The 57840-nt window shown below is 36.0% G+C and overlaps 7 protein-coding genes and 1 pseudogene across 8 annotated transcripts; 5 read left to right on the forward strand and 3 right to left on the reverse strand.

Moving 5' to 3' along the window:
• Positions 1–4936: 4936 nt before the first annotated feature.
• On the reverse strand, positions 4937–6546 carry LOC107631340 (F-box/kelch-repeat protein At1g23390). Its single transcript, XM_016334765.3, has one exon. It carries the CDS (start codon positions 6343–6345, stop codon positions 5185–5187), a length of 1161 nt encoding a protein of 386 aa, XP_016190251.1. The 5' UTR covers positions 6346–6546; the 3' UTR covers positions 4937–5184.
• An 11796-nt stretch (positions 6547–18342) lies between these two features.
• Positions 18343–21043, forward strand: LOC148572577 (pentatricopeptide repeat-containing protein At2g17033-like; annotated as a pseudogene).
• Positions 21044–28462: 7419 nt separating this feature from the next.
• Positions 28463–31549, forward strand: LOC107631339 (uncharacterized). Its single transcript, XM_016334764.3, has 7 exons — positions 28463–28656; positions 28775–28916; positions 28990–29072; positions 29301–29387; positions 29634–29782; positions 30297–30428; positions 31233–31549. Exons 2-7 carry the CDS (start codon positions 28778–28780, stop codon positions 31420–31422), a joined length of 780 nt encoding a protein of 259 aa, XP_016190250.2. The 5' UTR covers positions 28463–28656; positions 28775–28777; the 3' UTR covers positions 31423–31549.
• A 399-nt stretch (positions 31550–31948) lies between these two features.
• On the reverse strand, positions 31949–35231 carry LOC107631338 (uncharacterized). Of its 2 annotated transcripts, XM_016334753.3 has the most exons (10): positions 34926–35231; positions 34786–34817; positions 33854–34205; positions 33645–33678; positions 33361–33543; positions 33179–33268; positions 32946–33011; positions 32715–32806; positions 32470–32517; positions 31949–32382 (listed from the first exon to the last, which is right to left on the reverse strand). In XM_016334753.3, exons 3-10 carry the CDS (start codon positions 34174–34176, stop codon positions 32262–32264), a joined length of 957 nt encoding a protein of 318 aa, XP_016190239.1. In that variant the 5' UTR covers positions 34177–34205; positions 34786–34817; positions 34926–35231; the 3' UTR covers positions 31949–32261. The 2 variants fall into 2 exon arrangements, with proteins under 2 accessions (XP_016190239.1, XP_016190245.1); XM_016334759.3 differs by lacking the exons at positions 34786–34817; positions 34926–35231 and having other exon boundaries at positions 33854–34365.
• Positions 35232–35700: 469 nt separating this feature from the next.
• CAF2 (RNA-binding CRS1 / YhbY (CRM) domain-containing protein) lies at positions 35701–39842 on the reverse strand. The gene is made up of 6 exons (XM_016334751.3): positions 39020–39842; positions 38569–38696; positions 37676–37901; positions 37144–37271; positions 36808–36952; positions 35701–36328 (listed from the first exon to the last, which is right to left on the reverse strand). Exons 1-6 carry the CDS (start codon positions 39684–39686, stop codon positions 35895–35897), a joined length of 1728 nt encoding a protein of 575 aa, XP_016190237.2. The 5' UTR covers positions 39687–39842; the 3' UTR covers positions 35701–35894.
• Positions 39843–40890: 1048 nt separating this feature from the next.
• LOC107633786 (uncharacterized) lies at positions 40891–42054 on the forward strand. Its single transcript, XM_016337387.2, has one exon. It carries the CDS (start codon positions 40891–40893, stop codon positions 42052–42054), a length of 1164 nt encoding a protein of 387 aa, XP_016192873.2.
• Positions 42055–43927: 1873 nt separating this feature from the next.
• Positions 43928–45554, forward strand: LOC148572578 (uncharacterized). Its single transcript, XM_088507600.1, has 2 exons — positions 43928–44803; positions 45042–45554. Exons 1-2 carry the CDS (start codon positions 43928–43930, stop codon positions 45552–45554), a joined length of 1389 nt encoding a protein of 462 aa, XP_088363726.1.
• Positions 45555–47947: 2393 nt separating this feature from the next.
• Positions 47948–49771, forward strand: LOC148572579 (replication protein A 70 kDa DNA-binding subunit A-like). Its single transcript, XM_088507601.1, has 5 exons — positions 47948–48162; positions 48970–49021; positions 49111–49381; positions 49483–49582; positions 49672–49771. Exons 1-5 carry the CDS (start codon positions 47948–47950, stop codon positions 49769–49771), a joined length of 738 nt encoding a protein of 245 aa, XP_088363727.1.
• The last annotated feature ends 8069 nt before the right edge of the window (positions 49772–57840 follow it).

The raw sequence follows: 57840 nt of genomic DNA on the forward strand, positions 1-57840 counted from the left end.
AAATATAACTTAGAACTAGGGGTGCACATGGGCCGGGTAAAGCTGGGTTTGATGTGACCCAGATCCGACCCGAAATATACACCGGGTCTATTTATTAGATCCGAACCCGGCCCTAGACCCGATGAAACCAATACACTTTCGGACCACAATTATACCGGGTAAAAACCGGGTGAAAACCGGGCCGTTAACATTACATTACGTTGATACCTTCTTGTAAGCTAGCATGTAAAAATATCCAAATTTTCAAGACTCCAACCATTATTTAACATGGTAAAATTCACTTAGAAAAATATAACAAGAACCAACCATTCTTCAAAATTAAAGCATAACCACAATTAATACTAAAGTATAACCACAATCAATACTAATATTGTCTAATAATACCAAATATTTAAATCAATACAAATAACACAATATTATGCATTAGTCTAAAGTCTTATGCATTATAAACATAAAACATTAACTTATAGTTTTATAATGACTAATAACACAAAATATTAAGATTTACAATACTTAAATTCCACATAAGAATAGTCATGATCCATCACTAATAATACAAAATATTAATTGTGTATGATGATCGGGTCACCGGACCGACTTCGGGTGACCCGAGCTATGACCCGGACCCGACCCGAAATAATGACCGGGTCTATTTTTGAGACCCTTACCCGACCCTAAACCCGATGAAATCACACAAAATTAGCCCCAAAAGTGTTCGGGACCGGGCCGGACCTTCGGGCCGGGCCGGGTCTGTGCACCACTACTTAGAACACCTTCAATTATCATCTTCATCATATTATTAAATATTATAGAAATTTATAAAAAGACAGCCCTGACAAAAAAATGTCCGATTTACCGAAAAAGTCCATCCTACTCCATCAAAACCTACTAAAAAGCCTACAGATTAGACAAAACAGATTAGGCAAACTTTTTAAATTTACCGATTTTAAATTTTTAACTCAACTCGCCTTTTTAGGCGAGTTATACGAATTGAGCTGACAAATTTTAATTCATTTGTCGTTTCTAGATATAAATGTATACAATCATTTGCAAGAAGAAGAGAAGTATAAGGGTAATTTAGTAAAATTATTGATATAATATGTATTTAAAAAAATAATAATAATTATTGACGTGAAAAATATAATCCACATGTCGTATTTTAATTTGTCCATATTTTTATTGTATTAATACGTATAAATTTATCGTCGTACCGTAGCAAACACCATAAAAAAATGCCAAAAACTTGCTCAAAATTAATTCAATGTTTGATCATTAAATAATATCATTTAATTCATTAATACAAGGTTGATCAACATAATAAATATTTTACTCATCTTTTAACAAAAGAGTGTCATGCTAGATTCTGTGGATATTAGAGAGGAAAATTTTATTGAAAGACAATGTTTATTCTTTTATAAGATTTGAAACGGATGGAATTTACATTATCATATAAATTCTTAATGGTAAAAGAGAAAAAAAAGAGCATATTTTATATATAGAAAACAAATTTAAGCTTCAACAAAATTTATTATTTTTAACTAATATTTTTAATTATTAATTTAATTTTTTAATTTAATAATCCAACAATATATTTTTAGTATATACTTTTAACTATTATTAATTAAGAAAAAGTTTAGGGAACCAGCACTTTTTTAGCAATCTGGCCAACGCTTAACCATTAAAAGAAAAGTGAGTGATCTTTCACCATTAATGTAATCTCACACCATTAAAAATATTATTGATGGCCAACTTGCTGACCTCTAGCACTCCTCGTTAATTAATTACCGAAAAAAACTAGATTTCTAACTTTCCTCTTATGTATAAAAAGTTATCACGCGTGACTTTCTAAGTTAAGTAAGTTACTTGCATAAATTAGGGGTGTGCATGGCCCGGCCCAGCCCGAAGATCCGGCCCGGTCCCGAACATTTTAGGGGCTAATTTAATGTGATTTCATCGGGTTTAGGGTCGGGTATGAGTCTCAAAAGTAGACTCGGTCATTATTTCGGGTCGGGTCCGGGCCATAGCTTGGGTCACCCGAAATCGCCCGGGTGGCCCGGTCATCATACACAATTAATATTTTGTGTTATTAGTGACGGATGATGGCTATTATTATGTGAAATTTAAGTATTGTAAACCTTAATATTTTGTGTTATTAGTCATTATATATAAGACTATAAGTTAATGTTTTATGTTTAAAATGCATAAGACTTTAGACTAATGCATAATCTTGTGTTATTTGTATTGATTTAAATATTTGGTGTTATTAGGCAATATTAGTATTGATTATGGTTATACTTTAATTTTAGAGAAGAGTTAGTTCTTATTATATTTTTCTAAGTGAATTTTACCATGTCAAATAATGGTTGGAGTATTGAAAATTTGAATATTTTTACATGCTAACTTATATGAAAGTATCAATGTAATATAATGTTAACGGCCCGGTTTTACCCGGTATAATCGTAGCCCGAAAGTGTATAGGTTTCATCGGGTCTAGGATCGGGTTCGGGTCTACCAAATAGGTCCGATATATATTTCGGGTCAAGTCTGGGTCACATCAAACCCGGTTTCACCCGACCCATGCACACTCCTAACATAAATGATCCTGTGTGTATATGGTGGAGGGTAAGGGTGTACTGGTGGTCTGCCATGGGTTTAACTATGTAAGTCCTCGTGACTTATGGGGAGCATGGAAATGGTGGTCGGTAATAAATAACAATATAATATGACCGTTATTAGAGAAGTCAAATGAATATCGTGAATATAATAATATGCAATTGTGTCAAAACTTGAATAATTAAAATTGTGTGAAAACTTGAATAATTAAAATTACGTGAATAATATGTTCAAGCTAATGGGCCTCCACTTGTTTTCACAAAGTCAATCACACAATCCACTTAATTGTTGTTAGGTTTTTAGCCACCCCGAAACACTAAGGATTGTTTCGTTTTGTTGTATTTTTTGTTTTTAGTTTAACAAAATTATGAAACACATATTATTATACATGAACTTCAATTCTCTATTATTTTTGATATTCTAAACCCCAAATTAAAGGCAGCTTAATTTTCTCCAAAGAGAAAGATGAAGTGATGAGCACATCTGCCTAACAAATAATGCAACCGTAACTAGAAAACTATACGAAAGATGATAATAACGCACATGATCTACGTATACAAATTAATTATATTACATATATATTAAACATTAATTATTAAATTAATTATTCGTATAAAATAAATATTAAAATATAAAAAATATATTAAAAAAATTAAAAAATATATATTTATATATAAATATGTAACAATTAATTTAAAAACTAATTTGTTTTGTATGTACGAAATTTTTTTTATAAAAATAGTACATCATGCAAGCTGTCACACTTATCTTTAATCTTTTAATATAATTATGACTCCTCTAATGTATTATTTGACCTACATATAAAAATAAAAATATATTACATGGTATATAGGCTGTCATACTTGACCCCAAAATCCAAACTTGTCGCCTGTAGAAATAAAATAACATTTGCACGGGTTGCTTAAATCAACATAACAACCCTCGTCAATCTAATCTAGCAACTACAAATAAACACAATGTAAAAGGATTTATATATAATTATATATCCATATTTGTCCATATCACCATTCCCACCAACTAAATCACAACAAATCCTCCTTCTACGAGCCACGACTTTCTAATATTTACTTGCTTTTTTAAGTGCAATAATCGCAACACTGCCATTACCATATCCGTTGCTTTTTCGACTTAATAAGTTCTTGTGGAGCCCGTACAAGATGGAAACAGCTTTTCCATGGTTTCAGTTATTAAGTCTATAATAATCGAAAATGAACCATGAAATGACAGGTTTTATAACTTCTTTCAAATTGCAATTATTTTAGAACCTTAAAATGAAAGGATAGTACAATTGGATTGTCACTACTAAAAAAATAGATAAAAAAATTAAAAAAAAAATTTACTTTGTTTTTTAAAAAATGTTAAAATGACATTTTTCTCATTTCTATTTGTAAAATATATATTCTTTTTTTTTTATAATTTTTAAAAAACTTTTTTTGTAATTTATTTTAATTTTTTTGTGTTAATTAATGTTAACTTTATCTATTTTTTAAGAAAAAATAAATTATTTTTTATAAAAATACTCTTTAGTAAAAATTTTATTTTTTTGTCATTAAATTTTGCTTACCAAAATACTCTTTAATAAATTATTTTTTCTAAGATACATTTTCAATAATTTTACCAAAATTTTTCTTAACAATTATAGTTATATTTTACTATTAATTTTTTAACATCAATATATATGATTTTAAAATTAAATAAAAAAATTTTGGTAAAATTATTTTTCGATATCAATATATGTTAATTGTTATGTATATTAACCGTAGTAAAATTTTTTTATTCAATATTAAAATAATATATATTGATATCGAAAAATTAATAATAAAATATAAAAATAATTGTTAACAAAAATTTTAGTAAAATCACAATTTAATAATTTAAAAATTATTGAAGAATATTTTAAAAAAAATAATTTAATTATTAAATATTTTTTAAAAAATATTTTGGTAAAAATACATTTTAATTAATAAAAAAATAATTTATTTAAAGATATTTTGATAAACAAAATTTAATAAAAAATAAAATTTTTGTCAAAAAGTATTTTTGTAAAAAATAGATAAAGTTAACATTAATTAATACAAATATTTAAAATGGATCAAAATTTTTTTTTTTTTAATTATAAGAAAAAAATGTATATTTTATAAATAAATAAGAGAAAAATGTCATGAAAATTTTTCAAAAATTAATGATAAGATATTTATATATATTTTTTATATTTTAATATATGTATAGGAAGTAGGAACAATTAACTGGCAATTGATTTTCAGGCGTACATAGAGAAAAACATAAAGGATATAACGGGATAAGAATCAAAGATGAAGATGAGGCATTTTCATTGCACGATCATGAATGACTAGAGAAACAACCACACAATATATGATTAATGAAACTTTATCAAACTAACCACTAAAGATAATGGTTCCACCAAGGAAGGGATACTTGTATGTATTACTCAAAAGTCAAAACACTTATCTACTACCCCCTCAATTTACTACCCTTGCCATTGAGGCAATCAACCTTACTTCTTTGCATTCAACATTTTTAAGTTTCAATCTACTCTCTCGTCTCTTTCACAACAAACCCGCAATTCTCCGAAACCGCTCTCTGCAGATCTTCAAGCCCAACATTGCTGCCGCAAACCACCACTCTCTGCATCCGACCTCCCTCCTCCACCACCGCGTTTCTCAGGCTCCACCATTCACACCCGCCGTTTTCCCTGACCTCACAAACCACCATCTCCTCCGGCTCCGACGGGTTCCCCAGGTAAACGAAATCCCCCACCGTCGTTACAGTGACCGACGCCACCGCACCGCAACCGTCCTCCCCCTTAAGCTTCTCCACCATCTCCTCCGGCATCGCCGCCAGCTCCTCGCACCAATGCTCCCCCGATCCAAACCCTAACTCCCCATTCACTTTCCACAGTTTCACTCCCTTCACGTTCTCCGCGTCGCCGATTGTTCCCGCCACGATCAAACAGTTCCTCAACGTTCCAATCACGCAGCAGAAAACTCCGTCGTCGGGGCGAAGGTGGTACGGTCCGTGCCAGATTCCGGCGCCAGAGTCAAACGAGTACGTCACACCGGAGTTTTTCTCCGTCACGAAAACCATGTCTCCTGTGACGGCAACGGAAAGCCACGTAGACGCTGAGGAGTCCTTCAGGATTGCCGGCATAGACTGACACCGGATCCACGCACCGGAATCCGCATCGTACATCTCCACCGCGAGGGGATCATCCTCGAAGTCGCACACGCCGCCAGCGACGACGATCTTGCTTCCCACGCTGGCAACCACGGGGTCGATGCGCCACACGCGCGGTGGATGCACGTGGTGCCACTCATGGTGGAGAGTGTCAACGGAGAAGGAGAATCTGCCAGGGGAGATGGCGTAGAGGAGCGTGGAGTGGGAAGAGCGTATAGCGGATGACAAATTTATGGGAGGCGCGTGGATCCGAACCCAGGCACGGGAGCGTGGGTCGTAAGCGTGGGAGGTTGTCACGTGATATGCACGTGGGCTCTGGACATGCACGGTGAGCCAGGGCTTGATGGGGTTGATTTGGAGGGAGGTGGAGACGGCGCGCTCCCACGCCTTGGACACGTGGCGGGCTGGCACGAGGTGGACAAGTGGCACGTGAGATAATATAGTTTCTAAGATGTCTCCATAGATTGGAGCTTCGTTCTCTTGTTGGTGTTCTTGGAGCTTCTTTTCTTTCGCCATTAGAGTACCTGGCTTTCTACTCTGGTTTTCTTTTCTTTTATTCGGCTTACAAGTGATATATGGAACCCGGTGTTTCTATAAATAGAGGCGTGGAAAATTTGAACTTAAATTACCAAAAGAAAACATTGTATTTTAACGACGGCTGACACATTTTTATTATTGCCACCTGTATTTTTTTTATTGATTTCAATTAGAAAATTTTAACAGTTATATATATTGTTAAGTAACCTTAGGATTAGATTTATTGATTTGATAGCTTAAGTTAAATTTAGTAGAGATATAATTATTTGTGTTGTTTTTTTTAATAAATTTAAATTTTTTAAAAATTAATTTTATAATATGTAATCCTTGTATTTTTGATGGAATATATGTACAATGTTGTGTTGCATTATTGGTGGGCCATTGTTAGAATTGTTATATAAATGGAAGTTTTCTTTCTATATATTAATCTAATAGTAAATCGAATTGGTTTTTTTTTTTTTGGTGACTAATCGAATTGGTTAATCTCGTTTTATTGTTGTTTTATGTAAATTGAATGTATTTTATTAATATAAATTGACTATATCCGATTTAATTTATATAATTAATACAATATTCATACGTAAATCGAAATGATCTAATTCAATTAATTATTATAATGTGAAAATTAAATTTATCTAATTCAATTTATATAGTTAAATATTTTGAGACATCTACATAATATTTTTTACTTTAAGTGATTCGCATAATTTTGACATAAGATTGGTTTATTTAAGCTAAGGTATAAAGTTAGATTTGGTTGAGAAACGTAACTTGTGTGCGGTACATAGTTACATTATTGCGGCCATCCACGAAATTACGAAGGTCAATATACTCAATTATTTATAAACTCTAAAGAGCAAATAGTTAAAAAAATTAGTTTTTGAAATTTTTTAATTAAATTGATCTTTTAAAAATTTTAAATCAGTTATTTTAATTTTTTTGTCATTTTTATTATTAATGGCGTTAAAATTTGTTAATGTGATACGTTAAGTGATATCACAACATAACACATATCTAATAATTATAATTAACGATAAACATAATAAATTTATGAAACGATATCAAATTAATTCTAAATTGAATGATTCTAATATTTTAAGTTTTTTTAATTAAATTTTAATTTAATCTAATTTCATAAACTTAAATAATTAATTAACACTCTTATGTGTATTGTAATATCATTTAATGAATCACATTAAAAAATTTTAGTCTTATTTAACAAAGAAAATGACAAAAAAAACTAACGTAATTAATTTAAAATTTTTAAAAAGCAAATTTGATTAAAAAAATTGAGAACTAATTTTAAAAAACGGGTAATTTTTTATAAACAAATTATACCATTTATCCAAATTCTAAATAATCATATCTAAAAAAAAAAAGCTGAATAATCATATATTTAATCACAGCAGATAATAATATTAATAATCTGCAATTGATTGATGTTCTGCTAATTAACTGCTACATCATTTCTGCTCGGATTTGTGTTTTAGGCACGCACGGAGGTCTTTCTTGGTATGTAACCATTTTTTTATTCTTTTAATTTATTTTTTACATCCAATATTTAATATCCATTAAAGATTAAATATTATATTAGTTTCATAAAATTAATCAAAATCAATAATTCCTCGAATGATTTTGTCAAATATTTTATATAATTCTATCATATTAATTTTTTATGAATATTAAATTAATTTACATTTTTTCATGTCATTGGTCAAAACTTTTTGCGGTCGAAAATGATAATTTATTCATTAAAATATATATTTTGTTTGAATTGAGATAACCATGAGACCGTTATATTAGTAAACGGCATATTGTAATGGGACCGGCTAAACGGTGATATGACATCCATATCAAGACTAGAACATGGTTGTTGCAGAAAATTAAATTAAAAAGGCGCTTGACCAAAAAAAAAAAAAAAAAAAAAAGAACAAATGACCTTTTGTCCTGTGGATATTTTTGTCTCTAACTATTGAAAAATATTTTTAAGTTTTTGACCTTCATAAAATTTGGACGGATCAGTTCTTTCGTTCAAATGCCTCCGTCAGGGACTGATCCGTCTAAATGTCCCGTCAGAGACTGATCCGTCCAAATTTTGTGAATGTCATAGACTTAAAAGTATTTTTTAATGATTAAGGACAAAAATATCCGCAAGACAAAAAGTCATGAACCTATTTGTCATTTTCTAAAAAAAAAAATTAAAAAGGCATAATACGTATACCCATTAATATTATTATAATAGTTAATGCTCTAGAGTCTAGCCAACATTGTTTATATTCATGAGCTCGTCTTGGTGGCATTCAATAACGGTGAGTTCTATGATATCTTTGTTATGGTGTTTAAATTGTCTAATTTTTTTTGTAAAATAAAAAAAAATATTTAAAATAAAAAATAAATCATATAAAATTTATTAAATTATTTATTTACTTTTTTTAGTAATTTAGGTACAAAGTGATAGACACCATAACATTCATATTTAATATTATTTTTGCATATATGAATATTAGTTAAAAAGTCAAAAGTCAGAGTTCATTACAAATACATTTACCAAAATACTTTTTATTCCGGTCTGAAACTGAGGTCGAGGTACAGATCGGTGATAGCCAGAAGAGTACTGACAGTGTTCTTTTTCTGTGTGTTGCACCACAAGTTCCTTCCTCGTTCGAGCAATGTAGAAAACCTGCAAAAAGGACTTCGATACTTAAGTCAATTCGTAATCAAATAATAATAATAACGATACTTCGCTGAATTCTATTTTTTGTGTGTATCTGATGTTTTTGCTAGGTCACTCGTAGTATCTTATTTATGCTTGAACGAGTGCGCTTGTTATGACCTCGAGATTCCTGGGATCTGAGCTAACATATAGCGTGACTCTTTCTTTTTTGGTACAATTGACTTTGACCTAGCTGATATGAGGTATAACGTCGGCTCGAGTTATTGGGTACGAATTACAGCTCCCAAACTTGACTTGCTAATGTTGGTAGCAAGTTGAGCTTTTGTCTGAATATCCGATGTTATACTTATTTTACTTGTATCCGAACCCCCAAGCTCAACATGATGCCGACTCGTTAGTAATTGCTGTTTTTGTTGTTTGATAATTACTGTGCATTTATTGTCCCTAAAAACCACCAAGGCACGTTTGCAATAAATGATAGTGGGGTATTGGTTCGAGGTAATCATGACCGCTAAGCTTTTGGTTATCTAAATGGTTTCTTTGATATGACGGCCAGGGTTGATCTATTTGTTTGTTTTCTTGCTAATGTTTACTTGAACACTCTTCAGTTTACTTGTGTTGGGCAAATATACTAAGTCTAAGAGGATGGCAACAAAAGGTTAGTCTTTTCATTTCTTTTCTTCTCTATGTTTTTGCTGAGTTCTTAACTATGAAAAAGCGAGAGAATAAAGTAGTGGAGGTTAAAGACGACCTGTATGAGTGGGTGCATGCGGACATTAAATGTCGCGCTTCTCTTTTTCAGAGTGTGAAGAGTTTATCTATTTTTAATGCCGCGAACTGGGTTCGTGGTGGCTCTGGTATAGGTATTGAGTTGCTTCCTTGTAATGGAAAGGACAGGGTTTGTGAAAAAAGGGAGGATTAGGCTTATTTTTATGCATATACTTGTTTGTGTTACTGAGCTAGGTGTGAAATTTCTTTTTTCAGATTTTGAGTTTTAGTGTTGACACAGCTCAACTGTGCTCCATCACAGTTGCTTCCAAATTCCTAGGCCTTCCTTTGCGCCTTTGAATGTGTGATGAATTTTCTGAAAACCGTCCCTACACTAAATATTTTCTTCTCGCTTTTCCAGGCGAAAGGAGTCCATAAAGGCCTTTGGATAAATTTAAGTAGTTATCCTAGTTGCTCCATTTTCATATTATATAAATCGTCGTTTAAAAGTTTCAAAGAAATGTTCGTGGAGATCCGTTCTTGTGAGATGGGGTATCCATTTTTCCTGGATTCAGAGTTAGGAGAAAATATTCTCCTGTATTGGTGTCCTGAACCAATGCAGATTCTGCAGCAGTAGGTAGGTCTGATGAAGAGGACTTGTTGTTGGACTATTTGATTGAGTGTTTCTCTTTTGGGAAATTGTTATGTATTGATGATGTTTTAAAATTTGAGAATGATTCTGAAGGTTTGAAAGATTATATTGGTAAGGTTTGGTTTTGTTTTACATTTGGTATGTTTCATGTTTGTCATATTGTGATGTATTATTTGCTGACATAGGTGGAAGAGTACCGAGTTTATCCTCGGCACGGATGAGGACTTTCTTGGATCAAAAAAGGAAAGAAGGTAGGGAAAGTTCAACTGGAAAGGTTGATAAGGACCCAACTGATGTTGCACAATTTAGTGCACATCCACGAGGAGAAAAAAGAAAAAATATGAATCTGAGCGATCACTAGAGATTCTGTCTGGAGTGGATTTGGTATTTGATTCTGGGGTTAGGAGTGGAGTGAAGAGGCAGTCGCGTCTTCATGGTTTTATGGCTGATGGTGTTGCAGAATCGATCTTGAGTGATCGCTTTTCTTTCAATGCTCTTGCTGATAGGATTGCTCAGAACCCTAATGACGTTAAGCTTTTAAAAGACGCTGGAAAGGAGGTGATCGGTTAGTATATGCAGGTACGTGTGGTGTTGTTTGTTTTACACTGTTTTTAGTTTGGATCTTTTGTTTGATCAAGTATGTACAAGATTTCTCTCCGTTGGCGAAACTACAGAGTTGTTCAGAGCTGAAGAACGGGCTGAAAAGGAGAAGGTTGTAAAGCTAGAAAAGTCGGTTGCTGAATGAGATGGAGTGGTCATTGGTCTTACCAAAAAGATGAAAGATATGGAGGTCGAGGTTGGGAATTTGCAAGATCAAATCCGAACTCTTCAAGGTCAGCTGAAAGAAGCTGACGTCGAGAAGGGAAAACTGACATCTCGGTTTCATGAGTTGGAGGATGAAGCCATGAAGGACTGGAAATGTTTGCTGCTGGATTTGACCGTGCAGTAAGCCAAGTTTTTGTTTTTGCTCCTGGCTTTGATATTAGTCAGTTTGATGTTACTAAAATTGTTGCTGATGGTAAATTGGTGGATGACGAGCTTGGAGTGGAGGTCCAGGATGAAACTGCAGATATAGCTGATAAGTAGGATCGAGTATTAGTTGAAGAATTCTGTAATTGTTAGACCTTTGTTTGTTTGAAACACTTGGCACTATGCCTTTGTTGTTTGACATTGAAACGTTTTTTGTTGCTTATTTTGGTTTATGTAAAATTTGATACTTGTTTATTGCATGCCTTTGCAATGGTAGATTGCGATATATAATGTGCGAGTTTTTATTTCGGAATATTTGAAGTGGTTGGCCTCGTTAAAATCTCCCCGAGTAAAACCTTGTTAGGAAAAAATCTCAGTAGTAGGAAAAAGAGTACCGCCTGAGCTTCAAATTGTTACAAATAGTCAAGTGTAATACAGTTGTAAAGACGAAGTATTCCATATATTTGGTAAATTGACCCTTCCAAGGTTTATAGGGAATATGCACCTTGACCAAGCACTTGCGAGACTCGGAAGGGACCTTCCCAGTTTGCGATGAACTTGCCTTGTTCTGGAGGTTTTTGGATATCTTCAAGACGTTTGAGGACGAGGTCTCCTTGTTGTAGTGGCTGAGGTCTGACCTTCTTATTGTATTTGCGTTGAACTATGAGCTGCATTGCTTCTTGCCGTATTCTTGCGTCTTGTCGTTCTTCCTCTATGGTATCTAGCTCGGCGCTCTTCATTTTATTATTTGCCTCTTCGTCAAAATGATCGGTTCTGATTGATCCTTGGGTTATTTCTATCGGGATGGCATCGGCTCTAAACACCAATTTGAAAGGTGTTTCCTCGGTCGAGATTTATGCGGTGGTGTTGTATCCCCAGAGTATCTCTGGTATTAACTCGGCCCACTGAGCTTTGGCTAAAGTTAACTTTTTTCTTAATGCCTGCAAAATGACCTTATTAGTCGCTTCGGCAAGCCCGTTGGTTTGAGGGTGCCCGACCAATGAAAAATGATGTTTTATGTTTAAGTTTTGTAAAAAAGATGCTATTTTCTTATCAGTAAACTATCTACCATTATCAGTAACAATGTCCATAGGTAATCCATATCGGCATATGATAAATTTTCAAATGAAATTTTGTACCTTATCTGCTATTATTTTGGCGAGTGGTTGAGCTTCTATCCACTTTGTAAAGCAGTAAATTGCCACAAGCAGAAATTTTACCTGGCCTTGTGATACTGGAAAAGGACTGAGGATATCCAGCACCCATCTGTGGAATGGCCATCTGACCTCTGATATGTGTAACATCTCGGCTGGGTTGTATATTACTGGTGCGCACTTTTGGCAGTTGTCACACCATTGAACCTTTATCATGCAATCTTTCTTTAAGGAAGGCTAATAACACCTTGCTCTTAGTAACTTTGCTGCTTGGCATCGTCCTCCTATATGTGTGCCACAAATGCCTTCGTGTGCTTCTGACATTACTACTGCGGCATCCTCGTCCCCTAAGCATTTCAGTGGAGGTCGGAAAAACCCTCCTCTGTAAAGGTCGTCTCCAATTATGGTGAAAAACTTGCTTTTTTCTTGAAGACTTTCGGATTTCTTTCTGTTATTGGTATTGTTCCATTTTTTAGAAAGTTGAAATATGGAGTTTTCCAATCTTTTACCTGTGATAAACTTAGAACAAGGTTGTTGCATATACTAGGTTGTTCCAGGGTTATTTGTGATAAATTTGATGGTTTTCCTGTTCTTCTTGATGTAGCTAGTTTAGATAATATATCAGCCCTATTATTTTCATTCCGATTGACATGTGTTATTTGAAAATTTTGAAATTACTGAATTAAATGCCTTACATGTGTTAAATATTGTTCTAATAAAGGCTTGCATACCTGGAATATGCCATCAACCGACCATTTTGTTAATCTTCCTGCCAAATCTGGTCGTGTAAGCACTTGTCGCAACGGATGATTAGTTCAGACTACGATCTCGTAGCTCTGAAAGTAGTGTCTTAGGTGCCGTGCTATAACCACCAAAGCATATGCTATTTTTTGGTTGGGTACCGAGTTTCTACGTTTTGTAAGATTTTACTGATAAAGTAGTCTAGGTGTTGCTCCCGACCTATTTCTGTTACACGGACGGATGAAATTGAGTTAGTGAAAATTGAAAGATATAAATAGAGTGGATTACCTTATGTTGGTTTTTTCAAGATTAGAGGTGATGATAGTATTTGCTTGAACTTGGTGAAGGCTGCTTCGCACTTGTCTGACCATACAATTTTGTTAGACTTTCATAGTGTGCTGAAGAAGTGGCTTGATCTTGCTGCCATCGTTGGTAGAAATATTGACAAGGCCGCCAGCTTTCCTGTCAATTGCTACACTTTTTTTTATCGTTGTTGGCGACTTCATCTGAATGACTGCGTTGTATTTGTCGAGGTTTGCTTCAACTCCTCTATGGGTTAACATGAATCCCAGGAGCTTTCCCCCTTGTAGTTCGAAAGCGCATTTTTTAGGATTTAGGTGCATATTATACCTCCTCAATCGCTCGAATACCTCCTTGAGATCGGACAGTTGATCTTCTTCATTTTCTAAATTGACAACCATATCGTCTACGTACACCTCCATATTCCTCTCGATCTGTTCCTGAAAGACCTTGTCCATTAAATGCTGGTAGGTGGCACTTGCGTTCTTGAGGTCGAAAGATATGACTTTGTAACAAAAATTCCCATGTTCGATTATAAAGGCTGTTTTGTCCTCATTTGAAGGATGCATGAGTATCTGGTTATACCCTGAATAGGCATCCATGAAGCTTAATATTTTGTAACTAGAGGTGCTGTCGACAAGCTTATCAATGCACGACAATTGATAAGAGTCTTTTGGGCAGGCCTTGTTTAGATCGGTGAAGTAAACGCAATTCGCCATTTTTCCGAATTCTTTTTTACCATTACCACATTTGCTAACTAGGATGTGAAGCGGATTTCTCAAATGAACCCCGCGCTTAGTAGTTTATGTGTTTCTTTGATGGTTGCGTCTGTTTTTTCCTGTCCTAAATGTCTCTTCTTTGGCTTTATTGGACGAGCTTTGAGATCCAAAGCCAGTTTGTGGCTTATGACTTCTAAGTCTATCCCTGGCATGTCATCCAGGATCCAAGCGAACATGTCGACATTTGCCTGGAGTAAGTCGGTGATTTGCTTCATGTATCCTGCAGATAAAGCAGAACCAATGTTAGTGTTCTGATTTTCACTGTTAGAGATGCTTACCTTACGTAGATCATCGATTGAAATAGGTCGTTGTTCTTGATTGGTCCGAGGATCTAGCTCGGCTAATTCTAGTATATCGTTGGTATTTTAGACTGAATTTATTCTTGGTGTTGGTGGTTGTTTCATTTTAAACCCAGCATTGTAACATTGCCTTGCTTCCTTTCTATCTGAATGTACCGTTGCTATGGTTCCATTCTGCAAGCAAAACTTGACGCATAAGTGAATTGTGGAGACTATAGCTCCGAAGGCATTTAAAGATGGTCTTCCTAGTATAATATTATAAGGGATAAAGCAATCGACAATTAAATACTGGATATCTAAATTTTTTGAATGAGGATACTACCCTAAAATCGTCCTCACCAAAACATAACCTGTTACGAGGACTTTTTCCCCTGAAAGCCCGACCAACCAGAGGATGGCTGTAGCACCATGTCATTTAATTGCATCTTTTTTAAGGTGGATAAGAACATGACGTTGGCGTTACTTCCTGGATCCAAGATGACCTTCCAAATCAACAGGTCTCCTATTGTCACTGAGATTACCACAAGGTCATCGAGGTTAGGAGTTTTGGACTCAAAATCTTTATTTGCAAATGTGATTTTCGGAATGTGGAAAGTAGATGTTTTTGACGGCGTGTCATCTTGTAATGACAACATAGTCCGGTAGCTTCTTTTCCTGGCCGAGCTTGTGCCTTCACCACATGCAAATCCCCCTAATATGTAATTAATAATCTTCTTAGGTGGGTGAGGTTGACTATGTTGTCACTGGTCTTTTTCGGTGTTTGTTGTCTGATGTTCTGTCGCTGCCGAGGCTGATGAGTCTTGTTGCATCCTAATGCTGAAGTATTTATCCAATAGTCCTTGTCGTGCTAGCCTCTCTAGTAAATCTTTGGCCACCATGCATTCGTCAGTGATGTGACCGAACTTCTGGTGAAACGCGCAGTGCTTGGTTTTGTCCACATATTTTTTATCTTGGTAAGTTCCTGCCTTGCTCAGCGGCCTTATGAGTTTATTGTGAAGGATTTCCTTGATTATGTCCTACCTTTTTGTATTAAATTTTGTGTAAGAGTCGAACTTTGGTGTTAGCTTGAAAGGCTTCTTAAGCTCCTTGTTGGTCTGTGACCTAAGTTGTCTTTCGTCATCTCGGCGAGGTTGTTACTTCTCCGCTCGTCGAGCTTCACGGAGTTCCTCGATCTCCATTTGGCCCACAGCTTTCTCTCAAAATTTTGCTAACGTTTTCAGCTTGGTAATAGCGATGGTCTCCTGAAACTTTCCGGAGCGGAGGCCACTCTTTAGTGCGTGCAGGTGCACCTCAGGGCTGAGGTCGAGGATTTTCATAGTTGCTTTGGTCAACCGCGTCATATAGTCTTTCAAGCTTTCATACGGACCTTGCTTAATAGTATTAAAGTAATCAGATCCGTGCACCTATATTCTTGGAGCTGCGAAGTAGTCGATGAAGGACCTTGCTAATTCTTCGAAGCAAGAGATTGAACTTGCAGGTATCTTAGAAAACCAAAGTAAAGCAGCACTATCTAAAAAAGTTGGAAAATATCGACAAAGTATAGGGTCAGAGGCACCGTTAAAAAACATCATGGATTGAAATTTCTTAATATGAACATGGGAATCTCCGAATCCTTCATATGGCTTGAGTGCTGTAGGCAACACAAAGTTCTTCGGCATCTGGAATTTGACGATATCTTCCAAAAAATGATTGTCTATTGTCAGTTTTTATTTTGAGGTCGCGCTCTTAAGATCCTCCATGTTGAACTTCCCGTTGTGAGTTGATTCTAAAAGATTGGCCATTCTCTTAACCTAATCCAGGAGGGTAGCATTCATGGCTACCAACTCGTGATGAGTGGGATGAGGAGTTTGAGACACGGCGTCATCGGCTATGATCCTACAAAAAATAGTAAAATAAAGTGTGCATGGGGGTTAATTTGAATAAATTCGGGCCCACGGTGGGCGCTAAATATTTCGGTTTGGAACTGGGTCCGAGGTATAGGTCGGTGATAGCCAGAAGAGCACTAGCAATATCCTTCTCCTGTGTGCTGCACCGTAAGTTCCTTTCTCGTCCGAGCAATGTGGAGAACCTGCAAAAATGACTCCGATGCTTAAGCCAATTCGTGATCAAATAATAATAATAACAACGATGCTTCGCCGAATTCTATTTTGTATGTGTATCTGTTGTTTTTGCTAGGTCACTCGTAATATCTTATTTATGCTTGAACGAGTGTGCTTATTATGACCCCAAGAATCCTGGGATCTAAACCGAGGTATAGCACAAATCTTTCTTGTTTAGTACAACTGACTTTGACCTAGCTGATCTGAGGTATAACATCAGATTGAGTTATTGAGTACGGATCACTTTTATTTAGTAAATAATTTTTTTGTTAGCATTCATCGTTTACTTAAAATATCTATAGCGTATATACTTGAGAAATGCTTAATAATTGAAGTGTGAGAATCACATCTATGTTAAACTAACTAGTTCTTTTAAGGGAATGAATTATCTTAATTGTTAAAAAAATTGAGAGTGTAAAATGTGATCTCTAACCCTTTATTGCTCTCTATCTCATATTTATTCTTGGTTCCACTTATAAAATTAATGGTGAGAGATTACACTTTACTCCCTTAATTGTTAAAAAAAAAATTAAGATGATCCATTCCCTTCTTTTAAGAGTTACATGTTACAAGCCATCAATTTAATTTTGATGTATTAATAATATAAAATATTTTAAATAACATTATATATTTAAGTTTTTTTAATTAAATCTAATTAAATTAATCTAATATAATAAAATCAGTTATAATTAGTATTATTTTAAATTTTATTATTTAACTTGGTTGAATTTAATTCATAAAAAAATTTAAATATATAATATTACTCAAATCATTTATATAGTGATACAATTATATTTGTTTTTTTAGATAATTATTTATATAATAAATATAAAATAAATTTTTTTATTAATATAACATTATATAATTAGATACACTTATAACATTATTTTATATTGACATTAAATCAAAATTAAATTCTACAAACCAAATATAGAAAGTATTGAGTGCACATTTGAGTTAAGTCTCAAAGTAGTCCCTGAACTTGCACTCGAGCCTCAAAATAATCTATGAAGTTAATAATTACTCAAATTTGTCCTCACACTTATACTCCGAGACTCATAATAGTCTCCGAACTTGTACTCCGGAACTCATAATAGTCCCTCAAACATTTTTCATCCATCGAAACCTTAAAACGACGTCGTTTTGAACAAAAAAAAAATTGAAAAAAAAAGGAAAAAGAAAGCGACGTCGTTTTGAACAAAAAAAAAGAAGCGTATGCGTCGTTTTATATTAGAAAAAAAAAAGAATTCCCTTCTTTTTCTTCTTCTTCAACGCTGTTGTTCTTCTTCTTCTTCAACTCTGTTTTTCTTCTTCTTTTTCAAAATGTCACAAAAATAAAAAAACACCACCACAAAATATCACAAAAAATCAGCATTAATCAGGAAAGTTCAATAAAGTTAAATAGCATGCATCAATCAACTTAGACAGCAACAAGTACAAAAAATATCAACAATAAAAAAATCAGTAATAATTACAGAATAGAAAACAATTAAAATTAACCATTGTTGTTATATTAAAATAGGATCAACAGCAACAATCACCTAGAACATTCAAGAACAATGATTGAATAACTAAAAAAATTAAAAAAAAAAGAAATTACCATGGCTGAGAGAAAGAACCGTGCTAGAGGAGAGAAAAGGGAGACCGAGTGGAGATGGAGGCTGTCAAGCAGCAGCGGCAGTGTAACGGAAGCCGGCAAAAGGCAACGGCAACGAAGGTTGAGGAGAGCTCTTATGAGTGTGAAAGTATGGTTGGAAAAAGAGAAGTCATCAGATTAGAAAGGAGAAAGGAAAGGAAAAGAATCTCAGGTTGGGGAGCAGAAGAGGAAAGGGAAAGGTGGGGGTGGGGGTGAGGACTGGGTACGCTACGCGTTCTTTTTTTATTTTTTTGGATGGGGGGTTTTATGTTACGTTTTTTTTTCTTTTTTTCTTTTTGTTCAAAACCACGTCGTTTTAAGATTTTGATAAACGGAAAATGCTTGAGGGACTATTATCAGTCTCGGATTACAAGTTTGGGGACTATTATGAGTCTCGAAGTACAAGTTCGGAGACGAATTTGAGTAATTATTAACTTCAAAAATTACTTTGAGGTTCGAATACAAATTCAGGGACTACTTTAAAACTTAACTCGTGAACATTTATTAATTATTATTACTGTGGATGCGTTCTTTACAAAATAACTGTCAAGGACTCAGGTTAGAAAAAAAATCGAATCGTACAAGTTAAAAAATTATACTTAAGTAAGCGAATATATATATTAATTGTTATTTAATTATGGTAATTACATTAAAAATACCATTAACTTAAAAGCAATGTCACCTTCATATTATTACAAAGAAATAAATATTTTGAGACCTAACAAAATTTTTATTTGAGGATTTTTTTTTTAAATATCATTATTGTATCTTCAATTGAAAATCCTTTTGTAGATGGTTAATAAAAAATACTGAAAGAAAATAAAATATAAAGTTATAATTATACTAGTCTAAAAATATATTTTTCATAACGTAAGGCATTTTTTTTAGTAAAATGAAAATATTTTAATGTTAAATCTAAATATTTAATTATTACATAATGATGTAAAATAATATTTATTTCAAAAGAATAGTCTCTACAGGAAAAAAAAAGTATGAATATTAAAGAATAAAAAATATATTTTTTTATAAATATTCGTTCCTCTCTAATCTAATATGTAGGTGATATCTAACAACAAAGTTTCACATATTTTATTTCTAACCGTAAAAATTGTGAAATGTATTCAAGAATGAGAAAAAAATACGATGTCTTTACTCTATATACCTATCAAAACTCAGAGAGGCAAATAACTCTAAAAGGAAAAGAAAACAAAACAAATTTGAGAGAAATAAAAAATCAATTTGCACTTAATAATTACAGTAAATGTTTTTTATTGTGTTAATTTGAAGACAAAATGCTCTCCCACTTTTTGTGATGGCTGAATTTTTGTGAAACCTATATAATCTGTAACTAGTTAGATAGTAATTTCTGTGAAACCTATATACTCTATAACTAGTTAGATAGACTAAATGAAGAAAGAAATTAATTACCAATGATCACTCCACACCAATTGATCATCCAAAGAGAATAGAAACTGATCTCATAAGAGAAGTATACTTATAAGTAGAGAAGTATAATTAAGTGAGTTAAATTTTAAAGTGGTCCCTGAACTTGTAATTGAGTCTCACAGTCGTCTCTAAACTTGTAATGACCTCAATATTGTTCCTGAATTTAACAAAGGTGACTCACAGTCGTCTCTGAACTCTGAAGTATTTTTCAGAGAATATTTTTTAACGGCGTGATGACGTGTACTGAGAGACGCCATGATGGATAAGTAACGTGGCTGTTATCGTTATTTGACTCAATTTAGTCCCTGAAGTGGTTTATAACCCTAGTTCCCAATTCGAGTTCCATCTGTGTCCACCATTAGAAGTCACTTTCTGTCTTTTTTTCTGCTCTCCTTCTTCTTCTTCTCCGCCACATCTCCTTCAACCACATCTTCTTCTTCTTCCACTATTAGAAGACACTATTTTGTCATCTTCTATCTCCTTCCTCCTCCTTTTCTCACCTTTCTTCTCTCGTTCTCTCTGTAAGTGCTATAAACCCTAAACCCTTTTCTTCTTTTCCCATTTTCTAATTCCCCAAAATTTCGAAGTTTTATTCATGTATCGTCCAAGCTTCCTAGTTCACTTGGAACCCTACCATTGTTTCTGACCCTGCAGCGCTTCTTGATTAATTGGGTCGTTCTAAAGAAGTTGAAGCTCTGGTTTTTAAGGCCACTTCCAAGCTTGAATCTCGAAACAGAGAACTTATTCTTTTCCACTGTAAAGTGCTTGAGTCACACTCCAAGCGAGGCTCACCGAAAGATTTTGATGTTGCTTATTGTTACATGAACCATTTTTTTGGTAGTTTTTCCTCTGTTTACATAAAACGTAGGGCTTTTGAATATATGGTTAGTAGTTTGTGTGCAATGGATAGACCTCGTGAAGCCGAGGATTTGGTTGAGGATTTGAGAGGCAATAGTGGAGCGATTGACCCTTCAGCTTTTAAGTTGAAGTCCATTATGTATGGTTATGGGAGGCTGCGGTTGTTCCATTTTTTGCAGAGAGTTGTGGATCAAATGAAGTGAGGTGGCTTTGAGATTGACACTGTTTGCGCCAATATAGTTCTTTCAACTTTTGGCACTCATGGTGAGCACATGAAAATGGTTTCCTGGCTGGAGAACATGAGAAGCTCAGACATCTCATTCAACTCCTCAATCGACAATGGCAACTCATCCAGGAGGTAATCGACAGTGAAAATGGTTTCCGGACTTAAGGAGTTACTGGATTCTTGTGTGAGAGGTAATGGTGTGGGATTCATCGGAGGCTAAATTGAATTTGCATAGATGTCATTTGGGTTCTTCCTATTTGATTATGCTGCTTTGGTTGAAGGAGATGTGACGGAGAAGAAGAAGAAGGAGAGCAGAGAAGAAGAAAGAGAGTAACTTCTAATGGTGGATACAGATGGAACTTAAATTGGGGACTAGGATTATAAATCATTTTAGGGACTAAATTAAGTCAAATAACGATAACAGTCACGTCACCTATCCACCGTGGTATCTCTCAGTACATGTCATCATGCCATTAAAGAATATTTTCTAAAAAATACTTTAGGGACGACCGTGAGTCACCTTTGTTAAATTCAGGGATAATATTAAGGTCATTGTATGTTTAGGGACGACCGTAAAACTCGATTACAAATTCAAGACCACTTTGAGATTTAACTCTAATTAAACATTGACGATGATGTACTGGATAGACACTTTAAAATACTAGACATAGTTGCTTCACCTCCGTAAACCTGTAAAGAGCTAAAATGATCTGATAAAGTTTAACAACGACCAAAATGTAGAGCCTTATCCCATTAAATAGAAATCCTCTATAGTCTATATATACTACCATGACTTGTATTATTTCTGTTGCAATACTAATCACAAGGCACAATACCATTAGTCAAATGCATCAATTCTAACACTCCCCCCCCTTAAACCAAAATTTACCAGATTTTAAGTTTGTCACCAGAGTCTTTTACAATAAGAAAAATATATAATAAACTACTTTAAACTCTAAAAAAATAACTCAAAAATGTTGGAGACTTTGGAAAGACAATACATCAGGCATTTGGAACACGCGTTAGCTTAGAGTTTATTTATATTGCATTAAGAATACCATCATTAAATGATCATTGATGAGAATATCACTTATATGACTCATCATTGCAAAACAGAATTCACCATCAGTAAGATTCACACTAGAAGGCTATTACTTAATATTTATCACTGAAGCTGTGCAATGAGACAAAAAGAAAAACCTTAAGATAGTTGAACACTCCAAGTGACAGAGGCAAACCGAGTTGCAGCAGTGAATTTGGTTTTAAATAACAGAAACAAACTGTATAGCAACTTTTCAAATAACATGAGGTTTTACACGTGTTAGCGAAAGAAACGCATAAAAAAATAACCAATGCTAAGAAAGAACACTTACTTCTGCAGACTTGCCAGAAAATCATATTCTCTGATAGTAATTTGTTTGGCCTTTTTTAACAAATCATATAATTATAACCTAATTGAATGACCAACTTCGCATAACAAACATCAAATTCATTCACTTTGATAATATCTGAAATTAAATTAGTTTCAACGTTAAGAGTCAGCAGCTTGAGTGCTAGTGAATGTAGCATGAGGACATGAGAATGGTGAACTCCATTTATAGAAGAAATTGAAGGGGAGATAAGTAGGTTTGTTAGGAGGAAGATGGCATTGGCATGCGCACCTATCTTAAGCTGCTGCTTCTGCTTTCGACCATAACGCTTCCTCTCAATCTAATTGTCTGAACTCGGTTGAGCACTGTCGTTTTTTTTTTGGCCTTTGGGTATGGCTACACTAGAACCGAGACTACTAACTATGTTTGGGCCTAAATTGGACAAAAACTCTATGGAGCAATATTAGCTCGATTGGTAAAAAAAAAACTTGTCTGTTTTATCATTTATGCATAATTCTAAAATTCAGATCGGATACTAGTCAGACAAGTTCAATTGCGAACTGAATACTAATACAGTTTCGGTTTGCCATTTCAAATCGTCAAATTCAAAATTATTTGCAAATTGCTAAAGCGGCCGGTCAGATCGAATCGGACCCGGCTGGTTCTCATAGAATGTCGTCGTTTTGTAATTGGGGGAAAATAAGAAAACCAGGTTCTTCAATATCTCATTTTCTCGAGCCATTCTCAGTCTCCCAACTCTCATTCTCCAAAGAAAGGTTACAGTTATGAAAGATTTCATGCCGATTAGTCTCTGAAATGTAGTTTATAAGATCATCACGAAGGTCCTTGTTAATAGGTTCCGTCCTCATCTTGTGGAGATTGTTGGCCCGCTTTAAGGAGGATTTATTACGAGACGAGAAACTCATGACAACATCATTATTGCTCAAGAAGTCCTCCACTTTATGAAGAAGACTAAATCAAAGAAAGGCACACTGACCTTTAAGATTGATCTAGAGAAAGCTTATGACAGAGTTGACTGGAGGTTTTTAGCTCATACCCTTAAGAGCTTTGGTTTTTCCAGTCTTACAATTAATTTGATTATGAATTGTGTCACTGCTTCCACCTTATCTATTCTTTGGAATGAGAATCGTCTGAATGGCTTTACTCCTAGTCGGAGTCTTAGACAAAGAGATCCTATGTCACCCTATCTTTTTGTATTGTGTATGGAGAGATTGACATGTTTTATTAGTCATCAGGTTGATTTGGACTTGTGAGAGCCGGTTGCTATTTCTAGAGGGGGACCAAGAATATCTCACTTAATGTTTGCGGATGACTTGCTTCTATTCTGTAAAGCTACAAAGAGACAAGTGCAAAATGTGATGTTGGTTTTAGAGACTTTTTGCAAAGCATCTGGGATGAAGATTAATGTGAAGAAGTCTAAAGCGCTTTGCTCCAAGAAAGTCCTGCAACAAGGAAAGAGATTTTCATTGGGGTATCCTCTATCAGATTTGTCCAAGACTTGTGCAAAGTATATTGGAGTTACCCTTGGCCATTCTAGGGTGACCCGTTCAGCTTTCAGTGGTGTCCTGGATAAGATTTGGAGTAGACTAGCAAGCTGGAAAGGGAGTTTACTCAATCAGGCTGGTAGACTCTGCTTAGTTAATTCTATTGCAGCCGCTATTCCCACGTACCAGATGCAGGTCTCTATTTTTTCCAAAGGAATCATTAGTAAATTGGAGTCTACAGACCACCCGCTAGCACGATATTGTCCGCTTTGGCACACAAGGCCTCACGGTTTTGCCTTTGACGATAGGGATGATAGCCGAAGCCCCCACACTCACTCGTCAAAACGCGTCATGCTAGGGAGAGGTATCCACACCCTTATAAGGCATGCTTCGTTCCCCTCCCCAACCGATGTGGGACCTTACAATCCACCCCCCTAAGGGAGCCCAGCGCCCTTGCTGGCACAGCGATCCGGGCTCCGGCTCTGATACCATCTGTAACAGTCCAGACCACCCGCTAGCACGATATTGTCCGCTTTGACACACAAGGCCTCACGGTTTTGCCTTTGACGATAGGGATGATAGTCGAAGCCCCCCACACTCACTCGTCAAAACACGTCATGCTAGGGAGATGTATCCACACCCTTATAAGGCATGCTTCGTTCCCCTCCCCAACCGATGTGGGACCTTATATATATGGATGTACTCTCTATGAGATTTTGTAAGTTGTATGGTATCTATAGATGTACGTTATCGAACGAAAGTGCTTTTGGATCGTATTGCGGTTTAAAGTTTTAAACAGGCTCATATTTTAGTATTAAATAGTATAAAAGTCGTCGTAATGTCCGAGCTATCAAAGTCGCGCAGCTGGAAGCGTGAGCTTTGGTAGTTAGGGTGTTACAGAAGGTACTGGTTACTCCAAAAAAATATGGAGGTTTGGGGATTAGAGATCCTTATTGTGTGAATATTGCTCTTCTTGGGAAGCTAGTTTGGATTTTTTTCCAGCAATCAAACAAGTTATGGGTCCAATTATTGGATGCCAAATACCGATCATCTCTATATGACTGTTTTAGTTGTCCTAAGAACAAGGACTCTTCCATTTGGAGGAGTCTTTGCAAGGCTTGGGAAGCGTTGAAGGATGTGCTTGCCTGGTGTATTGGGGATTTGAACCAGAATTTTTGGTTTTCTCGCTAGAGGAGAGAAAGACGATTATCTAATGAGATGGATTATGTTCACATTTCTGATTCGAATCTCCGGATACATGATATTTGGTCAGTTGGTAGGTGGCATTTAGATACTCTTTATTCTTCTTTATCTCAAAATTGAAAGGTAATATTCTCTCTTACAATTCAGATGTGCAAATAGGTCCAGAAGTGGGTTGGTATTGGTTTGGGTCTGCTACCAAAGTCTATGACTCACGCAATCATTACTTGTGGTTGTATAAGCAGCTGTTTGGTTGGGAGGAGCAGGAGAATTGGATTTGGCTTTGACGCCAGCTTGTTCCAGAAAAGCACAAGTTTTTGGCTTGGCTGTGTCTTAAAGAGGCTCTTCCTACTGCAAGTTTTCGCTTCAGAAGAAGGATGTCGTCATCGGATAGGTACCCAAGATGTCTTTCTAGCCCGGAATCGGTTTTACATTGTATTCGAGATTGTCTAAAAGCTCAGCTTGTATGGCATAGGTTGGATATTTCTTGTCATCCTTTGGATTTGAAGAAATGGTTCTTGTATCATAGTAGAGAGCATCCGTTCAAGTTCTTTTCGGGACTTTGGTGGATATGGCGAGTAAGGAATAATGACATCTTTAATCCTCACGAAACTTGGCCTCCGAAAAAAGTGATTTGTCTGGCAATAACTTCAGAGAAGGAGCTTAGGAATATTTTTGAATTACAACGTATGTCCCTTCTCTATACTCTAAATAGTTTTTGGAATCCCCATCCATTGGTACTTTCAAGATTAATTGTGATGCTAGTTATCCTGGTTCCGGTGATAGTGTTGGTTTTGCTTGTGTTATTAGAGATTGTAATGGGAATTGGCAAATGGGGTGTTTGGGAATGATTGAGAGTAATAGTATTCTTCAAGGAAAATTGTTTGCTATTTGGAGAGGATATCTCTTAGCCTGGGATGTGGGTCAACGAGATGTTATTTGTGAGACGGATTGTGTGGAAGCGTTTAATCTTGTTACTAATCACCAAGATGATTTTGGGTTTATTGATCCATTGGTGCTCAAAATAAGAGATATCATGCATTGGAATTGGCGTGTTGACTTTTGTTTGATTATGAGAGATGCAAACTCAGTGGTAGACACTATGGCAAAGATGGCGATGAAGTTACAACTTTCTCATGTGGAGCTTCCTTCATCTTGGGAGGAGTTTAAGAGTAGTCTTAAACGGGACTGTCCCTCTATTTAAGCAGTTCCTTTGTTTTGTTTTTCTTTGTTTAGTTTATTTAAGTCATAAAAAAAGCAAGGTTACAGTGGTCTCCCCCACCGCCGCAAGGAGTGTGTCGCCGTTCGTTGCATTCAAGGACCACCGTGTCTTCATCCGATCGTCCGCGCTTCTTCGTCATTCAACAATTAGTGCGTCACTGCGTCTTCCTCGAGCTCGCTGTCAGTGGTCTTCATCTTCCTCGAGCTTGCCGTCAGTGGTCTTCGTCTTCCTCGATGCCGTTTTGCAATTCCATTTAAAGAAAAAGAAGAATAAATTACCATTTGTACCAATAAAAGATACAGATGCTGACAAATGTATCCATATAAGAATAAAACGACAATTATAACCACGGAAGATGGCTTCCATGTGCCAAGAGTACCCGGATGATGGTTACAAAATTGGTCCATTAGGGTATTCTTGGCACACGAAAGCTATCTTCCGTGGGTACAATTGTCGTTTTATTCTTATATGGATACATTTGACAGCGTTTGTATCTTTCATGGATACAAATGGTAATTTCTTCGAAAAAGAAAAAGGGTTTATGAAAGGTTCTCACGCTCTATCTTGAAAGCTTCTGAAAACCTTAGCCTCCATCGCGCCGCCATCTGTCTCACTGTCGCCGACCTTCGCGCTCAAGATCGCCACCAGGTTCGTCGTGGTCGTTCTCCAATCTTCCTGATTCGTCGTGCTTGAAGGCCCTCCCCTCGTTCGCCAGCGTTTGCGTCTCCAGTCCTGTTCCACAGCTCTTTGCTCATCGTCCGTCATCGTGTTCATCGCTAGCTCGCGGTCGTCCGACGCGTTCAACTGCTTTCCCTCAAATTTCTGCTCCCTGCCCTCGCTGAAGGTAATTGCTCGAATGTTCGGTACTCATTGCTTGATGATAAATTGATAACTCTGTTACTACTTAGTACTTAATGATAAACTGATAAATGATAACTCTATTACTGCTTGATGATAAATTGATAACTTTGTTATTGATTTATTGTTGTTTTTTTTTTTTGTTAAACTTTGTGCTGAAAAGTGAAAATATTGCTAATCTTTCTTAAATTTTGTGTTGAAAAGTTATTGTGCTGACCTTGTTAAAATTGAATTGAAAATCTTATTAATCTTTATTGAAACATGTTAATTTTTGTGATCGCTTTGTTAAAGGTGTTGAAAATTGTGTTAAAGCTTATTTTATGATAACATAAATTGAGTTTTGTTAGTCTGTAGATAATCAAAAGATAGATGTTAATAACTTACGGTTATGCTTATAGTTTCTTCAGAATTGGTTCCACAATACTTGCCATTCATGATGCAAGTGATGTATCCATGGAAGCTGCGAAGGTTTTCAAATATTCTAAAAGAGAATGTGGTGCAAGTGTGTTCTTTGGATTCTTTGCACTTTCTTGGCTCATATTGCGGCTAATCATCTTTTTCTTTTGCGTTATTAGAACAAGGTTGATCTTTTTTATGTTTGTTTGAAGAGAAAATGGAAAGAAAGAAAATGGAGGAAAGAAAAGAAGAAGGAAAATGATCATTTTTCATTGTTTGGTTATGAAGAGAAATTGGAGAAGAAAAAAAAGGGAGGGAAAACTTATTTTCTCTCACAACTTCCAATATTACCCCTTTACTTTTTTCAATGTATTTTATAATACAAGGATAAAATTGTCTTTTTATAACATTTCTTTCCTTCTTATTTTCCTTTCATCCAAACACATCTAAGGAAAATAAAAATTCACTCAATTTCTTTTCTTTCTTTTCTTTTCTTTCTATTTCTTTCCTTTCTATTTCTTTCCTTCCAACCAAACATAGAGTGATTTGTTAAACTTCATTTTAGCTTTGGAGGCACTTTTTAATCCTCGTATGTTTGTTTGGTTGTTCTCGCCTTCTCGGCATTTAAAATTTTGAGGAATGCTAGAGGCAGTAACTTTTGAGATTTATAGTTATTAAATTGTTATCAATGAGATTTTTAATGGTGTGAGATTAGTGTGAGATTTCATCCAATAACTCACTCTTTTTTACTAGTTACATGCTGACCAGAATTTGATAAAGTTGTTGGTCTCCTAGACTTTTTCAAAAATTTTATCATTAATTTAATTGATCACTTAAATTTGAATGACGTTCTAAGATTTATATTAGAATATAATTATGTTTTAGGGCGTTTATTTATATTTTATTTATTATTTTATTATAAAATAATTATTTTAATTGAAGTACAATTAAACCAACAAATTAGTAAATTAATTATTAAAAGGGTTTGATGATCGGTTTAATTTTAAGAACCGGTTTTATGAAAGTTTTGGATTAGGCGACACAAAACGGTATCCCCCGGTGCCGTTTAACACGTGGTTTTGAAAAGCAACCAAGGTAACAGAGCTGACACGCTAGATCTTAGTGTAGATCCATCGGAACGAAACTAAGACCTTCGTTCCGCCATCTCCCCCTCATCGGAACTGCCGTCCGCCGCCGGGTAACTCAACTAGTACCTTTGCCCCTTTCTATTCTCTCTCTTTTCTTTCTCTTACTAGAATTTCTCTCTCTCTCTCTCTCTCTGGTGTTTTCATTTCTCTTCTTCCTCACTCTCTCAGGCAATGGAAGAATTGTACCAGTGGAAGGAACAGCTTCTCCACTTGTGGAGCCTAGCCGAAGAGCAACTCCGTCAGGTTCCCCCAGTTCAGCTCTACGCTGCCGCCGCCGTCCTCGTTTTCACCACCCTGCTGCTCCTATCATGTCAGCCTCCCCTTATTCTCGTACATTTTTTGTTTTTGTGATTGGTTTTGATGATGGATTTTGTTGCTTGCAGTGCGGTTGTTGAAGCGTGCCAAGTCCAACACCATTGTATTGACTGGCCTAAGTGGCGCTGGCAAAACTGTTCTCTTCTATCAGGTAACAATCCCAAATTCCCAATTCACATGTTCTTTGGTTCATAGTTCAATTCATATCATGTAGTTTCTTAATTGTTGCCATTCTAGTTTGCTTTGCTAAATGAATTGTTGCTATTGTCTTGAACAAAAAGAATATTCATGGTTAGATAGTGAAACACTCTTGAGCAATGTTGTTACATTATCAGGTGCTAATATAATGTTATTGATGTACTTCTTCTGACTCTATCAGCTTAGGGATGGCTCTATCCATGGGGGGACTGTTACGTCAATGGAACCTAATGAGGAGACTTTTGTTCTTCATTCTGAAACAACAGAGGTAAGACACTGGGCTTTTGCTCTTTAATACATGTACATGAATAAATAGAATTAAACATGATTTTGGATGTGTATTTCGTTGTGCTTCCCATTCTGTATGAAAATGCCTTAGTTATTCTTCAAACCACAAGCCTTGGATGAGTAGTCAGGTTATTTGAAATTATGTCTATTTTATTTTTGATATGCTTGTTTGTTGATTGTGGAATTAAACATACTAGAACTGATCTTGTCTCTTGTTTCTTTATAGAAGCGGAAGACAAAACCCGTTCATGTTGTCGACGTCCCGGGACATTCTCGTCTTCGCCCCAAATTGGATGAATATTTGCCTCAGGCTGCTGGCATAGTTTTTGTTGTTGATGCTTTGGACTTCTTACCAAACTGCCGTTCTGCTTCAGAGTAATTCCTTTTGCACTGAGTACATATTTCTTAGGGTAAACCACCAAAAATACACCTGAATTATCTTAACATTGACAAAAATGTTCCTAAATTTTGTTATTGACAAAAATCCTCTCAAATAATTTAAAAACATGCCAAAAATGTCCAATTGTGATAAAAAACCTACTCCATTAATGGAAAAAATGTGACGTGGCTAACGGAGCATTCAACGTGGGAAGTGACACTCTAACATTTTCCGTTTGTCACATCGCTCTTTTCTGTTAACGTAGAATGTTTCAGTACATAGATGTGCATTTTTGTCACGTTTTTAAATAATTTGAGGATACTTTTGTCAATAACAAATTTCGGAGGCATTTTTGTCATTGACAAAATAATTTGAGTGCGTTTTTGGTGGTTTACCCTATTTCTAATGAGCTTGTAGCAAGCATTAGGCATGTGGCATCAAGCATTAAATAACTTAGTGATCATTTATCATATCTTGATGAAGTAGTTCCTAATTCACTTTCCTTCACAGGTATCTATATGATATTTTGACAAAGGGAAGTGTTGTGAAGAAGAAGATTCCATTGCTTATTCTCTGCAACAAAACAGACAAGGTCACTGCTCATACGAAGGAGTTTATCAGCAGGCAGATGGAGAAGGAAATGTATGGCCTCCACATTCAATCTTTTATATGCTATGCTTTGATTTGTTCATTGATTACTGTATAAGTGCATATTGTTGGAGGATTATGTGAGGCTGCCAGCTGTTGTGCAATGATAAAGTTGTTACCTCATGAACAGTGATCACAGGTTCTGGCTGGTCATCTAAATGCCATCTCTGTTCAGGGGAAAAGGTTGTTGACATCTGGCCATCCCCGCTCCCCTGAGCTCACATGACTTGTAGCCTAGAGCATAGAGTTTAACTTCAGTTGACTTATTATAATTTATATGTTTAATAGTTCAATATGCGATTACAAATTGTCAATCAATTATCAAAGTCATAGGAATATTCTAAACAAACATATACATAGATAGGAATAACATTGTTCTATGTAGTGAATGTTGGGTTAGGGCTTAGAGATAAGAATGTTGTGGTGGATGAGAGGACATCTGGAGAGAGGTTAGACAGGATTAATGTCTTAAGGAAAGAGAGTTAATAACACCGAGTGAAGAAAAGATGTTTGGTAATAGAAACTCCAATATAGTGCTTGTGCTTTTTGTTGTGAGAAGTTCCAGTGACCTAGTGTGAAAAGTATATCAGATGGAAGATGTCTCAAATAGCAAGGGTCAAAGCCTTAGAGGAGAATACAAATTGAAATTTAAAAAACAATCATTAAGACACCTGATTCTAAATGGATTTATTGAAGCTGACCTTATGGTGTTGTTTGATATCCATTTAATTATAAGAGCTTTTTTGTTTCTCCCTTTTTTTGTCAAAATTGTTGATGATGACACTAATTATTTTACAGTGACAAATTACGGGCATCAAGAAGTGCAATATCGGCAGCGGACATTAAAAATGAGTTCACCCTTGGGGTGCCTGGAGAACCATTTTCTTTTACCCAATGTTACAACAAAGTTACAACTGCAGATGCTTCTGGTTTAACTGGAGAGATATCTCAGTTGGAACAATTTATCAGAGAATATGTAAAGCCATAGCTTGATCTTATGTATGGAAAATTATAGATCATGTTGGGATCGGCAAGGTGATTAGATAGTTGAAATCGTATGATTGAACTGTATTTTGATTAAATGAGTTGCATAGTTACTTGGATTTATTACTTAAGGACACATTTCCAATTGATCATTTAGAGTTTGTTTAGGTGTCACTAAGTTAGAAAAAAATGTAATGAAAAAAGAATTTTTAATTTTTTAATATGTTTACCAAAATTTTAGTAGTAAAAAAATATATATATTAAAAAAATAAAAAATATTTTTTAGAAGTTATAATTTATATTTTTTAAAAGTTTTTGTAATTTTTGGATATTGAATCTAATTGAAGGATTTTATTGTACAACTAGGAAGATGATTGAAAATGTTTAAATTATAGGAAATTAATTGAAAATTAAGTGTAATTGATGTTTAGTTTTCGTCTCCACTGAATAATTTTTGTTGTGTAAAGGCAAGTAAACTTCTAGATAGAACTTGTTTACATCATGGCTGACAATTTTTTTTTAAGGCATAGTTTGTTCTTCAAAGTTTTGATATATATTACTGTATTAAAATTCAACTCATCATTCCAGAACAGTGTTGCTCAGACTCAAATCGTACTCATATACAGTTAGTTTTGAAATAGAAAAACAATTTACACTAATTTTGAAATATAAATTTTCGTCCCTTATCTAAAAAAATGGAACAATCTACTAAAATTTGCTATTCTTTTTGGTGTATCGTATGGTATTGCCTAAACCTAATCCTTAGAATGCATTTCTGGAAGAGGAAAAAAGGGTAGGCCAAGACCAATGGTTGATTAACATTGTGGATTAATCATTAATGTTCTACCAGGGAACAAAACGGCAGGACCCAGGAAACGATCTTGATAACCAATAATGCTTCAGCCTCACTAGTATGGAAAATATGCCGTAGCATGGAATATGCATTAGAGCCACGGCTAGGTACCTGAAAAGTCCAAGAGGACAGGACAAGAGATTAATAATATTGTATAATTGTATTCATTACACAACATATTTTTCATTCACAACATACCACAAGGGTGCAAATGAGGATGACAAGTCAAGAAAAGGATAAGGCCACCTGTAACAATTAAGGGTGTCAAACTAAACATATCCAAATTTTTCTTAATCAATTAATTTAAACTTTTGCCTAAAATGATATTTTTTTTAAAAGAAATTAATCAATTATAATAAATGTGGCATTTTAATTGATATTCCGAAAAATTTCTCAAGATGTTATGTATGTATAATCAAAACAATGGATAAGTATGCTTTTACCACACTGAAACACAAGCATGGAGGATCCACTGAAAAATCACAAATATGCACGTCCACAGCATAAAATATGCAAATCGAAACTTTGGAAATCTCTGCATGTTTAAGAATAAGTATTTGTGAGTTTAACAATTTGAACACGTTACATGTCCAAAAACAATAATTATAATGAAATTGACAAAATTAATAAGAAAAAAATGCAAACATTTATAAAATACTAAAATCCAAACTCACCATGCAATTCAGTGTTGTGTCACCCAGCAGGAAAACAACGTTAATGGAGTGCATGAAAAACATAAACTGCAAGGTAGTAAAAAGTGCAAATGTTTTCAGATGAAAAAACACACAACTATTGTAGTCTTTGGCTGTGCAATGCAATGCGAATTGTTAGAGAATATAAATATTCACGTGCCTTCTCCTATCAATTTAAGCTTTTGAAGAAGTGGCTTCATGACACCCATACTTACAATATCGAGATTGTAGTCTTTGGCTGTCAGCAACGGATAGAGGATAAGCCAGAACACAGTGTCAGTGAGCATTACAGCACCTGCACAAATCTATATATTCAACAGATAATGAAAAATTAAGTTAAAAGCCTTCTAAGTTTGATGAAAAATGAAAAAATGTATTCCAAGATTTTATCAGTCACCTGAAAAATTATTTGGAAAATGTAACCCCATGCACCGGCAATTTCGCGAGCATGGGGATGCTGATGAACATTTGGACTCTTGGGAATGCCTTGCTCTGCATCCAAATAAGCATGATTCACTGTGCTACCTTCAATTTTATTTTGTTTATAATAACATCCATAAAAGGAGAAACATGATCCAACCTGAATGTGAAATTGAGAGCAAACATGTTGAGTTTTGTCCTACAATTCATACTAAAATAATAATATATATATAACAAAGATTTGGACATTTGAATTGTTACCCCAAAGTAAATGATGACCAAAACAAAGGTCCATCTGTTCAGCAGAAGAAAAGAAAACACAATAATATAATCAGAACACTTGCAAAAAAAAAAAGGAACAAATAAAAGTAAGGGTCATTAGATAGCTTCTAATCATCTTCTTAACTACTTAATGAATTAATAAAATCTTTGGTCATTTTGTAATTAGGAGAATGGTTACCGAAGCTTACTGAGTGTAGAAGTAAAAAATTTCAGCTCCATCGGCCGCAACATTGGCGATGATCAAAGCCAAAAGCACAAGAAATGAAATGATTCTGTAACTTAGCAGCCAAGAAGGATCAATTCCAAAAAGACATGTATTCCATGCTTCATCTTCATAAACCAATGAAGCCGGTTCTGGCCGGTCATCTGTGCTCTCTGGCTCCGATTGATCGAATCCTTCGTATCTCCATAGTAGATAAGATGCTAAAGCCATAGAGGAGAAAATCCATAGTACACACAAAAAGAACCTCCAATTCAACCAATAACTTGATACAGTAGTATCTGCACTCATGGTTGGTTGCCAAGTATGGCCTTCAGATCCTGCCATGAAACTCATGAGTAATGGATACTAGCTCGGTTCGCAACGAAGTATATATGTGCTTGGAATCTTGGTGCTATTTTTTCTTAAGGCTCTATGAACAATGGTGGCAGCTTCATGCATTAGGCCACCATTTTTATTGAAAAATTCTCAATCTACTCAACTCTCACAGCATGATAAAATAAAAAACTTAGCAAAATTCTGAAGAGATATATCAGAAAAACCAAAATCCCAAACGAATCAAGCATGGTATGATATGAATTCCCTTATGCATTTAAAAATTATGCATAAAGAAAGTTCAAGGCGAAAGGGCCATGCCATGATTGTGTGAAGTAAAATAGATGGCTAAGAAAAGTATCAAAATCCAATCAGCTAAAAGAATGCATTTTTTTTCAAACTAGCAAATAATAAAAAAAAAGAATCCATTTTTTCAAACATAAATCGGCTAAATAACTAAAACAATACAACTCTCAAAAGCTGAAGCAGAATTATGATGTGATAATTGTTGCTCTTCTAGAATATATAAACTAAGGTGCAGCATAAAGGGAACCAAAAATAAGAAGAATTAATCAAAAATTAAACCTGGATTCCTTGCTTGTGACGAGGTGTTTCACCTAAAAGACCCATAAATAAAGTTCAATACTTGATCAAAAATGAAAGGGAGAAAAAAGAAAATTGGATGATTCTTAATGAAGTGGAAGAAAAGTGACAGTAGCACTCACTATTGATAAGTAAAATTCAGAAGGAAGAAGAAGATGCTTTGCTTTGCTTTTTTCCTTTTAATGGATTATGTGAACATGAAGGGGAGAGAGGGAGGGAGAGGAATCGGGTTTTGTGAACCATACAATTCCACAAAACCCCTAACACAAGGAATTTGCAAATGGGAAAAAAGGGTATATGCCGTTTGTGAATTGTTACATTACTGGGATTACAGAAGAAGAGAAGAATATGAATCATCTTCGCTATTATAATTGTAACCAAGAGAAAGACACAAACAAAGAACACGTTTTGTCTTAATCTAGCCACCATAACTTGCATTTCATACCTTTTTATTTCCTTAAACACAAAGTCAGTTCATGTTTTTCAACTTTCAGTTCCCACGTCACAGTCAACGTCACGTGTCAAATTCTTGCATTTATGAATAAAATGTCTACTTTGATAAATTTAAGTATTCTTGAAGTAGATCATTTTAATAGAATGCGTGTTAGATATAAGCTTTTAAAATTTTATGTATTAAATATATTGGAAAACCATTTTTTTCCACTATATTTATGAATAAAAAGTTGAATGAGAAGTTTCCTTATTTTGGTACTATTTTATTCCCTTGTTTATTTGGATCCAATTTAGTACAAAAGATAGAGACACTTTTTTTTTTTTCTTTTTTTCGGTAATTACCTGATAAACCATAAATATGCTGTCACCACTCAACACACGTGAGGTAATTGTTGCAAACGTAACATAGTTGTCGCACAAATATAAACGATGAAACAAAGAATATTGGAGATGAATGAGAAATTGTATATTTGCAGCTAACTATTTTTTGCACACTAAAGAATCCCCCCCCCCCCCCTCTCTTCTCTTTTTTTCATGCTTATTCCCTCTCTTTTTTACATTTCAGATATGATGCACCCTATTTTCGCTCAATAAACAAGATCTTCATGTTGTCCCAGAAATATATATTATAAAAGGCATTATTCTTCTAGTTTTGGTTTCAGCTTGTTGACAACAAAATCAATAGGTAATGATCCGGGTTCCGCAGATGAGTCCACAACATCAAACAAGTCATCTTCAAGGAAATCATCATCATTGTCGTCATCGCCTTCGTCTTCAGTAGCCAAGCCATCCTGACTGGAATAGCTGTCTATGTCATCTTCAAAGCTTGCAATTGAACCTTTAGCATCATTCTCATTAGATAAAATCAATGCTGGATAGGAGTGCTCCATGGCCTGCGAAACCCCTTCGAATTCTTCTACCTTCTCCAAGAGGGCATCAGGACCAAGATTGAACTCATCCAGCAACAAAGCTTTGCTCGACTCGATTGCACACTTCCACAGAGACAACATTTTTGGGCTTGTGTTCACCACGTTGCCCTCTTGTTCAGATTGATTATCATCTTCTGTCTCCCCTGATAAAGATAGTTAAAGACATCATGTTGAATTTGCATAGCCACCAATAATTTAATTTTAGGGTGTGGTCAGGCAGTACTCAACAACTAGACAAACTAAAACACCATTATACATCATAATTGTCTATGGTGTTGAAAGAAAGAAAAATGACAATTACAAAAGGATACTCATGGCAATGAAAAACCATTATGACCATATATTAAGAATGCACTTGTCCTTTTCTTCTTTGTTAAACTTATTTCATGATACGCTTCCACACAACAATGACAACAACAACAAAGTCTTATCTCACTAAGTAGGATGGGCTACATGGATCAACGACACCATTGTCATGTATCACGTCTATAGTGAGACCGTTCACACACAGATATCTCTTGACCAACTCATGATATACTTCCACACAACACATGTAACTAAATAAAATGTACAACAATTCCAATAGGATAGGACATGCAAACAAAATGGTTCAGTTACACACCTGTACTGTCCGAATTCCCTGTAATGCCAGCTTCTGAAGGACGAGAAAGTGGAGGAGGTTGTGGGAACATTGATTTCCAATCTTTGCCTCTCCACATCAATATCTGTTCATCATCAAAAGACAGCAGAACACAAGGAACCAAATCCTGCCAAAACAAGATGATCAAAATTCATGCAGAGTAATACTCCTAATGGTTGTTGGCAATGCTTATGCCGCTTATCTAGATACTTGAAGGCCTTTTACCACAAGTAAGCTAGAAGAGGTTGCCTACCAAAGTAGATTGCTCCTGGGTTTCTTGTATTTAGGAACATAAATAAATTAGTTGCTATTTGATACCTTAAGCTTGGCACCTAATTTCTTGTAGTCGCTAGGCTCCAGTCCCTTGCAGTCAATCTTCGCCAAAGGGCTTCCTTCAAAAGCCTCTCTGACATCCTTTACAAGCGAGGTGTAGACTCCATTTTTGGCTGCAACATTGCATAACCAAATTAAAGGTTTAATTTTAGAAAGAACCATAACTCAGTTTCTTTAATGGACTTATACAATTAGACTAAAAGAGAAGTGCATTATCAATAATAACTCTAAACTAAAAATAGGCTTAGCAGGATGAATATCCATATAGATAAAGAAATGCAAAACATTATGCCACTTATCTTTTTCGCTTTGACTTGATTTTGATCTCCTTTCCCCAACTACAAGATTTGGACTATATATTTCAGCTTGTTTTATTGAAACATCTAAGTTTTCGTATCTTACTCAGTCTACTAACCAAAAGATTCTCCTTCTTGACAAGCCCATCATTAGTCAAATGCCTATAATATGGTTAAATCTTTTAGAGAAGAGTGAAGATGATAATCACAGTGGACATTACCTAATTTACATATTGGCAAAAGACTTTTCCCTTTCAGACGTAGTTCATCAGCTTCAGATTTTGTTAATCCTCCTGGAGCAGCTTGTATAAGTTTTGGGTAAACAGGTGCAGCAGGCTTCCAGAGCATCACTGGATACAGTGGGCGTGTACTATAGTTGTAGTTTCTTCCACGGAAAAGATAAACAACACCACCAACTCTAAGAATTATTTTCCCCCCTGTTTTATCCTGTCATAGCATATAGAGGGGTTCAAAACAAAAACAAAGATAGATCCCGTGATTAAGTTATATGCATGGTTTATGCTAGGACACTGGTTATGGTTTGCTCCATGTAAGTTGAACCCATCTAGTGGGAGTAAGTAAACTTGATTTTTGCCATTACCAAAACATTTCAACAGGATAAAAATGCAATGCCTCGACTAAACAGGTGATATCAAAACATTTCAACTGGATAATGCTAGCCTTATTATTTCTATTTTAAATTTAAAAGAAAAAAATACTAGTGTGGAAAGAGATAGAAAGGCTATAAGAGCCCTACAATGCTGGTCTCCCTCATAAAAGTCAACTCTTTCGGTGCATGGGTCTCAATACAACTGTATTAGTCTATGCATCAATCAAGTCTTCAGCATTCTGACTGGAGGTCACCCAGCAAGAGGATCAGAGAGCATCCCTCATCACCACCATCCAAGATAACAACTTAACGTGCACAGAAAAAACAAAAGTTTCCGATTAATGTATTTTGATTTCCAGGATATGATCTGCCTAGAGCAACCTATTACCAGGAATGATATTGTGAAAGTTTTGGCAACAAAGTCCTCAGATATTGAGGTAAGAAATGTATACTCATGAACAACAAAGAACTAGGAATCTATTTTGCAAAAATGAAGATGGATACCTCAATGTGGTGACAGACATTTTTCATATCTACAGTTGGAACCCCTTTACAACGAATTTTACAGACAGGGCTACGCTTCCAATGCGAATGTATCAACTCCAACATGTTATGTGTTAATCCATCCCTTCCTAGGCCATCAAATATTGAAAAACCATTAACACAAAACCTACACCTTAACACATAAAAGCCAACCCATAACAGATATATCTCAAATAACATAACACACTTAACCAATAACCAAAAAAACTCATCAATTCGATATCATAAACAACAACAATAATAAGTAAACAACACTCTCAAATAACCAACATAAGTAATTCTGATCTATTTCACAGTTCAACAACCCATTCAGCCGTAAAGCTCAATTAAGCCTAATCACCTAATTACATTCTATGAAATCTTAATTAACGTAGTGTTCAGCAGCAGCAAGGAAGGAAAAAAGGAAGCTCACCGAGATTAACCTGGCGATTATCAGAGACCATAGGCTTAACAAGCATCCTTATCTCCCATTTCCTCAAGGGGTCGCCGAGTATCTCCTCCCTCGTCTTCCCATCCCTGGAGTATTTACCAAGCTTCAATGGCTTCGCCATCTCCAACTGCTTCACCCCATTGGTATCGGGACGCGGCGGGTTCAATGACTCCAGCAGCCTCACCTTCTTCTCCTTGTCCTTCTTGCTCTTCAGCGGGGCCTTCCCCGTCCACGGCCGCGGCATCGTGGGCGGGGCGAATGGCAGGAACGCCGGCTCCCTGATGGCGATGGGCTTCTCCGTCGGGGTCTCGGAGTAGCTGAATTGGAACTCGAAGGGAGCTCCGGGGAGGAGGTAGGATACGCCGGAGTCGCCGACGACGACGGAGCGGTCGCCGTCGGAGGCAATGACGCCGGGGCGGCTGACTGGCTTGTGGTAGCTGGAGCGATGGTGGTGTTTGAGGGCGGGGTGGTTGTTGGGAGGGTTTTGGAGGGATTTGCGGGGAGGGGGATATTTGGGGATGGGGATTGGTGGTTGGGGGGTGGAAGAAGGGTGAGGGGGCGTCGGTGGTGGTGTGGAGGGGAGTGAGGAGAAAAGGTTTCCCCCTGAAAGTGGTGATGGTGATGGTGATAATGCTACTACTACTCCCATTGATTTTCAACTTGCCTCAAACCTCACACCAATTCAGGGATACTTCATACTCATAGATACTGCTCTCCACAATCATCCACAACATACACATGATATTTTCACCCTCTTTTCAACGACAAGAAAAGAAAAAGACAGAAACACTAATCTCTTCTTTTTAAAATAAATCAATTAATAATTAATTAGATTTATTTAAATTTTTTAATTTAAATAATTAGGATTAGTTAGTAACATTCTAAAACACACTGCGATTCCTTCCCTCCTCTATCCGCACCGTGACCATACATACCGGAGAGAGCTGCAACCCAAGCTGATCGACGAAGTTGCCATTGTCGCCAAGCCGTAACCTCCGTGATACGTCACCTGTATCCTCGGTCGCCCGGCATACTCGGCACGCAAACATTCGAGGCCGAGATAATATCAACCGCCCGAAAATCTCGGCACGTGGGCAGATAAGCTCGGCCTCGCCCATTCAAAGAAATAGGAAACGTGTTCAACAAACTTAATCATCAAAACAGAATATCATAACCAACCTACAAACTAGGACTTATCCACCAACGAGTAAAAACAACTCCTATAAAACCTAGCTAATATCCTCGGTTAAAGCTTAGGTTCCATTCTCAGTCTTCATACTTACTTAATTACTCTCACTCGAGATTATCACTAACTTGAGCGTCGGAGTATCTTTTGCAGGTATTCCCGCCGCGGTGTTCGTTTCAGAGCGACGTATAGCTCTTCCTCTCCGACAGACGCCTGCTCGGAGTCACTAAGCTCGGCCACCTCTTGTGCCAGGACGAAACACTTGGCGCCCACCGTGGGGCCCGAATATATCTGACCTCACCATCTATTTTATTTAGTACCTTACCTTATTTTGCAGGATTCCCTATCCTCGGACATGGCTGACAACGGGAACCCCCAACCCACACAGGTAGAGCTCCTAGCTCAAATCGCCGAACTCCAAGCGGAGGTACGGAGGATAGCTGAACTGTCCAACGGAAAGCACGAAGGAGAAAGCTCTAAGAGCTCGGCGCAGGGCAATACAGACCCCCTGAACATCACTCCACCAAAGGAAAAGTTCACCCTCGAGAATTCATTTTCTGACGAGATCACTAAGTTCCAGATGCCGAAAAACTTCGTATTACCTACAGCACTGGAACCCTACAAGGGGTTCGGTGACCCCCGAGCTCATATAAAAAACTTTCAATCCATGATGTTCTTTAACGGCGCTAACAATGAGCCTGTGCTTTGCCGGGCTTTTCCTACTTATCTTGATGGTGCTGCGTTACTGTGGTTTTCCAAATTGTTTGCAGGTTCAATTTCCTCCTTTGAGGAATTGGCGAGATCCTTTATTGATTATTTTGCTACATCCAGAATTTATGTCCACGGATTAGACTACCTAGGCACAATCAAACAAGGCCAACATGAGAGTTTAAAGAATTACATGACCAGGTTTTTCGAGGCTACCATGGAGATTCAGGACTTAGATCCGGCTGTCCACCTCCATGCACTCAAGGCTGGCCTCCGACCAGGAAAATTCCGAGAAACCATTGCGATAACAAAACCAAAAACACTTGAGGAGTTCCGAGAGAGAGCTGCAGGTCAAATGGAGATTGAGGAACTCCGCGAAGCCCAAAAGCCGGACAGACAACCACAAAGGAGGGAGGAGGAAAAAACATTCCGATCACCAGGCAACAGGGACACAAAGAAGCCTTTCAAACTCACACCAAAATACAACACATATACCAGATTCAATACCAAGAGAGAGAACATCATAAAAGAGATTCTGAATGCCAAAATCGTGAAACCACCAGCTCGGGCAGGAAACTACCAAGACCAAAGGTTTGTGGATAGAAGCAAGCATTGCGCCTTCCATCAAAAGTTCGGCCACAGCACGGACGACTGCATTGTCGCAAAAGACCTCCTAGAAAGACTGGCGCGACAAGGCCTTCTCGATAAATACGTTGAGAGCCAGAAAGTCAGAAGGGCAAGCTCGGACAGGGAAGAGAACAAACAAACAGTGACAGACAAAAACAAAAAGGAGCAGACAACCCCTGATCCACCAAGGGGCATCATCAGCCACATATCAGGAGGATACGCAGGCGGTGGCGAAACAAGCTCGGCCAGAAAGCGAAGTTATAGAGCGATGCTAGCAATCGAAGGAACCCCGCAACCAAAGAAGAAGGAAGACCCAGATGTCACGATATCCTTCAATCAATCTGACTTCAGATCGGCAAGCCCTAACCTTGACGACCCAGTGGTGATTTCCATCCAGGTCGGAGAGCTGTTGGTAAGAAAAACACTGCTAGACCCAGGTAGTAGTGCCGATGTCTTATTTTATTCTACCTTCAAAAAGATGCAATTATCAGAATAAATGATACAACCTTCCTCGGGAGAACTAATTGGCTTCTCCGGGGAAAGAGTCCCCATCATGGGACATATATGGTTGAAGACTATAATGGGAGAGATCCCTATGTCAAAGTCCATTGATATTCAATACCTAATAGTAGACTGTTATAGCCCTTATAATATTATAATCGGGAGACCTGCCCTGAATATATTCAGAGCGGTGGTGTCCACATTACACTTGTGTGTTAAGTTTTCGGTGCAGGAAAACAAGATAGCTACAGTTTATGCCGACCATCAAGAAGCTCGGCAGTGTTACAATGCTTGTCTAAAGCGGGACCACGCGAAGGAGACAACTCGGCCCCAGGTCCAATCCATACATAGCTCGGCTGACACCACCATATTAGCCGATCTCGACCCGAGAGAAGATCTCGGCGAAAGACCTCGGCCAATGGACAACCTTCAACAAATAACGCTAACGGCAGATGACAAACAATACACATATATCAGAGAAGCATTAGAAGGGGAAGACCGAGCAAGACTTATACACATACTGCGTAAGAACGCCGACCTTTTCGCATGGACACCAAATGACATGCCCGGAATAAGCCCAGAAGTCATCTGCCACAAGTTAGCAATTGATAAAACAGTCCGACTAGTAGCACAGAAGAAAAGGAACCTCGGAGAGGAGAAAAAACAAGCAGCACTCGAAGAAACCAAGAAGCTCCTCAACGCAGGTTTCATCAGAGAAATTCACTTCACCACATGGTTGTCCAACGTGGTAATGGTAACGAAGAACTCAGGTAAATGGTGCATGTGTGTCAACTTTACAAACTTAAACAAAGCTTGCCCTAAAGATGCATATCCACTACCTTGCATTGATAAATTAGTTGATAACGCCTCTGGTTTCAAAGCTTTGAGTTTTATGGATGCATACTCTGGTTATAACCAGATTCTAATGCACCCAGAAGACCAAAGCGAAACAGCTTTTATAACAGAACATGGAAACTTTTGTTACAAGGTAATGCCCTTTGGCTTAAAGAATGTAGGTGCGACATATCAAAGGCTGATGGACAAAGTATTCCAACAGCAGATAGGCCGCAATATGGAGGTCTATGTAGACGATATGGTAGCAAAAACACCTACGCAAGGGTCACACTGTGATGACTTGGTAGAAATTTTCAAACAACTTCGAGCATATAACATGACTCAATCCGGACAAATGCGCTTTCAGAGTGCAAGGAGGGAAGTTCCTTGGCTTCATGTTAACATCGCGAGGCATCGAGGCCAACCCAGAGAAATGTAAAGCAGTGCTAAACATGACAAGCCCAAAAATAGTAAAAGAAGTTCAACAGCTAGCAGGAAGAATAGCCGCCCTGTCACATTTCCTACCAGCAGTGGCAAACCGATCTTATCATTTTTTCCAGACATTCTCTAAAAGCAAAAAATTCACATGGACAGATGAATGTGAAAACTCCTTTACAGAACTTAAACAGCTATTAACATCACCACCAATCCTCCAGAGACCTGAGGCAGGTAAACCTTTGTGTTTGTACTTATCAATATCTAACCATGCTCTAAGCTCGGTACTAGTAACAGAAACGGGGAGAAAGAAAAATCCAGTATACTTCATCAGCAAGGTACTACAACCAACAGAAATAAGGTACCCGAAGATAGAACAGCTGGCACTAGCATTAATCACCACAGCAAGAAGGCTGCGACATTACTTCCAGAGCCACACAATCATAGTACGAACAGACCAACCGTTAAGACAGATATTAACCAGACCGGAGCTTGCCGGAAGATTAACAAAATGGTCGGTCGAACTCTTCGAGTTTGACATTCAGTACGAGCCAAGGAAGGCACTGAAATCATAGGTACTAGCCGACTTCATATCAGAAATGACTAATGACATACAAAACACAGAGACCAATTGGAGTTTACATGTGGACGGAGCATCAAACAAAGAAGGCAGCGGAGCAGGGATATTGCTGAAGGAGGGAGACAAAGTGGTAGCCGAACAAGCACTACAATTCTGCTTCAACGCAAGCAACAATCAGGCGGAGTACGAGGCTCTACTCGCTGGACTTAAGCTCGCCCAAGAACTGAAAATACCTCGAATAACAGTTTATTGTGACTCTTCATTAGTTGTGCACCAATTAAAGGGCGAATTCCAGGTAAAAGATCCTTTGTTAGAGAAATATTGGCTCATAACAAAGGGTCTCATCTCAAAGTTCAGTAAATTTGATATTATTCATGTAAACCGAGAACAAAATACCAGAGTCGACGTGTTATCCAAGTTAGCTACAACAAGGCAAACGGAAAACACGCCGGCCCTGTCACAACTAACACTCAACAAGCCGAGCTTTGAGCACGACACAATCTTAAGCATCATGCAGGTACCAGATTGGAGAACACCTTTTCTCAACTACATCAACACAGGTATCGCACCGGAAGATGAACCAAACTTGCCGCTCTTCCGAAGAAGAGCAAGTTTCCATACAATACTCGGAAATACCCTGTACAGACGAGGACACTCCCAACCGCTCCTCAAATGCATTAGCAAAGAGGAGGCCGAGGATGTCATGGCAGAAACGCACGAAGGGGTTTGCAGAAACCACATCGGCGGCCGAGCATTGGCGGCAAAAATACTGCGAACAGGATATTATTGGCCAACGATAAAAAGAGACTGCATCTCGAAAGTCAAGGCATGTGATAATTGTCAAAAACACGCCAACCTCTCAGAGATCCCGGCCGAGGAGCTCCACACCATAGAGGTAAGCTGGCCTTTCGATAGGTGGGGATTGGATATCCTCGAACCTTTTCCGAAAGCGCCAGGCCAGATACGGTATCCCAAGAGAGATAATCTCGGATAACGGGAGACAATTTATAGATCATAAGCTCGCTGCCTTTCTAACGAATTTTAACATCAAACATCACTTCAGCTCAGTAGAGCACCCGCAAACTAACGGATAAGTTGAATCAGCTAACAGAATTATCTTGCATGGATTAAAGAAAAAGCTCGGTGAGGCTAAAGGAGAGTGGGCCGACCTCATTCCAAAAATTCTATGGAGTTACAATACCAGCATTCAATCTGCCACAAGAGAAACTCCTTTCAGGCTGGTATATGGCGCAGAAGCACTCATCCCAGTAGAGGTCAGCGTCCCAACATTAAGGACCGAGCACTATGATCAATCGAATAATTTGCAAGCTCGGGCAGCCGAGTTGGATCTTGTAGAAGAAGAAAGAGACATTTCAACCATAAACCAGCGAGCTAGAAAACAATACCTAGAGCGAAGACACAACAAAAGAGTAGTTCACAGGTCTTTCAACAACGGAGACCTCATACTCAGACGAACAGAAGAAGCTCGGAAACCCTCAGCACATGGCAAATTAGCAGCAAATTGGGAGGGACCTTTTCGAGTTCTTCAAAATCTCGGAAAGGGGGCTTACAAACTAGAAACCCTTAAAGGAGATCAGCTTCCAGGAACATGGAATGTCTCCTCCCTAAGGGAATATCAGTCATAATATAGTCTGTAAATTCGCGAATGACGGTACTCTTTTTCCCCTCCGAAGGTTTTCTCCCAAAACACATGGGTTTTACTCGGAGAGGGTTTTAACGAGGCCGGACGCCACAAATCACTACACCAATGTATCTTATATTTCCAATCAAAACATTTTTTATCTTGATAGTTACCATATACTCCAATCAATAAACATTCAAAGTAAATCCGAGCTTCATACTCGGAAGTCAACATGCGCATGCCGAGCATATTACTCGGGAAAATACAAACAGATCAAACCAAACACCAACTTATCCAAGCGATTCTTAAGGGCTCATTCAAACTACAAGCCCTATATTAGAGCCTCTGCTCTCCTTATTAACAATCCAATCAGACAGAAAATTCAGCCATCTTCAATACATACACGCAATTGTTTTCACAATACGATATACCATTATAATAATTTATCCAAAATATCAGATTTTATAGAACAAAATAAGTCATTATCAAACCGAGCTATATACTCGGAACCCAAAATATCACTACCCAGGATAATACTCGAATCCGTCCAACAAAGCCAAAACATCTACAAATCCAAAGCCCAATACACCATATACAAAACTTACAAAATAAACCATAAACTAAAGGCCTAATCTGCCTTATCACCAATGTTGGATCCCTCGCTATCGCTTCCAGCAGCAGCCTCATCATCCACAAGCTCACCATTCACGACCACCTTCATAACATCAAGCTTCGAAGGATCAGCTTCCGGGAAAAGCACCTTAACCTGAGAAATGGCACGCAGAACGAAGCCACTACCACAAAAATGCTCTGCATTCTTCACAGAACTAAGCCGACCTTTGGGGGCTGAAAGAGCATATGCGACAACAACTCGACGACCGAGGATTGCGATATTCCTAGTTCGAAAGCTCGCCTTAGTCCTATTCAAACCAAGGCAAGCTTGGGGGCTATGATACGTCACTTGTATCCTCGGTCGCCCGGCATACTTGGCACGCAAACATTCGAGGCCGAGATAACATCAACTGCCCGAAAATCTCGGCACGTGGGCAGATAAGCTCGGCCTCGCCCATTCAAAGAAATAGGAAACGTGTTCAACAAACTTAATCATCAAAACAGAATATCATAACCAACCTACAAACTAGGACTTATCCACCAACGGGTAAAAACAACTCCTATAAAACTTAGCTAATATCCTCGGTTAAAGCTCAGGTTCCATTCTCAGTCTTCATACTTACTTAATTACTCTCACTCGAGATTATCACTAACTTGAGCGTCAGAGTATCTTTTGCAGGTATTCCCACCGCGGTGTTCGTTTTAGGGCGACGTATAGCTCTTCCTCTCCGACAGACGCCTACTCGGAGTCACTAAGCTCGGCCACCTCTTGTGCCAGGACGAAACACTCCGTAAATGTTGTTAGGAATAGTTATTTTATTAGGTGGGTGGATAGTTATTTTTATTATCAGACATAATTATGTTAAATCTAAACTAAATCAAATAAGCATCTAAATTAGAGTGACAATAATCATCTTCAACCTAGTAAAATGAATATCCGGATTATTGCATATGAAAACAGCCGTAACACTCTGTTCCATGTGTCTCTCATATTGTAATACTCTGTTCCATGTATCTCTTAAGAAGATAGTTATCAGGGGTGTCGAGATCGGGTAGGGTTGGAAGTGAGTCGAGGTGAGTCGAGTTAGACCAAGGTTAAGCTCGATTCACGAAAATTAAGTTTGACTCACGACTCGACTCATTAACAATTGAGCCTATTTCTTAAGTTTAATCTCGACTCAACGAAAGCTCACAAGCTGGCTCAAATAATAGGAACATAAACTATAATTCTATATCAATAAATTATAACTTATATATATATATATATATATATATATATATATATATATATATTAAAAAAGATAAATTTTATATATTGTCTACCTATCAATTATAAATTTTTTATTTATATTCTATATCAAAATTATATATAAAAAATGACTATAAAATTTTAAATAATTAAGAACATTAATATATATGTAAAATTATATATTACCATTATATATATATTACCATTATATATATATATATATATATATATATATATATATATATATTAAGTTATTAATACGCATATCCTAAATGCATTTAATTTATACTTTTAATATTATATATATAATCGAGCCAGCTCACGAGCTAATGACCTGAGCTTATCTAAACTCAGGTTCGGCTCATTTAATTTATGAGGTCAATTTCAAACTCAAGCTCGGTTCACCAGCTCACGAGTTCAGCTTATTGAGTTATTAATAAGTCGAGTTCGAGCTGGCTCATGAGTTAGCTTGACTCACTTCCAACCCTAGCTGACGGCACGACGAATCCGGTTATGTGGGCGAGCAACGGCGTGAGATGAGTTGTTTCCAATGGCCGACCGTGGCTGCATTGACATCTGTTTCCAATAGCGACAATGAGGGCACGAGGCAGATGAAGTGTCAGCGGAGGATGGAGATGATACGGCCCGACGACGGCGTGACGGTAATAAAGAGGCAACGGTGCAATGGAGATGCGACGGCGCCGCAACGGTGGAATGTGATTCGGTTGTTTTTGCGTTTTAGGAGCTTGCGGTAAGAAATTAGGATTTAAGATTTTGTGTGGGTGAAATTGGGTTATGGAGTAGTTCAAAGGTGAAAATGAATTTTGGGTTTAGGATGTTTTGACTGAATATTGGGTTTGAAAACGCAGTCCGTTGTTTATGTTGTTCACACCTTTCATTATTCACCTAGCGAGATTGTTTAATAATTTAATATAATGCTCGTAAATATCTTTATTGTTATTTTTTATTTTTAATATAAATAATTTTTTTAATATTTAGGTTACAATCTAAATTTCATACCTAATTATTCTTTTCTTTATAGAACTGATCAATCCATTATATAACTCATTTTATAAGTTATTCAAACAGTAATGCACGTTATATTCTCATATGATTCAAGCTGAATTATTATTCGACAATTGGATATTTTTACGTTATCATCTATTAGTATATTATAAGAATGTAGTGGATAGGTTGCTGTTCGACAAGTGGAGTTTCCTGTGCTTGACAAGTGTATAACTCCACTAGTTGACACATAGAAACTAAACAATAGACAACTATGTGAATTAAATAATGGACTGCTGCGGTAAAAACATATTTTTATCTTTTTTAAAATTCAAACTTGTCTATAAAATGTTGCTCAGGACACATCCTCAACCATTACGTTAAACCTGAAACTATTTGAGAGTGTTATCTACTTAAAAATAATGAGTGTTTTTGTGTTCCAAACCTGCATAAACATGGCAGAAATATATGATATGTTAATGGATATTAATCCAACAAAACTTTAATGAAATTTCAAGGTTTATGTTGTGCACTTATGGGAAGTTCCAAATAGGTTCAATGACAAGGAAATCAATGGCATTGAGATGGTTCTTCAGGATATCAAAGTAAGTGTGTTGGATATATAGTATACCTAATTATTTTCTGGCTTCTAATAGTATTTCTACTACTGATATGTTGTTTTTAAAATTTCTAGGGTGGTAGGATCCGTGCTTCAATCCCAAAACCATTGTTCAAGAAGTGGAGAGGTAATATTTTGGAGTTTAGCATGTACGTGATGTCTAACTTCATAGTGGTGGATAAAAAGGAGAAAATCAGGATAACTACAAATAGATGGACCATCAACTTTTCACAGAAGACCACTGTTCTTCTGGTACCTCATCCCAGTTTTCCTCTAGAGGCATTTTCTTTTAAGCCTATTATGGAGCTGCTTCAAGCTGACAAGATCGATGATTCAATACTTACAGGTAATGCAAAATTAAAAAAAAATGATACCAATTATAGATTTATCTAACAAACATGTCATGTGAGAAAATTAATTTGTTTTGGACCTTTCATTGTTGTGTAGATGTCATTGGTGAAGTGGTTGAAAAAGAGGATCCAAGAGAGTTGATTACTAGCAAAGGCAGAGAGACAAAGCGTTTGGCTATTTTGATCAAAGACCTTGAGTAAGAGTTCTCTATAGTAGTTTGATTTGTTCACTTTTGTTATGACTACACTTAGTAACAATTTTTATTCTTCTAACATTGTGATGCAGAAATAACAGTATTGGGTGTGTGTTGTCTGGAGACATGGTAGACCAAATTCTACCATATCCCGAGGGGGAAAGGGTGGAGCCTCTGATAGTTATAGCTTAATGCTTTAAACCAAGCAGGTGGAATAGTATGTGTTTACACCAAATGAATTGTTGTTTTGCTTACTATTAATGGCATTAACAATTCAAGAACATGTGGCTCATAATAATCTATATTCTCTTATAGAAAAAACATCAGTGCAGAGTCACTTTGAGTATTCTAAGTTATGTATTAATTCTGATTTGGAAGAGGTTAGAGATTTTCGTAATAGGTTAGTTAACATCCACAATAAGTGATTATGCGAGAAGAAAATTTTTGTGTGTATGGGTTGTGATGTCGGTATTTAATAATTTTGAAGGAGGCTTTCTGGAAAACCGACAAAATCGGCCAAAATTAGTCAAGTTTCATCTCATGGCCCGCGATCTGGTGCCGACGAGCTAAAAAAGGGAAATGTTGCTGTTAAAACTATAGAAGAAGCCATCAGCTCAACACAGGCGAGGACAATTAGTACAAGAATCTATTTAGTCTATTTTCATTGCTATATATTAACATTTCCATGCTATTATTTGCAAGAAGGGCCTATATGGATTGCCAGTACAATAGTTTCAATTAACTCTGGCAAGGATGATTGGTATTACAAATCATGCTGAAAATGTCCAAAGAAGGTAGAAACCCCTATTGGAAACAGATATAAGTGTGGTAGATGCGGTCACACCCACGAAGCTGCATCAGTTAGGTGTGTGTGACATATATGTTAAATTTATAAAATGCATTTTTTTTGTTTCAAGTTTATTGATGTTATTTTGGGTTCCTACTTCGTGTCATTGATGTTTGACGTGTTTGATTCATGTTCAAAGTTGAGGTGATGGCATGTAACGGAACGGGTAGCATAACATTGTTAATGTGGGATAGGAAAATGGTACAGCTATGCGGGAGGCAAGCTGACCAGATCAAGAACGAGATATTATTTAGATTATAACTGGATAGTACTACTTTTCACATTGTGGACATGCTAATTAACCTTCAATGTAAGTTAAATAATTTTATTACCTGTAACTGATGTATCAGCCCTTACAAGTGGAGCTCAATGACAGTTTTGGTTATCCTATTTTATTTGCTGCAGTTATCAAGTAAAACAAAATGTGTTACGTAGCCAAACTTTATCAAAACTTATTCAAAGAAAAATTAAGAAAGATTCATTATATGATTTGTTCATACAATAAACAAGTATATTATGTAAGATATGCAATTGATCTTTATTTTTTTAACAAGTATATTGATTGATATCTATAAACACCCTAGGCTTTTGATGGAGATGGATACCCCCCGGCTTTGGAAACCATGATGGATAAGAAGTTACTTTTCAAGGTTAACGTTAAATCATCGAACATTAAATCACCTTTGATGCTATAATTGTATGTGCTGTAGTTATTTCATTTTGACAATGGAAATATTAACTATGCTAGCATGTATATTATAATGTATAAGTAGGCTTTTTGGATGCCTATTTATAGGACAATGGGTGCAGTGACTCGATCAATGTGTCGGCAGTTTTGGCCAATATGCAAAATGATACTGATTCTATTTTTTCTATGGTGAGCTCATATAATATAATTTCTAACAGGCATCTTTTTTTTTACAAGTATTTTTTATATAAATAAATGTGGAATTATAATTTTGGTGTTATCAGGATGGTATTGAAGACAGTGTCACCAGCCTCAAAGAGAAAATCCCCGTTAAAAGAGCTACCATGGGGATGAAACAGTCTTTTGCCTATAAATGTTGACAATGAAAATGAATTAGGATTTTCCACGAACAAGTTCAGTCGCAAGGGTGGAAAGAGGCATAAGATGCAAATTAGTGGGAGTGATAATTAGGCACAATGCATGATTAATAGCATGGTTGGATCCTAGTATGTTGTTTGGTATGCGTAGTATTTTGGTTCCTATATTTTGATATAGTTATGGAATCAGATTGACAATGTTTAGAGGTTTCTGCATTTTGATATGTGTAGTATTTTTGTTTTTGTATTAGTTCAGTCATAAGTATGCTAATTTATGGTACTTGGTTATTTCGAAGTATGGTGAATGACTTTGGTATGAAATTATTAGACTAATGCATTTTAGGGTAAATTTTATATGTGACTCTCATGTGATCAGTGTAGCAGTACATTATTTATAATTCCAATGCAGTATTTATATTAAGTTTCATTAGCAATATATTTGTGAATTTTGACTATAATTGTTAATTGTCTAATCTCACGAGCTTGATATCCAGTTAAATGTGATAGATAAACATTTAGACTAATGGGCTCTATATGGAATTCTAAGAGATAATAGCTAGAAGATAATTTTTCACTACTCCCAGTAGTCTTACGAGACTGAAAAAGATTTTTTTATTAAAAATAATACAAGACTTTAGCAAAATTATTTAAATACTAATACAAAGAGTACATGATATAATGGTATATATTGATATATGTAATGGATAGTATAGTTGAGAATAAAAATTTGCTATAGGATTTAGGACATTTTGATTTGACAAATTGACCTCAACTAATCTAACAACAAAGAACCTAAAGTGCATGATGGATTATAAGCAGGATATAACTTCATTATTTTTATGATATTAGGTTATCTAAAGGATTTTTTTATTTAGACTATAATTGGATAGTACTATTTTTCACATTGTGGACATGCTAATTAACCTTCAATGTAAGTCAAATAATTTTATTACCTGCTAATTGGTTATCCTATTTTATTTGCTGCAGTTATCAAGTAAAACAAAATGTGTTACTTAGCCAAACTTTATCAAAACTTATTCAAAGAAAAATTAAGGAAGATTCATTATATGATTTGTTCATACAATAAACAAGTAATTCTGATATATGATTTAAAAAATAATAATTCATTATAAATCAATGCTATATAGTCCCTGATAGCTACAAACAAGAGAATTTTTCTATATCTACTAGGTTGAATCAAGAAGTGAAGCTTCGACCAAGTAAAAGTAGCATGAGACATCAAAGTTTAAATTATTAATGAATTTAAATACATTGGATCCATAGATGGTCGAATAACGGTATAGGGATTTTTTTATTGGAATAAATATATTGGTCCAAAAAAAAGTACTAACCACTTTCTAAAAATTGTAGAAAGAATGGTACATCATGGTAGGTGTTGCCATGAAACCGTATAACAAGAAGGACAGTTTTTTTATATTTGAATTTTTATGCGTTTCAAGAAGCAAGATATCTTCAAATACTTTGATTCATTGAAGGGGCTATCTTTTAACTACTTTATGAAAACTTATTTGGAGGAAAAAAGGAAGATTCATCATCACATGATTCATTCATACAATATATACCATATAATACTATTACAGATCATGATATGCCATCACCTTGCCCAATATGAGAGTATTACTAAAGAAACAGGGTTTGGTAGAAATAAATATAAGTTTTAACAAATTAGTAATGACTTTAGATAATAGGGATCCTTGGATAATAGAACAAGGGTAAATGGGTGAGTCTCTTAAAATTCACAGACCTTTTTTGTTATAAAAAAATTTTGGATAGCTGTTCCATAATTTTTTAGACAGAATCCCTCAATGGATGGGACTAGAGATTTATTTGGAAGAAGAAATATATGGATATCAATCACAGGCAAAGAGAAGCAGAGGCAGACATCTAGTTTCAGCAGTGTTATTTTAATATATAAAATCTGATTGTCACCGAAGAGGGACTAACCTCTTTTTGAAAGATCAAGAAGGCCTAATACATTGTGAAACATGTTGGCATGAATCGTGGGTAAGAAAAAAAGACACTTCTGATCTCTGGACTTTTTTCCATTTTCAACACACAAGATATATTGAAATCATTTCAAATGCCAGACACCTTAACCAATTTTCAAAAGTCCATTTGAACTTTTTCGAAGAATGTCAAACCTACATGTCTGCCTTTTTTGGCCTAAAGAGTCTCCACTTTCAACATATGTTGTATAGACTGTATCAATAGCCTAAAAATTAAAATGAAATACACCCTAATGAACTCCCAAAAGTGGAGTTGAACTTATTTGTGAATTGTCAAACATACATGCTGATAGGATAGAAAGTTTTTGACTAATTTGTATAACAACAAGAAAAATCTTATCTAGGGATTTTATACCAATACCAAAACCAAGATAGATGGTATACTTTGACCCATAGCATATATTAAATAAACTTTGTGCACCCTTTTTCATACTGAAAAGTTTTTTGCACTAAATTGTTAATTGTGTGATCTCAAAACATTAAGATCCGGGTAGATAGGATAGATAAGCAATAGGATAATACGCTTTGACCCATAGCATATATCACATAAACGCCATACACTCTTTTGGATACTCAAAAAACTTTTAACACCAAATTGTTAATTGTCTTTTCTCATAAGACTGATATCTAGGTAGATAGGATAGATAGGTAATTGACTAATGCCAGGTTGAGTATCTGCCCAAAAAAGATCAAGAAAAGAAATTTTAAGGCACACTCATCAAAGATATTTCACCAAATAATTAATTATTAAGCAACAGAAATTTTATAAACTTGCATCAGTAAAACAAAAAAGCAAACCATTTACAATGTTTAGAACCCACCACTAATGTGTTAGGATTGATCAATAGCCTCCATCACCAACAACGTCATACATGATTAGTAAAATGAATAGTGATCATAACTAAATAATTATCATTAAAATATATAGTGAGAATTTAAGTTGATAATAGGTCAAATCTATATATATTTATGCCATCTAAAATAGATTAGCATGTGTATTCAGTTAAATCGCTAGATGTTATAATATTCAATCACTTAAAAACATCAATTTTGACCGTTGGATTATAGCAACTATTTATGGCTTTTAAGATTTTGGAAATATTTGTAGCAGGTCATTAGATATAAAGTTTATGTATAAAATACTATATATGCAAGTCCTACTAATGCATATACCAAAACCTAGCTAAATAGAAGTAAGTCTCATCATTACCAATGCGCTCAAAATCTGAAGTATAACGTGTTGATTTCATAATCAGAGACATATATAAAAATATAGGTATGATCTAAATGTGTGCAATAATTATCTTTAGCAATAACAAAAGAGATTTATCTTAGTCACTATATATAAATATTTGATCTTAGCCCTACTAGATTAATATAATTTTAACACATTGTTGAGTTTTTTATTTATTAAACATAAAAAATAAACACTCTAATGGAATTATATTAGTTGCCAGGGGTAATATCAAATAATATAGTTTCAAGAATATATTTAATAACAGAAAAAATATTTCAGATGGTGGGGCAAAACTTATCAATTGAATAAAGTCTTATTATGTCATTTCCAGTTCCCTTAGGCGGTGAACTTTATTTTGATTGCATGCTAAAGACAATCTAAATTTAATTAATATATTAAAATAATGATCAGTTGTTTATTCTTTTGATGATTTAGTCCAAACATGACTAATTAAAAGATATACGATGTCAAATACACATAAATTTATAAAAACAAGGCTTTAGTGTTTAGGATTACAACAAGATATATTTCTTATTAGGGTAATGATTGGACATTTTAGCTATATCATTTTGGTTGTTGTGCCACTATGTAAAACTAAATTGACTAATGACCTATGGATAAAGATTATAAACAACTGGCTAAATTTGATTTGATATGTAGTATCTCTACAAGGATAAAGTTAGGGAACCCATATCATATCAAATAGACCCTAATTCATCTTGACACGTCAAAAATTTTTTTGACTATAATTGTAAATTGTCTAATCTCACGAGCTTCATATCCAATTAAATGTGATGGATAAGCATTTAGACTAATGGGCTCTATATGGAATTCTATGAGATAATAGCTAGAAGGTAATTTTACACTACTCCCAGTAGTTTTACGAGACTGAAAAAATTTTTTTAATAAAAATAATACAAAACTTCAGCAAAATTATTTAAATACTAATACAAAGAGTACACGATATAATGGTATATATTGATATATGTCTTCATCTCAGGTGGGCAAAATAGGCAATATTTAAATTTCATTCAAGACTACAAAATTCTTTCATTGGCAAGAGCCAATTATGAGTAAACATTTATATAAATTCCATGAAACTCAAATTAGTTAGTGCCAAACCAACACTCTGTTCTATCTCACTAAAAGGTTTTTGTAAAAACTTCACAAATTGTGTTTCCATAATGAGTGACTCTTCACTTATGTGTGTTAAACTTCCACATCTAGCTGACGAGCTTATATGTAGGATCATTGCGAAAACAGATCCCAAGACGGCTGGGAGGTGTAGGAGCTTGAGCAAGGGTTGGAACTTCAAACTTTGCACACCATTGTTCTTGAAGGAACACTTTAGAGAAAATAAGGATCGCAACAGGAGTGTCATCATCGGGATCGGTTACCCCCCGAGTGATGAAAACTCTATATGGTTTGTAAGAGCTTTTTTGGACTCTGGTCGTCAGGTATTCGATGTACCCATAGATATCAACCAGTATGGGTTTTACGCATTAATCGGTTCCGACCATGAAAATGTTTGCTTGAGGATTTCAATGTGTGGCCTAAACTCACGCCTACTCATTCGGAACCCTCTCACCCGTAAGAGGCGATATGCAAGAGATGAAGCCAGCACGCATGCCGGTCACGCTCTGTCACTTTATGCATTTGGGTTCTTGCACGACACGGTAGAGTATCAGATATCCATGCTTACAAGAAGTTTTATTCTCTAAGAACTCTTTCTTGGTCTTTGTATACATCATTTGAAAGGGATTGGACTCATTCCGGGACCTTTGAAACCAGTGTGCAGAAGATCGGTCCTAAGTATGTTATAAATGAAGGAATTTTTTACTGGATAGGGTGGGCAGGACCTAATTTAGTGGAGGCAGACTCAATAGTTACTTTCAATCTTCTTCAAAGGATGTTTCATGAAGCTTTCATTCCCGTCCAAGTGAAATCTGATTACCACGCATTGACCAATTTCAATGATGGTGTTGGTTTTGTAATATATCATAACATTGGGTTCACAAGGCAGGTCATCATTTGGCAACTGAAAAGTGATTGGGATTCAAATCTCAATTGGGAGAAGATGATCAGGGTGTCTGGATTTAGCATTCCATATACTCCAACCCTGTTTGTTGGCAAGGACATAATATCAGTTTTGGAAGCTAGAAGTGGCCATGGCTATTCAAATGACTCAGAAGCAACTGATGTTATTCTTTCAAGGCTTAGGTACATGGAGGGTAGGAGAGAGAATTTGGTCCACCGCACTTGGCACGAACATGTCAATGTAAAAACAATCACACTGCATTCTGAAGGGCTCTTCATGGTTTAATATCGAATTGTGATTTTTAGTTGATTTATCATTTTGAAAGTTATGTTGTTCTGTCTATTAGATGTTGTAAAAGTTGTTATTATAGCAGTATGTTCCTAGGTGTGAAAATGTCTAAGCTTAATTAGGGTTCATCAATTTATGTCTCATGTACTTTTAAATTTTGTTGTTGTACTAGAGTTACCTCAATTAGGTATTGGATAGATGAACAATATCGATGAGGCATTATGCGACAATACCCCGTAAATTTTTTATATTTTTATTGATGTCTATCAATGAACTACTTATCTAAATATGAAGTAATTCTATTGATGATAAATACCTTGCAAGTGTGTAACCGTCTACCATCACATGTTAATGCAAGCTAATAATGAAACAAACAAAGAATAGTGCATATTAGCACATATATCATATTGCTTAAAGCCAAAAAGGCTGAAAATCCCAAGAATTATGATAAATAAGATATTATAATCAACTTATTAGAATAATAGATATAAATAGAGTTTAGGTGATATGACAATCAACGTTGTGTTAATTTTTAAAAATGACAATTCAATTAGATTAAGCTACATAAAAAAAAGGAGTTGACACATGGGGTTTTTCAAGTGTAGCTCAAGTAAAACAAAGATATTCAGATTAACTAGACACCAATGGTTGACTGAAACACTTGACTATCTTATTTTAGTTAGAATAATCTTAATGTTGACTGCATAAATAGGTAAAATGAACTGCAGAGGAGGGTTACTCATAATAAGTACATGAAAG

This window comes from Arachis ipaensis, chromosome B3, assembly GCF_059453495.1.
Source record: "Arachis ipaensis isolate K30076 ecotype BB chromosome B3, ASM5945349v1, whole genome shotgun sequence".
Lineage (NCBI taxonomy): Eukaryota > Viridiplantae > Streptophyta > Magnoliopsida > Fabales > Fabaceae > Arachis > Arachis ipaensis.

Excerpts from the sequence above, each read along its gene's own strand:
- LOC107631340 (XM_016334765.3), bottom strand. The coding sequence starts at position 6,345 with ATGGCGAAAGAAAAGAAGCTCCAAGAACACCAACAAGAGAACGAAGCT.
- LOC107631339 (XM_016334764.3), top strand. The coding sequence starts at position 28,778 with ATGGAAGAATTGTACCAGTGGAAGGAACAGCTTCTCCACTTGTGGAGC. Across the intron at positions 28,917-28,989 it reads CACCCTGCTGCTCCTATCAT|TGCGGTTGTTGAAGCGTGCC; the intron begins GTCAGCCTCCCC and ends TGTTGCTTGCAG. Across the intron at positions 30,429-31,232 it reads AGGCAGATGGAGAAGGAAAT|TGACAAATTACGGGCATCAA; the intron begins GTATGGCCTCCA and ends ATTATTTTACAG.
- LOC107631338 (XM_016334759.3), bottom strand. The coding sequence starts at position 34,221 with ATGAGTTTCATGGCAGGATCTGAAGGCCATACTTGGCAACCAACCATG. Across the intron at positions 33,679-33,853 it reads ATTTTTTACTTCTACACTCA|ATGGACCTTTGTTTTGGTCA; the intron begins GTAAGCTTCGGT and ends TCTGCTGAACAG. Across the intron at positions 33,012-33,178 it reads AAGACTACAATCTCGATATT|TTTATGTTTTTCATGCACTC; the intron begins GTAAGTATGGGT and ends ACTACCTTGCAG.
- CAF2 (XM_016334751.3), bottom strand. The coding sequence starts at position 39,686 with ATGGGAGTAGTAGTAGCATTATCACCATCACCATCACCACTTTCAGGG. Across the intron at positions 37,272-37,675 it reads TTTGCCAATATGTAAATTAG|CCAAAAATGGAGTCTACACC; the intron begins GTAATGTCCACT and ends GCAATGTTGCAG. Across the intron at positions 36,953-37,143 it reads AATTAGGTGCCAAGCTTAAG|GATTTGGTTCCTTGTGTTCT; the intron begins GTATCAAATAGC and ends TTGTTTTGGCAG.
- LOC107633786 (XM_016337387.2), top strand. The coding sequence starts at position 40,891 with ATGATGTTCTTTAACGGCGCTAACAATGAGCCTGTGCTTTGCCGGGCT.
- LOC148572578 (XM_088507600.1), top strand. The coding sequence starts at position 43,928 with ATGACTAATGACATACAAAACACAGAGACCAATTGGAGTTTACATGTG. Across the intron at positions 44,804-45,041 it reads AGGAGCTCCACACCATAGAG|AAAAAGCTCGGTGAGGCTAA; the intron begins GTAAGCTGGCCT and ends CATGGATTAAAG.
- LOC148572579 (XM_088507601.1), top strand. The coding sequence starts at position 47,948 with ATGAGTTGTTTCCAATGGCCGACCGTGGCTGCATTGACATCTGTTTCC. Across the intron at positions 49,022-49,110 it reads TGGTTCTTCAGGATATCAAA|GGTGGTAGGATCCGTGCTTC; the intron begins GTAAGTGTGTTG and ends TAAAATTTCTAG. Across the intron at positions 49,382-49,482 it reads CGATGATTCAATACTTACAG|ATGTCATTGGTGAAGTGGTT; the intron begins GTAATGCAAAAT and ends ATTGTTGTGTAG.